At 45.0% G+C, this 51,992-nt stretch overlaps 2 protein-coding genes across 3 annotated transcripts; both read left to right on the top strand.

Moving 5' to 3' along the window:
* Positions 1-6,014: 6,014 nt before the first annotated feature.
* Snrnp27 (small nuclear ribonucleoprotein U4/U6.U5 subunit 27) lies at positions 6,015-15,108 on the top strand. The gene is made up of 6 exons (XM_051203289.1): positions 6,015-6,079; positions 7,551-7,671; positions 8,827-8,939; positions 9,334-9,413; positions 14,002-14,066; positions 14,749-15,108. Exons 1-6 carry the CDS (start codon positions 6,046-6,048, stop codon positions 14,801-14,803), a joined length of 468 nt encoding a protein of 155 aa, XP_051059246.1. The 5' UTR covers positions 6,015-6,045; the 3' UTR covers positions 14,804-15,108.
* Positions 15,109-20,816: 5,708 nt separating this feature from the next.
* Mxd1 (MAX dimerization protein 1) lies at positions 20,817-42,496 on the top strand. 2 transcript variants are annotated; one of them, XM_051203288.1, is made up of 6 exons: positions 20,817-21,443; positions 21,746-21,845; positions 27,355-27,384; positions 36,423-36,537; positions 37,870-38,029; positions 38,447-42,496. In XM_051203288.1, the coding sequence occupies exons 1-6, from the start codon at positions 21,371-21,373 to the stop codon at positions 38,638-38,640; spliced, it is 672 nt and encodes a 223-aa protein (XP_051059245.1). In that variant the 5' UTR covers positions 20,817-21,370; the 3' UTR covers positions 38,641-42,496. The 2 variants fall into 2 exon arrangements, with proteins under 2 accessions (XP_051059245.1, XP_051059244.1); XM_051203287.1 differs by having other exon boundaries at positions 21,075-21,443; positions 38,444-42,496.
* The last annotated feature ends 9,496 nt before the right edge of the window (positions 42,497-51,992 follow it).

The raw sequence follows: 51,992 nt of genomic DNA, 5'->3' as shown, positions 1-51,992 counted from the left end.
TTATAGTCAACAGACTAAAGCAACCACCTAGATATGTCCTTACCTCCAATGTGTTGTTCTTTTGTAGTCAGTCCCTGTATTACCCCAAAATGTTCTCTGAAGAAACCCAAATCAACTTCTCTCCCACCCCTAAAACTGGACATGTGCTCTCAGATAACCCTAGGTCTCAGTTCCATGTTTCTTCCTCGCCTCTTGCCCCTTCCCTGCAGTGTGCAGAGACCTCTCCCCCCAGCACACATTTCCCCTTGTCTCCTGGCTGACTTCTGCTTGCATCATTCCCTTCCAGAAGCTCTTCTGCACAACCTTTCCCCTCAGTACTGTGCAGGTGCTCGCCATTTGTGCCTTTCTGGTCTCAGGTACCGTGTGACTGCACTTCTGTAGTGCTTCTTTATCTGTATCCCTCAGACCTACAAGCCCCCCAAACTCAAGTGCCTTTTTTCATTGTTCAGTCCTCTGATATATAGGGATTCAATAAATGTGAACAGTGTGACTGATAATTGTGACATTTTACGTGAGGTGTTTCCACACCTAGTGCATTGCTGAGACTGGACTCCTCATAATTGAGTCCTAGAGCTTCAGTGGACCCCCTTTCACAGGTGCATCACAGACCAGCCAGTCCCAGATTCACTTCCTTACCCACTTCTTTTCCTTTTGTAAGGGTTGATTTACGTGTATGAATGTTTTCCCTGTATGTGCACTGTGTATACCTACTGTTAGTCATTAATCTCCTGGAACTGGAGTCATGGATGATTGTGAACTACCATATGGGTGACTGGAAACCGAGCCAGGTCCTCTGAAAGAGCAACAAAACAAATGCTCTTTTTTGTTTGTTTGTTTGTTTTTTGCTTTTTTGAGACAGGATTTCTCTATAGCCTTGGCTGTCCTGGAACTCACTCTGTAGACCAGGCTGGTCTTGAACTCACAGAGATCCACCAGCCTCTGCCTCCCAAGTGCTGGGATTAAAGGTGTGTGTCACCCCTCCCCCCAAACACAACAAGTGCTCTTAACCACTGAACCATCACTCCAGCCCTTTAAACAAATTGTCAAGCTAGGCCAGTGTCCCCTGCTTTAATCATCCTGGAGCCAGGTATCAGATGACACAGATCACCCCTCCTAAGGCCTTCTGGGATGATTCAAAAGCTAGTTGTCTATTGCATGGCTTAAACATAATAGTTAGTGTTGGTTGTTACATTGTTGGTGTTTAGAATCAGCATGGAGACAAATCTGAGCAGATCTCTTTGTGAGGGAGTGTGTGTGTGTGTGTGTGTGTGTGTGTGTGTGTGTGTGTGTGTGTGTGTGAATGAGAGAGTGAGTGAGGTGTGTGGGATATAGACATTGCTATTCTATCAGTTAGGATCTTGGACTACACCAAAAGGAGAAAGGCTGAAAACAAGAATCTCTGCTTCCTGACAGATGTGGCCTGTAACCAGCCACCCCAAGATCCTGCCGTGATGGACTCATTTGTGAGCCAGAACAAACCCTTACTTCTTTAATTTGCTTTTGCTAGATGTTTTGTCACAACAACAACAATGAAAAATAACTAATACAAACAAGAGCTGAGCAAACATCAGTTCAGCTCAGATAGGGCACTGACAACAGACTAAAGATTCTACCTGAATCTAACTTAGTGAACCCCTGTGGTGGGATATCTGTACACTGTGTGAAGATGTATGGGCAGGATTTCCAGGAGAGAAAGGATGAAGAGGAGGAATCTAGACAACACAGGAGACATGGAGGAAGCAGGAGGTGCAAGATGGAAGAAAGGTTGTGCCACATGATAGAAAATAGATTAATATAAATGGGTTAACTTAAGTTATAAGAGCTAGTTAGGAACTAGCTTAAGCTATAGGCCGAAGCGGTATGATTAATAAGTCTCTGTGTCATTATTTGGGAACTGGCTGGCAGGACAGGAAAAAAAACTGGTGAGAAAGTGCAGTAGGTTTTCTGGGTTAATTATGGGAACATGACAGCTCTTGAAAGCGCTGCATGCCTGGAGTCCCCTGCACAGCTCACAGCCAACACCCAGGAGACTAAGACAACCTGAGCCCCATACTAAGTTCCAAGTCAGCCCAAGTTACAAAGTGCGGACAGACAGGAAATACCCAGTTAGAAAAAGCATAGCACACTGCAATTCAACATCATAGCTGCTGATGACATTGGATCAGCTTTCCTGGCAGAGCCAAAACTGCAATCCAGTGGGGATGGGAAGGAGCTGGACCATACAAACAGCAAGCAGAACTTGCTGGGGTAGCAGCCAGAACCCAGAGGCCTCACCAGACAGGTACAAAGCTGTAAGGAACACATTTCTGTTATAAGCCACTTTGCCACAGCTGGAAAGACTTAGGTACCATGCCTTTGCATTCTGTGTTTAAATCTAAGCTGTTGTGAGTTAGTGGTCAGTGGCCAAGGTTTGGGTCAAGATTTGCCAAACCTTTTGGTAAATTTTGTCAAATAACCTTTTCTATATTTTATTAATATGGTTGTGTTTTTTCTTTGCCCTGTTATTCAGATTTTTGTTTTGATATGGGTTTGTTTGGAGATTTTTAGATAGGAAAAGATAAATACAGGCAGCTCACTAGAATTCCTATCCTGCTGAGTTATTTTATAGGGTTCCCTGCTGTGCTAATGGGTTTGGTTTCCTGACCCTGTTGTACTAAATTACCACAGACTATTGGCCTAAAGCAACAGAAATGTGTTCTTGCCACGGCTGAAGCCAGAAGTCTTGAACTTGATTCAATGCCTGAGACCAGAGTGTCAGCAGAGCTTTGCTCCCTCTGCAGCTCTCCATGAAGAATCCGCTCCCTGCCTCTTGTAGCTTCTGTTGCTGTCATTCTGTTGTCAGTGCCCCTGCCACTGGGGTCTCAGGACCTGCTTCCCATATCACCCTTCCTCTGCCTTTCTGTAGACCTTCAAGAAGGCACTTAGGACCCTCCTGGGTCACTGAGGGCAGCCACCTCACCTGCACATCCTCATAAATAAGGCAACATCCACAGGCTCTGAAGATGAGGGCCAGGCTTCTTTGCTTGTCTGTTTAAGGACTAAGCCCTCCTTCCCAGAGCTCTATCCCCATGGATTCTGATACACTGTCCTCCAGTAGTTTTGCATACTTGATGACTGTAATTTGGCATCCTTGCAGACTGTTCCTCTTCTATGTAAGTTCACACACCACTTGGGGCTGTCTCAGGACAATCTCCTGGACTCCTGTGAATCATAAATCCCTTGCCTCTATCTCTATTTCTGACCTCTTCCTCAGATCTTGGGTTCTGTTTGTATTTAGCCAAATGCCTGCCCCAAATACCTATTTAGATAATCATCATAATTTTTCTTGTCTTTGTTTCCTTTCCTTTTTTTTTAATGAGGTAGGGGTGTGTGTGTGTGTGTGTGTGTGTGTGTGTGTGTGTGTGTGTGTGTGTGTGTGTGTTTGAAACAGAATCGTATGTGTTCCATGTATCTTTGGCTGACCTCAGTTTTGGTATGTAGACTAGGCTAGGCTGGCTGGAATTCACAGAGACCCTTGTTTCTAATTCCAGGGTGCTTGTATGGAAAGCATTTGCTGTGTGTTCGTTGTACTTAATAGTATACTAACAAAGTAGAATGCAGGTTTTCCTACAAGCTAAAATATAATCAGGTTCTCCGACTGGATTAAGTGTACACAGAAAGATCACTGAATTGATAGGGTGGCACTTAGGGGTAGGAGAGTATCACATGTTACTCCTTGGCAAATAAGCCCTCAAATAATAAAGGAAGCACTATTTCATTGCCTTTTCTGTGTCTTCCATATGGATATCATCGTGTTATGAACGTTGCAAACAAAGACCAACTCCTTTCTCAATAAGCATTGTCAAAAGGTATATTATTCAACTGGTGAGATGATGGCTAAGCAGGTAAAGGTGCTTGGCACTATGCCTATATGCACATATGTGTGTATATATGTGTGAGAAAACTTGTATTCACACAATAGTGCCTAACACATAGCATAGTGGGCAATCCTAACTCTGGGGCATATTATTCTGGGAAACCCACCTGGAATATCAAATTAGTCTGGATGGCCTTTTATCTTTTCATAACACACTTAACACCATCTTCTCCACCACATGATGAAGATGCCCATCATCAACTTCTATAATTGAGATTGCAAGTCTCTTGAAGCATAGACCATGCTATCAATCTTTTCACCTTAATGCTGGAGTAGCACACTGGCTAACATTTAGCAGGCATCCAAAAAATGTTTATTAAACCAACTTTGTCATACTTCCCAGACATTTCTGAGAGCCTGAAGAAATTTTTTGAAGTGTTTTTGAAGGGTCTAGCAGGCCCAAACATGGCAAATATGGTGCCAATAGGTTTTGCCCTTTACCCTCTCCTTAACTAAAAACACAATTAGAGTACGTTCCTAAAGCTAGTCCCAAGGTCCAGCAATCAAAATTCATTATTTGGCTAATATGTCCAGTCAGGATTTACCAACTTGCCCTAGCACAGACTTCCCCTTTTTCTCCTTAAAAGCTCACTCACTGTTTCCTAGCTGCTACTGACTTTGCAACCTCCCCAACCTCCTCCTTCCCCCAGGCAATAAATCTCCTTTATGCTGAGGATCCGGTGTTGTGTGTCCTGTATGGACTCTGGGGTAGGGGTGGGTGCAAGTCTATGGTCACCTGGAACCACTGTGTTGTATTTCTCTTACACCTTTAATGCACACAGAGTCTTTGGCTTCCTCTAATTACCCTACCTTCTTTGTGACTTCAACTGTTAGTATTGTTTATCCAAGAATATCCCTAAGTCTTCCTTTTCTAAGACCGAGACTCCTACTCGTTTGAACTCTCTCTTCCATACCGTGACACATTTATGCCATAATCTCAAGAATATGGGAATCAGGTGGAAATTGTAGTTTAGTTGGGAACAGATATTAGATACATAAACATGTATTATCTTTTTTTAACATTATGACTAATGGGCCAAGTGTTTGCAAACTAAACCTAGCCTATCCCAAACTTTTTACTCTGGCAAGACTAGCAAAAAGCACCAGTTCTGTCAGCAGAGGCTGCAAGCCTTTCCCATTTAGCACATTCATATTTTACTGCAACACAGCCCATCTTTTGAGAGCAAGGGAACTTTTTTCCTGTTTTTGTGCACCATAAAGCCTTTTGTTTAGAAGGTTATGGCAGTTTCTGGAGGGTTCTTTGAGGGAATAGAACAGAATATTAGAGCCATTTGCTTTTAAAAGACCATGGCTGGGGCTGAAGAGTGCAGAGTGCAGGGGCATAAGAGCACTTGCTGCTCATTTCCTTGGCACCTACTGTCTCTTAACAACCAGCTCCAAGGGATGCACAGGCCCTCTTCTAGCCTCTGGGGACACCCAGATACATATAAAAATAAATCAATAAACAATAAAACTTCCTAAAATTGCCATAGTAGTTTAGGACACAATTTCAATGTTGTCATCTGAGAAAACATAAAGCCGACTTACGACCTTTGTGTATTCGTTTCTTATGAGGGTTACAAATAAAAATAAAAGAAAGAAAGAAATGGATAATAAAAGAAATGGATAAATGGATTGCTCATGCTGTTTTCAAAGACAGGTGTATCTCGGTTTGAGGGCAGCCTGCTAAACATGGCAAGTTTTAAACATGGCAAGTTTAGCAGGCAACGAGGGTGACACAGTGGAACCTGTCTCAAAAAACACAATATAGAATTGGTGTGATTCTTTTACACATATAGAGAAACGCTGGGAGGGAACTTGCGCTGGGTGGAGGGATACTCAGCTAAGGTGAGTCCTCCATGAAGACAAAAGGGGAAATTGCGACAAAAAAACAAGACAAAACAAAACAAAAAAAAGAACTTGAAGAAACGTAAGCGACTGTCAGTTTCTCCTGGAACTTCAGGCCGGGGAGTTGCATCCGGGGCAGGACTGGGTGGCATCGACTTGCTTGAGCAGTCGGAACCCTCGCAGCACACTCTGGTAGGTTTCCAGACGGTGCGCAGAAGCAACTTCCGGCTGCTCCGGAAGTTGTAAGTTGTTTCCGGGGCGGTCGGAGGAGTGGAACTCTGATGGGTCGTAGCCGTAGCCGTTCCCCGCGGAGGGGTGAGTCCAGAAGTTCTTGTGGCTCCCGGACGATGATAGGCGCAATCTGCGTCCTCAGCCCAGAGAGACCGAAAGAGTGCGGGACAGGGCGAGGCCGGGGTCTGCGGTGCTCAGCCCTGCCCTCAAATTAGAATTCCACAGTTCCTTAGCTTCTGGGTGACCATGCTTAATTCAACCCACCTTTCTTTTTAATTCAGTTCCCGTTTTTCCAGCCAGGGTTTCTCTGTGTAGCTTTGGAGCCTGTCCTGGCACTTGCTCTGTAGATCAGGCTGGCCTCGAACTCACATAGATCCTCCTGCCTCTGCCTCCCGAGTTGCTGGGATTAAAGGCGTGTGCCACCAACGCCAGGCCATCGTGGCGTTGATATGAGAATTAACATCACCTTTCGTAACATTCAGCATGTGATTGCCCTGGCCAACAAATGCTTACCAAATGTTAGTGTCATTAGTTGGAAGTGTTTATAATTTGATACCGCAGTAACATATTGTCTTCTGTACCCCAGCCCCGGTGGGTACAGTAAGGTGGAGCTGTAGAAACTCAGGGTTTCCGTGCCCTTACCTATGTTAAGGGTTTAGAATTGGAGTCTATAGATGTTTAGAACAAAGCTCTTCTTCAACTGGTGAATCTCGATTTTTTTTTTTTTTTTTTAACTAAACAACCAGGACCTCAAGCAAACTGTAATTTACAATTTGCAGTGGATTTCCTTTGAGGGGAAATAACTATTTTGTAGCATTATCCTTTACTTTGACCAATATACTACTTAGTACAAGAAATGGTAAAATTGAACAAGTGTGGTGGGGGAGGGGGGAAATATACCCTCATACACAACCGTATTTTCAAGACACAAACTGTTGTGTTAAAAATATTCATCAGATAATATAATTGAATATTAAGCTATTGTATAAACAGTAGAAATATGGGGTGATTTTAAATATTCCACCTTGCCTGACTTTAAAGTAAATTAAGTGAAATTATGTGTTGAAGTGTTTATAGTTTGAATATATTGGGTCAAAATATGTTATGATTTTTGGTCCCTTTTTACTGTGTGTAACCCAGTGCCTTTCACGTGCAAGGCAAGTGCTCTGTTCCTGAGCAACACCCCTATCCTTTCTTTTCCCACACAGGGCTTTATGTAGCAGAGGTTGGTCTTGAACTATGATCTTTCTGCCTCCACTTCCCCAGTCCTGGTGTTACAGGTGTGTTTTAATGTGCCCAGGAATTACTTTTGTATGTTGGTTTGTTTTTCATGACAGAGTTTCTCTGTTATATAACTGTGGCTACTCTGGAATACACACATTGGCCTTAAACTCACAGAGATTTGCCTGCCTCTTCCTTCTGAATACTGGGCCACCATGCCTGGCTGACTTCTTTGTTTGTCTTGATTGTGACTGTTAGAAGTAGCTTGCATTATACTTCAATAGAACAACTCTAGGTGTTTGAGATAACTCTACTGTTTTGATGTTTATATTAGAGCGTAGGCGGTCCCGATCCACATCCCGGGATCGAGAAAGAAGGCGCCGAGAAAGGTCCAGGTCCCGGGAGAGGGATCGCAGAAGGAGCCGCTCAAGATCCCCACACCGAAGACGCTCCAGGTGAGTGTAGAGAGCAAACCAGAAGCTTCACTATAAAGCTGCAGAGAACAAAGAACCAGGAAGATGCCCTTAACTTTGCTTTTATAACTTATAAAAGGACTTCTGGTTTTATAAAATAGCAGAGTTTAATCACACATTGTTCTAAAGCTAACGTTACTCTTGGCAAATGGTTTAATTATACTGCATAAGAGACTAGTCTTTAAAAGATGTTTATCTTACTTTTATGTCCTAAGTATGTGTTTGCTCAAATCCCCTGAAACAAGTTCCAGACAATTGTGAACGATAGGGTAGGTGCTAGAAGCCATCTGTCTTCCCCTGGAAGAGCAGCTAGGGTTCTTAACCACTGAGCTGTCTCTTCAGCCCAAGAGAATTGTCTTGAAGAGCAGTGAGGAATAATGAATGGGAACACTTAGCATGGTGCTTGGTAGAGTAAGAAATGTTAAGAACAAGTGGCCTTAGCAGGATGGTAGAAATGGACTCTTCAAATGGTTGTTTAGGAGGATGTGAAATTATTAGCAACATTTTTTTTTCTTTTTCTTTCTTTTTTTTTTTAAATTACATTTGAAGGGGGTGTGTGGGTGGGCATGTGGATAACAGAGAACAACTTGGAAGTCACTTTGATCCATCCACTGCTTGGGTCCTTGGAATCTATTCAGGTTGTCAAACACTTTTACCTCCAAAGCCATCTCACCAGTCCCATTAAAGACTTTCTTAAAAATATTGACAATGTATTTATGTGTGTGTGTGTGTGAATAGGAGTGTATGCATACCTGCATGCGTTTTACATGCACTACATGCACTACATGCATGCCTATTTGTGCCCATGGAGACTAGAAGGTGTGGAATCCCAGGAACTGCTGTGACAGATGACTGGGAACCAAACCTGGGTCCTCTGCAAAAGAAGTACTCACTCTTAGCCACCGATGCATCCATCTGTCTAGTCCATCTTAGACACTTTGAGGTAGATTTTCTGTCTCCCAAAACTTTTCTAACCTTGGTTGTTTTTCTTTCAACTATCAGAGCCCAGGCATCTGCTCTGCAGAATGGACTCTGGTCTCTGTGGTCTGGCTTCACCTGTCAGGGGCTCATGGGTAACTGCAGATCCACAGAATCACCTGGTCTGTGTTTCTAATACCTTTACTTGATAAATACCAGGTCTCCGAGGCGACATAGATCCACATCTCCTTCCCCTTCTCGAGTGAAAGAAAGAAGAGATGAGGAGAAGAAAGAAACTAAAGAAACAAAGAGCAAAGAACGTCAGATTACTGGTAATGATGCTGAGTAAGCAGAATTGTTTACATAGTTTCAGTCATTTGAAAAGTGTAAATTTGGCTGAGCAGTGGTGAGGCACACCTTTAATCCCAGCACTTAGGAGGCAGAGGCAGAGGCAGGTGGATCTCTTGAGTTTGAAGCCAGCCTGGTCTACAGAGTGAGTTTCAGGACATAGAGAAACCCTGTCTCAAAAAAACAAATGTGTAATTTTGAAATACTAACCTTTTATAGGGTTCATTGTGTAAATTTCTATTGATTGAGTTACCTTTATTTGTTCTCTGCTGGTGAGGTGAGATGTCTGCAAATCTGTTGATACTCTTTTCCTTTGTACATGTGTACATCTCTGTGCATCCACATATATAATAAGACTTTAAAAACTTATTTTTGCAGAAGAAGATTTGGAGGGTAAAACAGAGGAAGAAATAGAAATGATGAAATTAATGGGATTTGCCTCCTTTGACTCCACAAAAGTAAGTAAAAGATGGAACCGGTTACATTTTCTAGGTTATTTGTCCCTTGCACCTGTCCTGGTGTTCTGTAGTCTTTTACTGTTACTACTAACTTCCACAGGCACACCTTATCTTGTTGTAGACAGTTTTTGAGGGGGTTAAACACATACAGAGGATGTCTAAAGTACATTACATTCAGGGAATCTGCAGCCCAAAGGATGTCGATTTTCAAAGGCAGGCAGTGGTGAGGCAGACAAGGAGCAGATTTGAAGCAGAATGCTGTTGTATGAGGATACGAGGTATGCAGAGGAAACTTCACTAAGAGCAATGCAGTGCAGTGACTGCCTGGGGCCATTGGGAGGCTCTGGGGCAAAATCAGGGTTTCTATTCCCTTTCCTATGCCACATTAAGGGATTAGAACCTGTAGATGTCTTAGAGCAAGGGATTTTTACTCTTTTTCAGCAGGGTTTCACTATGTAGCGCAGGCTGGCCTTAAACTTGAAATCCTCCAAATCTTCCTGCCTTAGTTACCTGAGTGCTGGGGTTAAGAAGCAAGGATTTTAGTTCACAGTCACTTTTGAGGGGGAAAGATATCACTTACCCAGGCTGGCATCAAACTTGTTATGTAATTGAGGAGACCTTGAACTTCTGACTTTCTTGCCTCTACATCCCAAGTGGTGAGATTTATAGACAGGCACCACTATTCCCAATTTATGTGTCTTTATTGATTCATCTGTTGGTAGATCTCTGGGCTGGTTCTGTTTCCTGGCTACTATGAATCGTGTAGCCCAGACATAGATGCATTAGTATCTCTGTGATGGGAGGAACTTAGAATTCATTGCCCGGGAATGGCATTGTTTTTAGTTGTTTGAGAAGCCTCCATACAGACTTGCATATTACCTACCAGTTTGTACTCCCACTAGCAGTGAGGAAGGGTTCCTTTTGCCCATATTCTTGTCAGTATTGATTTTTTTTAATCGATTTGTTTAGTGTTGTTTTGTTTGAATGAATGTCTTGACTATGGGTGTATACTTGCACTCCATGCATACCTAGTGTCTGAAAATGCTAAAAGTTCATGTCAGATCTGCTGGACCTGGAGCACAGACTTTTTGTGTCTGCCATGTTGGTGCTGGGAACCAAACCTGGATCCTCTGGAAGAGAGTAAATGCTGAGCCACCTCCCCAGCCCGTCATTTGTTTTTTTGATAATAGTTATTCTGACTAGGGTAAGATGAAGTAGTTTTAATTTACATTTCCTTGGTAATTAAAGATAAATGTCTATTGGTCATTTGTGTTTTTTCTCTTGGGAATTGTCTTTAGTTCATTAGCTCATTTATTGATTGACAAGGTTTTTTCTTTCGTGTTTGATGTTTAACTGTTGCAGTCGTGTGTATACTGTTGATGTAAATACTGTGCTTCATGTGTAGCTGTATTGATTCATGTTTCTCCACTCTGTAAGCTTTCTCTTCGTCTGCTGATATTTCCTTCACCATAGTACTTTCTAATTTCTATCCCCAACTGCCAGTGTTTTGAATTATTTCCTGTGCTGCTAAAGTCCTTTTTGGACTTCTCTCCTGTAACTATATCTTGGAACATTTTCCTGTCTACACACTTGTTCTTGCAGTGGTTTTGTAAACCCCATTTTGGAATTTAACACTATTAACATCTCAGCTTTTTGTCTTTGAATATCCCAAATTCTCTTATCTGTGTTAGCATTGCTGATTGAGACAGGCATGATCCTCGTGCTTCAACCTCCCAAGTGCTAGAATTCCAGGTATGCAGTACCACACCCAGCTAAAGTCCTCCTTTTATTCATAGTATTTTGTAATGATTACAAATCATTATTAATGTGCATCTAACAAATAACAGTATTTACAGAATGAAGTAATTACGGTTTTATTGTTCTTAGAATAGTAACAAAGGAGCTTGGTTTTTGGTCTTGTTATTTCCTAGTTCATATTTGTAATTCCTGAGAGTTTTAAAGGTCTCAAGACACTGGCTTACTACAGTCAGAAGAGGTTTGCTCATAAAGGAGGCATTAAGTTAGATGCCACAAAGTGCACTGTAGCATAATATGAGAGCAGCTGGGGTCAGGGTTCTTCTCTGGTCTGGTTTTGCTCAATGCATGATAGGTCATTTATACACCTCTGAGCCACAGCCCAGCCATACATGGTTATTTTCTAATGACCCCACATAGGTATTAATTTAGTTTATGTGCAGTTGGCTTCATGTCTATCAGTTTAAGTCTCTTGGCTCATTCATTTTCCTTTTTATTAAGCATTCATTGTTTCCTTATTGTTACTAATGGATAATTTTTCTTCCAACATGTAATATATGAGACTATAGTTAGTAATATGCAGCTCTCCAAAAGCTTCCAAAAAATGAGTAAGCCTCTGGAAATAGAACTCAGTGAAAAAGTCAGCATAATGCTCCTTTGCAAGCTAATCTTTCCAGGTCCTGTCTACCTCCTGTTCCTGGGAGCTCAAGTGATAACACCCTCACTAGTTGGTTCAGTATCACTGCTCCTCTCTGGAAATTTAAATTTCAGTAGAAAATTAAGTCCAAATTGGGGCTTGGGGGATGGCTCAGTTGACAAAGTGCAAACTGTGGAAATATAAGGACTTGAGTTTGGATCCCCAGAACCTACAAAAAGGCCAGTTTCAGCGGAGCACATATGTCCCCCCACAATTGGGATGGAAACAAACACAAATGGATAGGTTGGTGCCTGGAACTGGCCAGCCACTCTAGCTGAATTCATGAGTTCCTGTCAGAGATCCTGTCTCAAGTAAGGTGAAGGACTGGTGAGATGGCTCAGTGGTATGTGTGCTTGTGAACAACATGCACAATAAAGGGAAATGTAAAAAATTTAAAGGTCAGGTGTGATGGCACATGCCATTAATCCCAGCACTATGGAGGCAGAGGCAGGTGGATCTCTGTGAGTTAGAGATCAGCCTGGTCTACAGAGTGAGTTCCAGGACAGGCTCCAAAGCAATACAAAGAAACCCTGTCTGAAAACAAAACAAAACAAAAAAAATTTTTAAAGGTGGAGAGCACTTCAAGAAGACACCTAACATAGACTGCTAGCCTCTACATGAATGCACACACACATATTTTCATATATACCTACATGAACATACATTGGCACATTATACCACACACAAAAAGGAGGAAAGAAAATTGATGGAAAATATTTGTCTTAACTCCATTTCTAATGTGGGCTCACCTGTACACACTTTCTGTGGTAGGATCCTTGGTTTTACCCTAATGCACTGAGCAGTGATGTTCCACATAGATAAGCCACATTCCTAATGGAAGAGGGTTGAGATTGTGCCAGTGTGTTTTTTGTTTGTTTGTTTTTTTCAGTGCTCAGTGACTTTCATCAAGCTGTCGTTTTTTTCTAGACTTCTGAAAGTATAGTAGCCTAGGCCCTGAGAGTACAACCTCCATCAAGAAGCTGCAGCCTCCAGCCAGATGTGGTAACACATGCCTATAATCCTAGCACTTGAATAGAGAAGTCAGAAAGTTCAGGTCATCCTCATTTACATATTGAGGCTGGCCTGGGCAGCTGGAGTCCATCTTAAAACTAACAGACAAGCAAAAAGCAGCATCATATGGTTTAAGGAGAAGGAGCACAGTATCAAGGGGTTACATACATGGTGCTTCAGGGAAGGCACAGCTGATATTGTTACTATTCAGGAATTAGAATAGATAGTGGTACTGTCAGCAGCTGGGTCATTTGAATTAGGCTTGACCAGTGGACAGCTCTCAGATAGCTGAAGGCTGGATAAGGCCAGGGAAGGGGATTCAGACATGAGGAGCAGCATGGGAGCAAGTAGGAATGGGCTGCATGGAATCTGGACCATAGTAACAAGGGAAATGCACATTTGGAAAAGCCAACACCACCAGTTCAGCATGTACCTGCTCCAAGTTCCAGTTCCTGATGTAAATGTCAAAGAGCCCATCTTCTGAGCAAGAAATGAGAATTAAACATTTAAAAAATTATTCCAACTTGATTTGAGAATATTATGAGCCAAGAATGTGAATATGGGAACTTTTATCTCGTTTCAAAAGATTCTTTTTTGTTTGTTTGTTTGTTTGTTTGTTTGTTTCCGTTTTAATGTTTATGTGCATTGGATCCCCTAAAACTAGAGTTACAGACAATTGTAGCTGCCATGTGGGTGGTGGGAATTGAACCTGGGTCCTTTGAAGAACAGCCAGTGTTTTTAACCACTTTGTTGTCTCTCCAGCCCCTCAAAAGATTCTTTGAAGGAAATTAGAATCTGCTTCTGTTTTCCAACCTGCCTTGTACATCACATGAAAACTGAATGCTTACTGCTTTTGTTTGTTTTGTGGTGCTAAGGATTGTGCATGCTAGGCAGGTGCCCTACCACTAAGTACATTTCCAGCCCCGTATGTTTTGTTTTTTGAATGCTGTATTGATACTTAGATATGAGCAGAGTTGTAACACTTGAGAGTTCATGGGATGTCTTCTAGGGTTATCTGTTCTTCATTGGGCCTTTCACTTGAATGGCTCTTGCCTCTCAAAATGTCCTGCAGGATTCCTCCTCTGTGATCCATGTATTTAATACGGGCTTTCTGTTTCTCTGCAGGGGAAGAAGGTGGATGGCTCTGTAAATGCCTATGCCATAAATGTGTCTCAGAAGAGGAAGTACAGGTATGCATGGTTCCTGTGCCGTGTTTATACTTGAGTCCAAATTAGTTCATATTTGAAAGAAAATTTTGTTAAAGGTTAAATGTGCTTTTAGCAAATACTGAAGTTTTCCAAATTGTTTGCGCATGTGTGTGTGCGTGTGCGCGTGTGTGCATGCTTGGGCCTCCACCACTCCAGTGTTGGGATTACAAACTTGTGCCACCAAGACTGGCTCCTGCAAAATATACTGTCTTTGTTGTTTGGGTTCTGATGTATTAAATTTCCTTCTTGTGTACATGTAAGCAAGTAGCTCCGCCGTTATTGCCTTGAAGCAAGGTCTCTGAACCAGAAAAGCTTGTAGTTCTGGCTAGACTGGTGGGTGAGCTCCTCTGCCCTCCCACTGCTGGCACACACAGCCATGCCTAGGTTTTTTCATTTCTCATGCTTGGAAGTCAAACGCTCTTACCCATTAAACTGTCCCTCAGCCCTGCTCTTAGAAGAAGGTCTCTATGTATCCCAGGCTGGAGTTGAACTTGTAATTCTTATACCTCCACCCTTGCAGTACTGGTGATGATAGGCACACAGCATCACACTCAGGTGAAACATTTTAGAAGGTATTGTTAGTTTGAATTCTTGAAGTATGTTTTTATATTTTTAAAATAACAGTCCCAAATTTTTAAAAACTGTATTTCTCTTTTTATCATAGGCAGTACATGAATCGAAAAGGCGGATTCAACAGACCTCTGGATTTTATTGCATGAGACTTGAGGTGTAGGAGGATTTCCTCCCCCTTCATCTGGGTCAAAGAGTATTTTATATTTTGTATTTAATACGCCTCAAAACAGGATCTTGGTTCTTCCTTCTTATAAAGTAAGAAAAGTCTTATTTATGACACCCAGTGTACTTACTTTCATCAGGAGGTAGGTGACACTTTTTAAGGCGGTGTCCTTGTGGTGATTGCAGCCCGTTTGTCTTGTTCCTTTGAACCTGTGTGTGCTTTCTTCTTGGATGCCTGTTCTTAAAAACTGAAAGTTTCTCCAATAAAACAGTATTTCTACCCATTTTATATTTATTTGACAAATATCTTTATTACTAGATTAAAGAATCTCCCTAGGCATTTTCTTTTTCCACACATAATTTCTTTTATTTTTGAGACAAGGTCTTGTTATGTAATCCAGGCTAGCCTTGAAGTTGGGATGGTCCCTCTGCCTCCATCTCCTTGTTGCTGGGATTATAGATATGTCACCATGTCAGTTTAGATTTAGCTATCTTGATTTCTGGTAGTTTAAAAACCAGAAGGAAAAAAGTATAGTTTTGGATTTCTCCCCAAAACATCATTTATTGTGTTCTCTCAATAACAAAAGCAATACATGTTTGTTATAAAAAATACTTAGGAGAACCAGACTGCAAAAGAGCAACCAAAACTCCCATGCAATCTACTCCAGAAGCATTTTGTTGTGTCTCATTTCATGCTCCACCCATGAAATAATATATAAAATGTACATACAGAGGCAGGGTAGTGGTGGCATCCGCCTTTAATCCCAACACTCAGGAGGCAGAGGTAAGTGGTTCTCTGTGAGTTTGAAACCAGCTTGGTCTACAAGAGCAAGTTCCAGGACAGGCTCCAAAGTGGCACAGAGAAACCCTGTCTTGAAAAATTAAAAAGAGAGAGAGAGAGAGATTACATACAGTCCTCCTGTAACCCTTGCCTCATTTTACTTTGGCTTTTTAGTTGTGCCATAATTGATGGACCTTTTTTTTTGATACCTTGAGAAGACGATCTTGTAGCAGGTTACAGTCCACTTAGAGACAATCCATAAATGCCATAAATGCCATAAATGCATAAACATGTTTTTATATATGTCTGCTTCAAATGGAAACTGGCTTATCTCTGCTTTTAGCAAAGCCTTCATTGGTCAGTGCATGTAAAGTCCTCTATTTTATTGAAAATGAACTGTGGTTATTTCAGTCCCTATTAATTATTTCTAATCTTTTGCAATTTAAACAGTTCTGCAATTACACTTGTGTCTCATGATTTGTATTTCTTTGTCTGTATCTTTAATGTCCTTACTAAGTTTTTGGTTAGCATATAGGCATTTTCATGATATATATCATTCTGCTTTTTTAAATTCACTCCCCATGTTTGCCTCTTCTTGCTGGTTTCTTTCCTTCCCTACCCTAAGTAGTCCTCCCTGTACTTTCCTGTGATGCATATTCCAGTGCCTTTTCTTCTCCCCTCACCTTCTCAAGAGCTCTTCCTCCCCTTTCATGGTCCATTTTATACATTCCTGACCCCAATCACATGTATGTAAGCATGTACTTAAATTTAAATCTAGATTTCACTGTATGAGAGAAAACATGCAATGTTTGTGTTAATCTATCTTATTTCACTTAGCATAATCTCCATTTCTGTGTGGCTAGATTTTTAAATCTGGAAGGAAATGGGGGAAATATGATCAGGATCTTATCCTCTGCTGTCTTACAGTGGCACATTTTGTGTACGATCTTCTGTTTCCAAGTATCTATGTGTTGGCATGCCCAGGGCTTTGTCCTTTGACCCTCTACCTGCACTCCATGTGGCTTTAAATGTCTGCCGCATGCTCTTGGGTATGTATGCCAGGTTGGACCTCCACTAAGCTGAAGCCTTTCTTGTGCCTACAGCATCAGGCACCTCCAATGTGAAGCTGAACTGAAGCCTTGCTTCCCTGCTGCACTCTTCCCTGAGACTCCCCCATTTTGGTTGGTAGCCATTTCATTCATCCCTTCATTCAGATACATTCTGGGGTCATCCTTGTGCCCTGTATCTGATTGACTGGAAAACCCCTTTGAAATTTGTTTGGCCACTGCTTACCACCAACACCATTCCAAGCTCACACTCTTGCCTGGATTACTGCAGTAGTTCCAGATAGGTCCTCTCTTTGTGTTCTTGCTGCCTCTTTACTCTCCACCCCACAGCAGACATCCCTCAGGCTCCTCCTGGTTTGGGGGACAGTTAAAATAAAGTCCATTTTAGTGCATTCTGTGTGATCTGTACCCACACCATAGCTCACTGCACTTGGCCACATCTGCTTTGCTCATTGCTCTTCTCTGAAGCTGGGCATGTGCCTGTCTAGTCTTCCCACTTTCTTTTTCTTCCTTTGGAATGTTCGCTCTTCTAGATGTGTTCATGTCCCTTCTCTGTTATTAAAGATAACAGTAGTTTCAGTGTATTCAGTTAGACAGGCATCCAACATCACTATAGTCTTTCATCCTCCCTTAAAGAAACCTTGAATTCTCTTAATACTCTGTCAACTCTTAATGCTCCCACAACTCACCAGCATGTACTGTGTCTAGATATGTGCCTGTTGTGGGTGTTTTGTATAAATGGAATTACATACAATTTTGTCTAACTGCTTTTATTTGGCATCATCCACATTGTGGAATGATTAGTGTCACCTTCCTTTTTACAGTTGACTAATACTTCATTCTGAGGTTATACCATATTTTTGCTTGTAATTCAACAACAGAAGATGGGCATTTAGGTTGCTTTTGCTTTTGTGAATAATATTCCATGGACACTGATAACACTTTTGTATGAACACTTTGATACTTATTTTTTGAGATGGGATCTTTCTCTATGTAGGCCTGGCAATCCTAGAACTTGAACTCAGAGAGATTTGCCTGCCTCTGCCTCCCCAGTATTGGAATTAAAGGCGGGTACCACTGCACCCAGCTACAACGAACACATTTTTATTCTCAATTCCCTGGCCTGTCTTATGTAGAAGTAACATTACTGGGTTATATAATGACTTATTTAAGCATTTCCATTCCCTTGCAGTGTAGAAGGGTGCTATCCCTGCTCTCCAAGCTCACCTCTACTTTCCTTCACAGCATTTAGCACAGGCTAATGTCCTCTGCTTTTACCAACTGGCCCTTCACTCTGAGAAATGGGCATTGCCTTGATGCTGACATGGCCTCAGTCCCTTGGAGTGCCTTGGAATGTAGTGCCATATTATTTGTTTTTTGGAAAGACATTAACTTAAATAGGACTGATTCCCTTTTTAAAGTTACTGATTTTAAAACTGTATTTATGTGTACATGCCTGCACGTCTGTATGTGCACCATTTGTATGCAGAGACCAGAAGAGGCCAACAAATGGACTGGAATGAAGTCACAGGTGGTTGTGAGCCACCAGATGTAGGTGCTGGGAACCAAACCCAGATCCTGTGCAAGAGCAGCAGGTGCTCTAAACCACTGAGCCTACTCTTCAGCCCTGTATTCTCCTTTACACAGAAGTCATTGTTTAACTGCACCAGTCATGAGTGCTGGAATTACATATGTGCTATAACACAGCCTGCTTGCTCTTTGTTTGTTTGTTTGTTTGTTTTAACAACATGTAGAGATAATTTTACAATTGAATTAACGTGGAGCCCTGTAGAGCTTTCTGTGCCTTTGTAAATTTCACCTACCTTTAGAGACCCTCTTCAACTTCCCCTCCTCTGTGTGCTGTGTAGTGTGTGTGTGTGTGTGTGTGTGTGTGTGTGTGTGTGTGTGTGTTTGTGTGTGTGTGTGTTTCTGTTTTTGAAGTTTTGAAGATGATGAGAGAAGCCATGACATTGAAGTATTCAAAGTGACTTCAAAGAAGGGGTTGATAAAGCTGTAATGTCTTATTTGGATATTTGCCATTTCAAACAGTGAAATCAACTCCACAAAAGCTTGGAAGACAAAATTCATCTCATAGTGGTTTTGTGAACTTGGTTGTGAAGAAGGTTTTAACTCTTAATTCCTTTAATTCCTCAAAGGCCTTTGAGACAGTTGAGGGCTGTGGTCATCAAGTTCTGAGGTGCTTATCAAAGGAGCCCTTCTTGGTCAGATGTGACAGTATGAGGTGAGCTCATCATTGGCAGCAACCTTTCACCATGGGAAGAAAAGCCCCTAGACTGTGGGGACTAAGAGACTAGACAGAGGTTGTCTGATAACCATGCCATATGGTTTTATTTTGGTTTTTTTTTTTTCTCTCTCCATTTTAATTACTCAGTTCTTAGTTTTATCTTGCATGTTGCAAAGCATCTTCCTTATGTTATCACATGTAGCTTTTTTATTAAAATTCTTGCCATAAAGTTAGGGCTCAAGCATTTTAGAACTGTCAGTTCCCTGCTGTGGGTGTGGGGTTTTAGGGGAAGTTCTGAGAGCAGGGGCACCCTTTGTTTTCCCATTATGCTTCTTTGCCAGCAGATGGCACCAGATGGCCTGTTCTTCTGGATGTTAAGTCCTAGTTGGTGTCATTAACCCTTCCATCACTAGGAAAGGAGATCATTGTATTCCTTAGCCTTACTCTCTGATGTTTATGTCATTGAGTGTTTTTGTTTGGAGTTGAATTTAGAGTTGTAGGTGCTTAAATTACTTGCTTTATTTGTTCTTTCTAGCTTGGGTTTCAAACTCTGACCACCCTTTTAAAAGGAAATGTGTGGGGGCCAGGTGTTGGTGGCACATGACTTTAATCCCAGCACTCAGGAAGCAGAGGCAGGTGAACCTCTGAGTTCAAGACCAGCCTGCTCTACAGAGCTAGTTCCGGGACATGCTCCAAAACAATACAGAGAAACCCTGTCTCAAAAAACTGGAAGGAAGGAAGGAAGGAAGGAAGGAAGGAAGGGTGTGGTTTTTCATTTGGAGTAATTGTAGGGTAAGAATTATGACCCTGAAACAAATTGTTGAGAGCAAACGAGAAAGGCTAAAAAGATGTCAAATATTCACTGAAAGTTGGGAGGAACCAAAAAAGTGCAAAATTCAAGATGTTAAAATGGCCAAAACAGAGCATTTTTAGGAATATTACAATGGTTATTTTAACAGTTGCTTACATTACCTTGGTTTTTAAATTTTAACAAACAGCATACAATTTTAAAATGTTCCAAATTGTTCTTTCCCACATTCTCATTTTGAAGTTCTGTGCCTTCCTGAAAAACTGCTTTTGGCGTGTTCATCAGCATATAGCCCTTGATTGTATCCTTGCACATGCCAGGCAACATTGTGCATTGTGTGTTACCCACAGTTTGGTATTCTATGACTGTCTGCAATTCTGTGTTATCTGCCATGGATGTTTTTGTTTGTTTTATTTTTTTTGTACAACTGCAAATCAGAGGGTTGTCAGGCCAGTTGTGAGTGAGATGGCAGGGGTTTAGGTCTTTCCCCAAGCCAAGTAAGAACAGGAAAGTTATTTGTCTCTGAGCCAATTTCTTCATGTGCAAAATGTAGGTAAGCATGACAACCCCCCGGGTTGTCCTGAGGGATGGAAACAGTGTAGGTAGGTTACCTGACCTGTCTGTACAAAGGAAGCTAACACTGCAAACGGACAGCACCAATAGGTTTTATTTAAAAATACCCTGCGCATTTCATTTTTCAGACTTCTTACCCTGCCTTTTAAATTGGAGATGTTGACCTTACACTCGAATGAGCTCTCATTTCAAAAATCGTGATTGCTCAAGGACCTGTGTTTACAGAATGAGCTTTCTAGTGGGTTACCTATGGAGCACATGTCCTTTATGCTGGGGAGAGGCCTGCTCAGTAGTGTTTTCCTCTGGGATGGAAGGGGCGGCCTCGAGTTCAGCCTTACTCTGTAGGCACCCGGCCAGTCCGTATGAGTTTAGGATAGGTGACCCGACCATATCCCCTATGCCTGGGGTAGGACCTACTTGCAGCCCGCGTCTCTGGCTAGGCCTTAAGTTCTCCCCGGAGACAGTGGGCAACAGGTCGGCGGCCAGTGGGCGGAGCTCCGCCCGTGCCCTCCTGCCTCAGCCAATCGGCAGCACGGAAGTGGGCCGCGGCTTGGCAGAGCGGTGACGTCATCGTATCCGGGAGGTTTCCGAGGGCTCGGCCAATGAGGCGCGGGTGCAGCAGCAGTCTCTATACTGTGCTTGCCCAATGCCAGCAGAGTCCATGGGGGCCCGGCTTTCTGCCTCAGCCAATGGGATGCAGGCAGGAGCACGAGGCGGAGTTGCAAGTCCTGTGGCCAATGGGGTGTAGGGGGCGGGGTCTGTGTCTTGTCAAGACCGGCCAACCAGCGGGAGGAGCGGACTTCTGGGGCGGGGCCGCGGCCACTTCCCCAATCGCGGCGGTCTGGGGGCGGGCTGTGCCGTGGGCGACCCAATGAGGGGCACCGCCGCCGCGGGCCTGTCAAGGGACGGGGCCGGGGGCGGGCGGAGGCGAGTCGGGATAAACACTCGGCGGCCGCTGCTGGTATCCGGGCTCTGTGCCGTCCCAGCGATACCTCTTCTGCCTGGCCAGCGCGGCGACTCCTCGGCGTTCCCAGCCCGCGACCCGCGGGCAAGGAGAGGCGGCCCGCGGGGTGCAGGATGGCGACAGCCGTCGGGATGAACATCCAGCTGCTGCTGGAGGCGGCCGACTACCTGGAGCGGCGGGAGAGAGGTGCACGGCGGGCTGCGGGCCGGGCGGGCGGCCGCTGGGGTGGTTGGGGCGCGGGCCGGTCGCGAGCGCCAACCCCCGGGCCCGCGCCCCAAAAGCCGAGCGCGGGGGGCGGCGAGCAGCTGGAACCTTCCACACCTGCTCCGAACCGAGGGCGTCCACGCCAGGAAAGAGCAGGCATTGTTCTCAGAATTCCGCCTGCCTGCTCCCGGCCGGTGTCCCGGACTCCGACAGACAGACGGACGCGGGGACAGGGAGTCAGATGCTCTGAGCCCATTCATTAACGGAACCCCTCGGTTTTCTAGAAGCTGAACATGGGTATGCCTCCATGTTGCCGTACAGTAGCAAGGACAGAGATGTCTTCAAACGGAGGAACAAGCCCAAGAAGAACAGCACCAGTAGCAGGTAAACTGCTCAATGTACCATCTCTGTAGCTAACACGAAGACTGATTGTTAGTTGACTGCTGGGATTCTGGCCCTACAGATACATTGAGGGTCCGGTAAAGCACACATGGTGCTAAAGAGCCTTTCTTTTTAAGTTGAGGAAACTGAAGAGAAAGTAGGAATGTTTAACATTTCATTATGACATTTTTTAAAATTAATTCTACTTTTCGCCCTCTGAACAAAGCAAAACTCCATGCTCCATGGGACTAGCAGAGGGGTCACTCCTTTTGCCTTCTTTATGAGCAACAGAGTTCACACATTTCCTTTCATTCAAAATGCACCATGTTATCAGTTGATTTTGCTGGTCATAGTGAAGATTTTATAAACATGGTATCTGGCCTGACACAGGTGGTAGAAATTTATATTTAACGTGTAAATTAAATGCATAGTTTGTCTGAGAAACCAGTTGTAACCTCTGTTTCTGATGGCTGAGCAGAGTGATTGAGGTTAGAGCCCACTTCTGTGAGAAGGTGCAAGTAACATTAGGATGTCAGCAAGTTACAGCCTTTTCCTGTTAGCCTCACAGATTACCTTCTAGTCCTCAAAAGCTGTGGATTTCACCACAATGTTTAGCTAATGACTGGGAACTCACAGCCCCTGATCCACAATAACATCTCATCTCTGTTACTATACCTATATGCTCATCCTTGCCCTTAAAATACTAGTTGGAGTTGGGGCATGATGGCACACATCTTTGATCCCAGAACTCAGCAGGCAGAGGCAGGGGGATCTCTGTGAATTGGAGGCCAGCTTGGTCCTAGACTGGGAATTCTAGACCACCTACATGTGAGACTACAGGGCTACATTTTGAGACCCTTCCTCACAAAACAAAGACAAAACCCTAACTAGTTGGTAGGGGTTCATGTTACTAGGGCCATTCAATTTAGGCCATGCCTAAAATTATTGACATTTTCATCAGCAATTTAGAACCCTAATCCCTACCCCTCGTGAATAACTGCTCAGAGCACAGAGTACCATATAGGGTAACCTCTGTAGCTTAATACAGACCGCTAAACCCTAGGAAGTTCCCACTAACACCTAAAACTCACCCACCTTGTCCTTGGTTCACCCCCTCCATAGACCTTAGTGTTGGAATCACAGACTGATCCTCACACTGGGCCACACTCCTGACTAAGGCACAGTAAGGGTGGTCCTGACCCAGTAATTACCTGGTGGGTTTTCCTTGTCCTCTTATGTAGCATAGCCTAATGGTGGTAGTCAGTCATGCTGCACATGGCCACTACAGCCCTTCAAGAGGATGCTCACACTGACATGAGTCAAACAGTGGCTTCAGAAAGAGCTCTGCTGTATTTTGTAACAGTTTGTGTTGTTTGTTGTTGTCTCTATACTAGTGCTAGTGTTCTACTTTTGCCTTTATTATTACCACTCCTAAGTTAGGAGGAACTGTCCACCTTACTAGTCCTAGACTTTAATGTCTTAAAACTATTTTTTCCTGCTTTATAGGAAGGTTGCTGGGGGTGTTGAGGAGTGGGGAGTAGAAAGGCATTGTTAAGTGACTTTGTCCCAGAAGGATGATTTAAAAAGTATAGTGAGAACTTAAAATGCTAACCCAAACACTAAAGTCCTTCTCTTGTCTTAAGCCTCCTGCAAAGTGGCTACAGTTCCTGACTTTTGGAAAAGCTGAAAACCCTTGTGTTAAGAGGCTTGCTTTCTCTTCTTAGAGATAGGACTGTTACAGCTGTCCATGTATTTCACTAACAGTGACCGGGTGTTATGCGGTCAGTGTGGAAAGGGTCCCTTAGAGTCCAGGGTTAAAGTCAGAGCAGGTAGTTTTGTGTAGGCATGGTCTCTCCCATGGCTGTTGGCACAACCTTTACCTAAGAAGCCAGAATAGCTGGGCACCAGAATCAGCCTTGTGCCCCAGGGCCAGCCATGTGAACATAAATTTGAAATGCGAGTGCCAGGGGTATACTGCTATTTCACAGAACTCTTTGCCAATAACATTCATGTTCAGGTTGAACTGTTACACTCTTTGCTTTGTGGTGTCTGAGGAAGTGCTTTGCTTTGGACAATAAAAAGTAAGATTCAGCCATTATTTCAAACTTCTTGGGAACTGAAAATGCAGTTTGTTTTAAAACTGTTTTTGTCAAAAATTAATTAACAACCACAATAATAATAACAACAACAACAGCATTCATAGTGATTGTTAGTTGTTTTGAAATCATCTGGAGAACCAGTGAATTAAAAAGGCAGGATCTTTCTTTCCTACTGGTTTTTAAAATCACTTAGTTATTTAGAATTGAAATTAAGAGCTTTGTTTTTCCTGTTTTTGTTTGCTGTTGTTTTTAAAGAAAAACATGGCAGAAGATACACCTCAGTGGTAGAGTACTTGTCTAGCATGTGAGGTCCTGGGCTCAGTCCTAGCACTGAAAAAATTAAATAAATAAAAGATAAAGACAGTCTTGTTGCCCAGGCTAGCCCAACTCCTGGGTCTGATGTTCTTCCTGCCTCCGCTTCTTATTGGAACTGCCTCTGCCATGGTAAGGTTTTTAGAAATATAGTTTGTTAATGCAAGTGAAACCTGCTCTGCCGCTGATGTGAAAGAGGAAGTCCGGGACTTGGTCACTGATCTGTTTTATAAGGAGTGGCTATGGAGCCGACCTAACACGAGGAGCCTCACTGACATATTGCATTGGCTGAGTTATCTTTTTATTAGGGGTGCTGTTACAGGCAAGGATTGACCTTATGGCCGTTCCAGAGTCCTCATGTCCTCCATGATTGCATGGAACATGGTCTGACACAGACAGTATCCATGCATTCTCCTGTGCCTTAATTAAAACTTTGGTGTTCACCTAAGCCAAGCACATTTCAGTTACACCTTTTAGATGTCTGTCCCCCTTTAAAAGGCACCATGTGTTCAACACTCGTAAGTGACCAAATAAAGCCTGTCATTTCTAAAACTTGAGTCAAAAAATTGCAGAGTTATGCTTCCTGTAGATTTTGTAGCCTGGAGATTCAGAATGATTTTATGTAGATCAGTCTGTCTGTAGCTCTTCAAAGACTATAGAATTTATTGCTAAGAATACCCCAGGTGCTCTTTCTCCTCCCAACCTTCAGGGACAGGGTGAGGGCACTCCTTCTCTGTAGGGAAGTCTTAACCAGCTCTAGTCATCCACTTTTATCCATTAGGGGGGAAAAAAAAAACTGTCAGACTTTGAACTTAGTATTCCCAGTTAAAGGTAAAATGCCACGTGTTTGAAGCCACGTGTTTGCAGCTCAGGAAAGATTCTTGCCAGCCCCTGAGAGACATAAATCAGACTGATGTAGAACCCAGGGAACCAACTGAAAACTGGTTTGGAGGTCCTAGAAACAAAAATTGAAATGCCACCATTATTTTCTCATTTGTTTCTCCCCGTTAACAGAAATTAATCTTCCAGGGCCTTATTGAAAAAAAAGTTTGTTTTAATCACATTTTTATTTATTTGTGTGTACATGTACAGGTACGTGTTGCCATGGTTGGCCTGTGCAGATCAGAGGACAACTTTCAGAAGTTGGTTCTCTCCCACCACTAGGGGGGTCCTAGATCTCAAACTCAGGTTATCAGGTGTTGTGGCAAGAACCTTTATCTGCTGAGCCTTCTCACCAATCCCTAGAAGAGAAATTTTAGTGCTGAGCTAAAAATTTCTTGTTTGAAAACAACCCTCTACCCCCACTGTGAGTGAACTTGGCTGTGGAGCCAATGGTGCCATGCATGCTGAGCATTTGCCATGGCTGCCTTGAGGCTTTACCTCCTGGGCTCACCACCAGAGCCGGGGGCCAGATTCAGTCCCTTTCCAAAACTGAGCTTCCTCACATTTATACCTGGTCATAGAGAAGCTGCATGAGGGTATAGAAGGAATCATGTTGACTCTCATGACTATGGAACCCTGTCATGAAGTCCAAGGCAAGGCCTAGTCCTCGAGGTCAGCTATAAACACTAATCACAGGTTTCTCACCCAGTGTGCCTTTCATCTGAGCCTTGCCAGTCACTTTTATAGTTGTTTCCTCATTGATCCACGCTTGTTTAGGAAATTATCAGCAATTATTTCATTCCCATTTAACAGAGGGGTTAACCAAGGACGAGATAGTAAAATTATTTTATGTACAGCGCCACAGAGGGCAAAGCTGTTTTTGTTGTTGTTGTTGTTGTTGTTGTTGTTGTTTTGCTTTTTCCCCTCCATTCCAATTCCTGCTTTTACCAGACATTGCCTTCAGGTTGAATTTGCAAAACCCTGCGGTATCTCACTGCTGTGGGGCTGCAGCTTCCCAGAGGTTATGCATGAGGCATTTAATTCAGGGAGCTGACTTGGAAGGAGTTATTTTACCAGTTAAAATTGGATTTTGTAACCAAACAGAATCATGTTTTAGTATATGCTGCCCTTAGGATGGGGGCAGGGGTATGACACCACCCCCATGACTTTACAGATAACATAAAGAAGGCTTTGTAGTCTTACGCAACTCCAGGCACACCACACTGTACAACTGTGTTTTGTAAGTGACCCTCTTCCTCCTTATAAAGGACTGCATGCCTCTTAATAAGTCACTGGAGTTCCTTGAACTATATTTAGATTTGTATTTTGTGCATATGAGTATTTTACATGCATGTATGTCATGTGCATCATGTATCTAGCTGGTACTTACAGAGGTCAGAAGAAGAGATCAGATCCCCTAGAGAACTGGAGTTACAAACAGTTGTGAGTTACCATGTAGGTGGTAGGAATTGAACCTGGGTCCTCTGCAAGAACACCAAGTGTTCTTAATCACTGAGCCATCTCTCTAGTCCCTTGAACTCTATTTTAAAGACTTTTAATTGTCTGACTTCCCAAGTAGACTCCTTTAGATGAATCCAGGGTATTGCCCCATCTACCTTCTCTCTACTAACTTTGTAGAAAAAAGTAAAATAGGGGTTAGGGAGATAGCTGTATAGGTAGTGTGCTTGCTATTCAATGCTGAGATACCAAACATTCATGTACAACTCAGACTTGGGAGCAGACATCTCTGACCCCAGCACAGTGGGTATGGAAACAGCCCTAGGGCTCTGCCACAGTCTAGTCAAAGCAGAGCTCCAGATTCAGATTCATTGAGAGGCCTTGTCTCAGAAAGTTAGAAGAAATTAAGATAGAGAGCAATAGTAAAAAAGACACTAACACTTTGTGTGACAAGTTCAGTTGTGTTGGTGCTGAAGGGCCTTTTTTTTTTTTTTTTTTTTTTTTTTTTGGAGAAAGGGTCTCATCATGTAACTCATCATGTAAGTCTGGTTGTCCTGGAACTCACTATACAGACAAGTCTAGCCTTGAACTCACAGAGATCCACCTGCCTCTTCCTCCTAAGTGCTGGGATTAAAGGCAACGGCCACCATGCCCAGCTTGAAGTCACTCTTTAACACAAGGATAATTGAAGGAGGAAAAGGATAAGAATAATTGATTTTTTGAAAGACAAGAGTAATCTTATTTTCCTGTTCCTCTTTCAGATCAACTCACAATGAGATGGAGAAGAACAGGTGAGTGGGGGGCTCTTGAGTTTGATGCATGTATTAGTCATCAAGGTTTTAAATCCACCCTCATTCCCAATGGTGACCCCTGAGCTAGGAGTTCACTCGGGCCCTCTAACCAGTGGTGTGCCTGCATTACCTGGTGGATGAGGAGCTTACTGCCTTCCCCTCACCCCACCCACTCCCGGGAATGCCTTCAGATGACTCCCACAGGTAGTGAGATATGCATGAGCTTGGGTATGCTTAATCATATGCTTAATCACATGTATATGAATATGTGCATTGTGTGTGCACATGCATACATGGCTGCAGTTAACTTGTGAATGAAGAGTTAAGTCAGGCAGCTGTGCATATGGGAAATGGGGAGGATGATGAATGGAGGTCTGGGTGCTGTTTGTTGCTGGAGGGGGCCTGCCACTCTCTGAGCCTTACCTTGCCCCAAGCCCAGCCTGACTCCTGATTGCTGCTTGCTTCTAACATAACCTCTAGTCTCCAGATCAAGCTTCCCTGCCTTCAGTGATGCTGCCTAGTAGTTCTCAGCTCTGTTGCACTTTAGACTCACTGGCAAAACTGTTAACTATCTTTTAAAAATATATTAAATCACACACACACACACATACACACACACACGTATCTTCTGGGGCAGAGAGCAGCTGTTTATTTCTACTGATTCTGTAAAAAAAAAGTTTTAATGGAAAAGTTTTTAATGTATCACAGTGAAAGGAATGCAGTGTTCTGTGTGTCTACCCAGCCTCCAGGTCCCTACACTTGCAGCTGCCCTTCTCCATGAGGTACTTAAAAGCCACCCCACTTAGCAGTAAAGACTTAATTTTTTAAAAAAGAAAAAAGTAAATATAACCACAGGCCTCTATTATACTGAGAAACAATTAATACTAATTCTTTGAAGAGCTTTAAACAAATAGGCAATGTCAGCCCTCACATGGTGAATCAGACTTCATTGCTTTGGGCTGGGGCTCTGCACCAGACTTCTTCAAAAGTGCCCCAGGTGACTCGAACATGGAACAGCCAAGCATCCATCCTCTTGAAATGCATGCTACCCACCGAGGTGGAAAGGCTTCTTGTACCTGTGTGAACAGGAAGGTCTGCTCTGATGATGGTCCTATTTCCCAGGACTCTGAAAGTTGGGCTAGAATTGTGTTTTAAGTTTCACCCAGGAAAAGACAAACCAGACCCTTGCCAGACAGGCAGGAGCTGGGAAGGAAACCAAACCGTCAGCTCTGTTCCCTTGCAGGATTTCAAGTGAGTGTGACAGTGTGTGGGCCTCCCCACTACTCATTGCTCCCTGACTGTGCTCTATGTCTGAGCTGCCTTTGTGCTTTGAGGGGCTAGAAACTCAGTATTGTCTTCGGGTACAAGGTGGTAGCTGTGGCCTCCCTTCCTCATCCTTAGAGGCTCTTTTATGTCTGCATCTGTAGAAACCTAGGTAAAGCAGCTGTCTCTGCCTCCAGTTAACCTCCTTTGAGACCTTTTGTTCTGAAATTTGTTTGTCTTATCCAGTTTCTGCCCTTTGGGCCAGGGCTTCGTGGCAGAGTACATGCCTGTCATGCACAGCCTTGGGTTCCATCCCAGCCCTGCAAAGGAAAAACAGATTGCAGCCTAGGCCTTCCCAGATTCTATGCCTTTTTCCTCAGTGAGAACATTACACAACATAAGTGTGTGTGCACCTGTGTGTGGGGTGTGGGTGTCTGGGTGTATGTCTGTGATTAGAAGTCAGCACTGGCTGCATAGACCTCAGATTGCTTCCGTGTGCCCTTCAGCTTGTGCTTGTCATTTCCACTCTCCTGCTTCCTGTGCCTGTTGGAATTGAGTCTTACCTAATAAGTCTTTGCCTGCTTTTGAGTATGTGGTCTGAAAGAGAAGGAAATAAGGCCTCCATCACTTAATTTAGCCAAACTTGGTTACTGCAACCCAGGGGAAGAGGTTATAATTTTCTGACCCCTCTCCCTCTCCCTTATTGGCATGCATGGCTTAAGAAATTCTTGAGTTTAGGTCTACAACTACTCTTGTAGCCACCTGACTTTGGTAGCTGACTCTTAAGAAAACCTCCCTGTTGGCCCCTAGTATGCTTGAGTCACACATATATCCCAGACTGGCTTTATATTTACTGTATAGCTAAGGATGACCTTGAACTTCTGATCCTCCTGCTGGAGTGCTAGGCTTACAGGAGAGCACTGCCACACCTACTGAGTTACACTCCCCAATCCACATAGGTAAGTGTGTGTGAGAGAGAAAGAGCAGAGAGAGAGAATGAGGGAGGGAGAGAGAGAGAGAGAGAAAGTAGAAAGATGGTTCAGTGGTCACGAGCACCAGCTGCTCTTGCAAAGTACTGGGATTCCATTCCTAGCACATATAGGCTGCTCACATCTGTCTGTAACTCCAGTTTCAGGGGATCTGGCATCCATGAGTACCAACCACATATGTAGTACATGTACATACACACACATTACTTTTTAATCTTAAAAATATATACTACATAAAAAGATTGTGATGGCTCTCAAAATAAAAACAACCCAGAAAAAAAAAATCTAAGATGGCATCCCCCACCCACTTTGGTATTGTAGAGTTGGATACACGTGACACCTTAGACATTCATAACAATCCTTACCCCAGGATGGGCTCAACAGTTAAATACCTGGTACCCATAAGAAGAAAGATGTTTAGAATGGTGGTGGCATTTGTTGATCACCTGCAGTACTTCAGGATAAAGAATGTGTAGGAAATGCACATCTGTCATGTAACTGTCTAGTTTATCATTTATTTTCCTTAGGATACCGGTGTTCACTGATGGCTCTTGCCCTTTGTGTACTTAAAACTCTTGCTTCCATCCGAGGTTTCTATCTTCTTGTTTGGTTTCATAGACTTATTTATTTTACTTTATGTGTATGGGTATTTTACGTGCATGTATGTATGTGCACCATGTGTATGCCTGGTACCTGCAGAGTTCATGGAAGGCTGTTAGATACCTTGGAACTGAGTTACGGACAGCTATGCTAAGCTACTGTGTGGGTGCTGGGAACCAAATTGGGGTCCTCTAGAAGAGCAGCCAGTGCTCTTAACCACTGAGCCATCTCTCCAGCCCCCATGGCCATGATTCTTATGACTATTTTTCTTTCCTTTTTTGAGACAGGGCCTTGCTACTATAGCCCAGGCAAGCCTCAGATTTGCTATGGATATCCATGAGCCCAAGATGACCTTGAAGTTGGGGTCTTCCTACCCCAGCCTCCATGTGTTAGGATTGTTGTAACCTGTCACAGAGTCCAGTTCCAAAAAATGCTTTTAATCAGCCCTCCAACTCCTTATCTCCCAAATTCTTAGGATTTCAAAAGTTGAAGCTACATAATTCCAATATAATTAGCCTTTAAGGGTATATGCTAAACCAGGTGGTAGTAGCAGAAGCATTTAATCCCCATACTCAGGAGGCAGAGACAGGTGGATCTCTGAGTTTGAGGCCCATTCTAGGACAGCCAAGGTTACACAGAAAAACCATCTCAAAAACAAAATAAAACAAAAAGTATATGCTGTTAGGTCTTTTCATCCAGGACTCAATATTTCTTAATTTACTCAGACCTCTTTCCTGTGTCTAAGCAAAGCTTTGTAGCATTTCCCCATAAATCTTGCACATTTCTTGCCAAAAAGGGGGGGGGGTTGTGTAATTTTTGGTACTATAGGTTCCTGTGGTTAAGAGGTTGGTGATCTTAAGAACACAGGAATCCTTCCCATCTCTCATTGCATACATGTGTGGGTTCTGCTCTGTCTCTTGTCTAGGAACTGCCCTGGTGTAAGTGTCTTTCAGAAAGCACTGTGGTGATGGAGCTGCTAACACACCAGTCATAGTGACAGGTGTGTTAGGATCAAGAGTCAGTGCCACAACAGGGACCAGCCCAGAAGAAAGCTCTGGCTTTTCCTTGAATAGTAGACACCCATGTTTTCTGGGATGGTACAGATATGGGCTTTGCCAGGCTTAGGGTCATCTGACCCTGTGACAAAAGATTTGTGTGTGTGCTCTGGAGATTTGCATCCTTGGTCTGTGCTATGATCTTTATTTGTCCAATAGGATTTTAGTGGTGCCTAGCCTGGCATGAGAGACCATTCCAGTAGTTTTTCTGTAGACTATTCTGATAATTGTAGGTCTCTAGAACTGTCTTCCTGGGTTTCTGACTTTACAAATGGCCATATTCTTTTTATCAGAAGGGTCAGACATGGTATGTCCTGGACTTGGGCATGGTCTGCACTGGGCCTGGCTGTGGTGTGCACTGGGCCAGGGTGTACTGGGCATCGTGCTGCTCTCACTGCTTCTGCACACACCACATTCAGATTTCATTCTAAGATATCATTATCAATTCTTGACTTGGCACATGGAGTGGAGGCAGTCAGAGGTTATCCATGCATTATGGGGATAGGTATGCAGATGCAGGCTGTGCTGACAGCCTACCTCTAGAACCTTCTCTTCTGTGCTTACCTCTGGTGCCATCTGCCTTTGGAGGCCAGAAGAGGCCTGTGTTTTCTGCTTCTCCCTACTTCTGGCCCCCTACCTGGTGTTCTGAGGGTACTCTCTGACTTCATTGCCAGAGTTAACAGTCAGAAGATGAGACAGAGCTAGCAGGTACTCACTAGGATATATTTTATATTAAAATCAAACCCTGGGAAAGAAATACTAAGGAGGCACAGCTGTGTAGTTCCTAGATTAGTAAAAGGACAGCCCATGTCTTCTGCATGGAGCTGCAGCCCAGTTATTCTGCACATCACTGGATGTGTTGCTGCCTTTGTATTCCTGCAAAGATTTATCAGCATGGTGATAAGAATTCTTCCAGGGCTTCAATCACATTAGTGATACACCACTACAGCAGTTGATGAAAACATCACTGTAGAAGAAAAGAAAGAAAATATACCTTCCCTTAATCATGACTTGTAATCTTCACCTGGGAGTTCTGTACACATCTAGTAACCCTGAAAGGCTCTGTGCTATTCTCTTTGCACACACCAGGGTGAGAGACCAAGCACTGAAGTGAAGGTCCACCTCTCCTTTTTGGATAGTAATCACAGGCACCTTCTAATGAAAATACTGTTCTGAGGGACTCCTGTCAGCATGGACAGGCACAGTATGATCACTGGGGTCCAGTGCTTGATAGGAAGCAGAAAACTTGGCATCTTTTTGTCCTTGGCAGTGAACTGACCACATAGAAAATTCAGTGTGAGTTAGTGAGTGAGAGTGAATGTGACCCAGGTAGAGGAAAGCATATTATCATAGACCACTTTCGGGGAACTCTTGGGGGCTTGTGGGTGGGGAAAGAACAAAGGGAGCCCATTCAGACACTTCCAGTGGGAACTGATTTTAAATGGCTCAGGCAGGGACTTGCTCTTTTCCAGCATTGCTCCAGTGTCCAGGAGTCCCCTGAGAAACTCTTCAAGAAATAAAGGTGGAAGAGCCAAACATTTGCCACATGGAGGCCACCTTGAACCTGGTTAAGTGTTTGTCCCTTGACCAACAAGTGCTCAGCATGCTGTAGGGTTCATATTTAAAAGTTGGGCCCTGCTAAAGAGATACTAACACTCAACCAGAAGCTTGACAGCTCCTAATTCAGTGAGCTCAGGGCAGGCCCTGGAGGCTGCAGCTCCTGTCTGCACTGTTTATCTTCACACTGAGTCTGTTCCTCAGTATAGAAGGTACCAGCGTTGTGAGACACCACGAGCCCTAGGGGCATTTCTCTTTCACTTGACTATTTGATTTTCTATCCTTGGTGACTGAGCAAAGCTACCCGCACTGTGGGGCATGTGTGTTTTATACTTAGATCTGCTGGTGTTTGTTTTGGTGGTGACCTGCCCACTCCCAGGCCAGATTGTACACACTAATCCCAAGGTCTGCAACACTGTGCCCTTGTGCCTAAATTCAGCTCTTTTTTCTTGAGAGTCTATCTGTTCTGCTGGCTTGCCGTGTGTCTGTAATGCCAATGCTGCTTTTAGTTGTCACAGCTTCCCAACGGTTCAATGTCTGTGCAGTGCATTCCTCCTCATTTTTTTTCCAAAATGTGGGCAGTCTCACATACGTATTCTTCTAGGAGAAGTTTAGGCTCATTTTCCAGCATTAAATGAAAACTGTTGGGGTTTTGTGTTTGTGGACTTGGATTTAATTTGAGGAATGCTGGCATTTTGCTTTGAGGGGTCATCACCAGGAATGTGTGGATTTTTCCATTCACTCAGATTTTCCTGTCCTTCAGCAATATTTGATAGCTTTCTTCCCCTCAATCCTTCTCAATTTGTTTTAACTTCACTCCTAACTGTGGTACCTTTCTTGTGCTATGGGAGGGGTTTTTTAACTCTCCAGGTGTACCACGTGTTTCTCCAGCAAGGTCTTGCTTTGTGACGATCTTTGCAATAGGTTTGGAGGGAGAATGCCATAGCCTGCAGGCTGGAAAGTGAGGCACATGCCTCCCTCCTGATCCAGGCCAGCTGCCACATGACACAGGACCTCAGAGGGACCTCCTGTTACACTCATAGCTGTAAACACTTTGTTGATCCTTATAGTAAGTGATGCCTGTATTTCCACAGTAGAGTTAGCTTGCTTACTAGCTATTCCAAGGACGAAGATACCAATTTTCTTTGAGTCAGCCCCTACCTGGTGAGGACCCTGAGCTTGCTGGTGGTTGGGGAGGAACATTGCAGCACCCTGCTTGTCCATATTTGCTCAGGGCAGTTTCCCTTGTGTAGAAGAGCTAGGCTTGGAAGAGTAATGCCAGCTGAGACAGTATACAATATCAGACCCTACCCTCTCTGGAGAGCCTCTGTGGCCCTCTAGGGTAGGCTCTGTCATGCATTCTGCAGATGAGGAACTAGAGGCCTCAGAGTGACATAGCTTGTTCAAAGTCACATGGGGAATAAGTGGCAAAGCAAACTCCGCTCCACACACTACACTAATGTTGGCTTGTGTAATAGTGACTGATGCAGAGTGGTAAGAGTACTAAATATAGGGCCTGGGGCACTTGTCAACTGAGAAGGTTGTGGTTGATCTGTGTGGTGGACTGCTGGTTACAGGCCATTCCTGACTGAAAGCACCGTCAGTGCAGTGCAGGGCAGGTGAAAGTGTGGCTTCTCATGCTGCTGTAGACCCAAGTCTTTTGTCTACACAGACCATTTCTAGCACTCCTCCTGAAGAGCCAGAAGGAAGCTGCCCAAGTTCATTACCTAGGTTCAAAGCAGTGTGACTCTGCTAGCAATAGGCTGATGGGGACAGGAGAAGCCAGTGTTTGGCACCACCTTCTCCTACCAGAACAGGAGCTAAAGGCCACTCTTGGTAACAGAAGACCATCGAATGGGGCAGTAAAATGACCCTGGGGGACAGTGACAGATCTGTACACTGCCAGCTGTACACTGCCAGTCTGTGCTCGTGTATAACCTCATCACAGGAGGACAGTGTGACAGATTTGTCCCCTGCAGTCTTGTAGGCTGGTAATCACCTGTATATAATTAGTCTGCAAGCATTAGAGTGAGAGGTAAATTAGTGCAAGCAAGTCATGGCACTCTATAGTCACTAGTGCAAGCAAGTCACTAGTGATACTTTTTTCATAGTTTCTTTTTTAGATTTTTTAAAAATTATGTTCCAGTCTGGACGGTGGTGGTGCACACCTTTAATCCCAGCACTCAGGAGGCAGAGGTAGGCGAATCTCTGAGCTCAATGCCAGCATGGTCTACAGAGTGAGTTCATGTGCCTCTGTGTGAGTATTTGCCTGTAAATGCAGGTGCCTGTGGAAACTGGAGGCATCAGAACGTTGCCCAGTGTAGGTGCTAAAACCTAGGTCCTCTGGAAGAGCAGCAGTGCCCTTAACCACTGAACCATCTCCAGCCCTTATGGTGTTTCTTTAGTATTAATCTTCTAGTGTGCAAGTAAATGTTTCACTGTGGCATTTTCATACTTGTGCATTGCATCTTGCTGCTGCTCATACAGTACTTATGATTGCATGATCTGTGTTAGAGTATATCCACCACCAGTATCTTGCACACCACTTCTGCTCCCCTAACCACAGCAGCTAGCCAATGCTATTGAGTCTGTGCTGTGGGCTCCTCCACAGGGCAGGACTTCACAGCCAGCATCCAGGCTTTTACATCAGCCAACTTACATGTGCTCCTTAAGCTCAGAGGCTCTCAGCGCACCATGATCCAGATGGAGCAGGGGGCTCAGAATGAGGGCCAATCCACATTACCAGTGCTACCCCAAGAGGCACTACCCTGTTCCCCAGAGGCTGCAAGCACTCTTCAAGCTGGCTGTGTGAGAGAATGGGCAGTGCCCAGGGCCAAGCTCTGTGTAGGTGTGATGAGTTGGACTCTGTCTTCAAGAAGCTTAAAGTCCACCAAAATGGTTGACACAGGCATCAGTGTGCATAGTTTCCATGACTAAGCCTAGGCTAGGCTTCCCAAGGAGTCTGACACCAAACCACATGGAAAAGCCCAGAACTAAGGATTCCCTTTGGGTTAGGATGGCTCAGGAAATCTGCTCCATTCTAGAGTGAAGTCCAAACCGAGGTTTCAGTGAAGTGTAAACATCTGAAGTTGTGGGGCCTCCTCTGCTTCTGGTCATTCTGTGACACAGGATCTGTGTGTGGCTGTGGCCCCTCCACATTAGCCTTTGTCCAGCACACTTGAGATGGAGGGATGGTGTGTCACACATCTGTCAGTATTACCTATGCTATACCTGTCCCATATGTGGGGAAAAAAAAATACTATGCACAGCAGTGATTTGATTCAGTAACTTAGGAAGAAAATCACAGGTTGAGAACTTTGCCCTGGGAATGTCATCTTCTGATTCAGGAGAAGCTGATAAAAGTGCCTGATATAAGCAGATTTTGTACCCCACTTCACATAATTTCCTATGGAATCAGCCTAGAAGCCTGAGTTCTGCTGCTTTTCACTGGGTTTCAGTGTAGGTGCCTAGCCACACACGGTTTTGCTGGCACCAGCCTTTGCAGGCTCTGGCAGTCATTCACTTCAGAACCTATGTAAGAGTCTCAAGTGCTGCTATGTCTCTGTTTTCACAGGCGTGCTCATCTCCGCTTGTGCCTGGAGAAGCTGAAGGGATTGGTGCCGCTGGGCCCTGAGTCAAGCCGACACACCACACTGAGTTTGCTGACAAAAGCCAAATTGCACATAAAGGTAGGTGACTTGTGCTGCTGCTCTGCCCCTTCAGACCTGGCAAAGGTTCTTCCGCTGCTGGGATGGACAAACAAGGGTGTATCTCTAGTATGGTCTCTGAGCTCCTCTCACCTGCCTCCTCAACATCCAAACCCAGTTAAAGAGTCCAGTCAGAAATTCAGGCCCTGGTGCATCAAGCCACTGGTGTTCCCACCATGACCAAGACCACAGTGTTTTACAGCCTGACCCGTGTCCATTTGTACCTACCACTGTCGACTGAAGAGATCACAGTCTCCTCCATGCTCTTTACCCCACACACCTGCTGCACCCTAAGAAGCAAACCTGCTGTACCTCATCTGCACACATTATTCTAAATGCCTCAGGGACTCTTGTCGAGCTATCACCAGGTCTCTCCTACCTCTGCGGCAGCCCACTACAGCCCTCTGTTCCTTGTCTTGTCATGTTCTGGAACCAGGGCCATCGTACCTGCCATTCCCTTTGCTGACCTTTTCTTGTCACATAGCCCCTGACTCACTGACTGACATGGTGCACATTTGTCAGTGTCCTTTGTGGTGGCTGGGTGTCTCCAGAATTGTTCCGTAGCTCCACAGGGAAACGGGTCTTTGTAGATCGTGCATCCTGGGAACCTCATGACGTCTATCTGTGCTGACTCTGTGTGCACTACTGAGCCATAGCTTGATTAGTCAAATACCAATTTAGTAACAGTTAGCAGCCAGCATACAGGAAGCAAAACAGCTACAATTACACACTCTCATTAATTATCTGCAGAATGTGAGGAGGTGGGGACAGATTTGTAAGAATAAGTCATCTGTGGAATTGCACTTCCAGAAGCTTCTGTTAGACAATTCAGAGTCATGACTTTAAAAGGACTCTCATTTCCGCTCACAACAGAAGTTAATTGGGATTTGGCATGACATGAGAATTTGCTTTGTCATTGAGACTATGCTGGGATAAACAACTTTTTAAATACAAGTGTTTTGTAGCTCACATGCCATGTGGCTTTCCAGTTCTGAGGGGTGTTCAGAGGGTTGCTGCAGATATGAAGTCAGGGTCTGTAATATTTTGGGTTGCCAAGGTTAAGAGATGTAAGATTCAAACTGTTGAACTCTCTCTGCATCTATGTGACAGGCCAGCCCCACAGTGCATGCAGAAGTTAAACAAAGCCCACAGTAACTGGCCAGCCAACTCCCAGTCTAGAACAGCTTGACAAGGGATGTACCACCTGTGTTCTAGGGATATACAGCACATTTCCCTGCTTGTAGGGGAGGTATAGGTTCTTTGCTGGTGTACAACACACCCCATGAACTTCAACAACCACTCTTTGATTTACAGAAACTTGAAGACTGTGACAGAAAAGCTGTCCACCAAATAGACCAGCTTCAGCGGGAACAGCGGCACCTGAAGCGGCGGCTGGAGAAGCTGGGTGCTGAGAGGCCTCGGATGGACAGCGTGGGCTCTGTAGTGTCCTCAGAGCGCTCTGACTCAGACAGAGGTGAGCCACACCTGCTAGAGGGGCTTCAGACAACAGAGCCAACCCCAGAGCAGATAAGACAGGGCTCATAGGGGCTGTCAAGGCTGACAGTGGGTAAAGGTACCTGTCACTAAGCCTGAGTTTGATCCCTGGGACTAATGGTAGAAGGAGAGAACCAACTCTTGAAAATTGTTCTCTAACCTCTGCTTGTGCACACACACACACACACACACACACACACACACACACACACACACGCACACACTAAATAAAAATGTAATCAAAACTATAAAGAAGACAGGGCTCGGGCCTTCAGGAGCTGGGCAGCACCCTCTGCAAGAGTGAGTTAGCAGTGCCCAAGAAGGAATATTAGAAACTCTGAGGTGTACCGAGGGCTCTACAGCAGATCTCACCCATGTGTCTCATCCTCTGCAGAAGAGCTGGACGTGGATGTGGATGTGGACGTTGAGAGCACAGACTACCTCACAGGGGACCTGGGCTGGAGCAGCAGCGTGAGTGACTCGGATGAGCGAGGCAGCATGCAGAGCCTGGGCAGTGACGAGGGCTACTCCAGTGCCAGCGTTAAGAGAGCCAAGCTCCAGGATGGGCACAAGGCAGGTCTTGGGCTATAGGAGAGAGCCCAAGCGTCCTCTCCACCACACCTGGTTAGGTAGTATACCAGACCTGCCCAGATGCCCTTGCACGCAAACCTCACGAACCACCTTGACCAAAATCAGCTCTGTCCATTCTGCAGAAAGCACATAGGGTATGGCTCTGAGTGCGGTCAATCGCTTCTCTGTCCATCCATGTTGACGCTGAGAGACCGTACATTCCAGTCAATTTGAAGCACCCAAGAATCCTTATCCCTAAGCAAGTGTCACCTCTCAGCAGCCCCTCGTGCACTGTCCTCCTGCAGCTGGCCAGGTCTTAGTTTTCCAGCTCACGATGGTACTCGCCCAGGAGAGAAGTTCAAGCTTTGTGTGGCACATAGGAAACTGAAGCAAACAAACTTCTCAAAGGGAACTCAATTTCAGAAACCCCAAAGGAAGCTTTGAAAGCAAAACTGAAGAGCACTGAGAAGCCAGGAATACCTCCAGGAAGCCCTGCTATGGCTCAGCCCCAGTGCCACAGTGTCCCCTCTTAAGAGTGGGGACTTGGCAGCTCAGGAGAATAGCATGCCCCCTGCATGCTGTTCTTGGGGCCTGGCTGTGTGCTATGTCTCAAGGCAGCCCCCACGCCCCAAGTTTGTTGATGCTACTTGTCTCTGGAACATTGTCCTACCTCAGAGATAGATGAGAGCTCCATTGCCCACATAACAAAAGTGATAATGCTTCTTTGTCCCCACGGTCTCATTCTAACCTGTTTTCCTGTTGGACTCCCAGCAATAACTGAGTTTTGGCACTGGCTGAGCTAGTAGCCACTGTCTCTGAGAGAAAGAGGCCACATTTCTTCTCTATGGCAAGTAAACAGGAGGGTTCCCTGTGTCACCAAAACCCTCCTGCTGAGTTATTTTTGGACTCATCTGGAAGCTTCCTTCCGGAGACTTCTGGGTTGATGGCTTTAAAAGATGATTTTTCCCCCCTTGTGGCATTTTTATTTAAGCTAAACCAGAGCACATGTATATGTACATAAGACACACAAAACCTATAAATACTATTTATTCATTTTATATAAACTAATGTAATGGAATATAAATTCTTATGACTGCTTTTATAGATGTTCTAGAAACTTTGTATGTAGCTGTCTACAAAATTAGTTCATTCCCCTGACTATTTTTGCATTTGTATTTTGAGGTCTTGGTGTTTTCAGCCTCTGATGAATCTTTTTCATTGAACCTGAACCATTTGTTAAATCTGCCCTGCTAGGAGCCGAGCCTGTGTCATGGAATAACGGAACATTCCTGAGATCCACAGGTGCCACCTAAAGGCTAAAGGCTCCGTGGCTGACTTGGCAGCAGGTGGCTACAGTCGTAAACCTCCACTCAGATGCAAACAGATCCTGGCAGGGAGAGCAGTCCTGACCACACAAGGCCATTCTGTGGTCTGTGAAAGTCATGGGCTCCTTAATGATCCTGAAGCCCTGTTTTGCAACCCGCCCCAAAAATTAGTCCAAAAACACAGCTTGGATCCATTTGCATTTGTAAAGCCCCTTCCCCAGTCTGAGCAGAGGTTCAAGGAGCTGGCTAGGTCTGCCCTTTATCAAGAAGATATACAGCTGTGCCTTGAGGTCCCCTTTTGTCCCCTCCAGACAGACCCTGAGGGCATCGTGTCTGCTCACCGAATCCAAGCCTTCAGAAAGTCAAGACCACAGGAGAAGCTTGCAGTCTGCATAGGGTGGATAGGGAACAAAACTTGTGCACATGTTTCTTTCGCTTAGAAGGTATCTGAGAGATGCCCTTATTTTTTGTGTTTTAATTGTTTCACCTTTGAGTTAAACTGCTTTTTTTTTTCTTTTTTCTTTTCTTTCTTTCTCTCTTTTTTTTTTAACTTTTTTATTTTTTGTCTTTTGGTTGAAATATGAAGTGTATTGACCCAACATAAAGCAGTAATTATTTGACTTTTGCCCTGTTCGTCTGGTCCTTGCATATATGTGTGGCAGATCTCTATATTTTTAAAGCACTTGTGACAGGCTAACTGCCAAGGGTAGACCTGGCTTTGGAAGTTTGAGACAGACTGAGCCAGTATGGTTGGCAAGCTTTTCTCTAAACAAAATTGTATTTTGGGGGGGACCTGTAAGCTCAGCCCAGAGCAACTAATTCCCACCCCAATCTCTCCTTCACTAATCACCAGCATGTCAACCAAGAGCAAGTCTTGAGGGTAGCTTTTGTTTTCTTAAGCAAAATGAAAAACCTTTCTATTAAGGTTGGTTGGGGGGGGGTATGAATCCCAGCCATTAAGACTTTGACATTGTACATGAACAGAATGTATAGTGTGTCAATGAAGGCACTTGCATATTTTTATGTGTAAGTTCCTTTTGAAACTAAAATCTAAGCTGCACTCACTGACACTGTCATGATGCACATGGGAAGACAGGCTCATCACCACCTACTTAGTTTCATGCCACAAGGAAGCATTTTCACTGGCCTGGAAAGCACAGGACTGGCTTTGGATGCATACCCAGCATCCAGCATGTTTTGGTTTGGGTTTTCTTTTGCTGACCAGGTATCTGAATTGAAGGCCAGCCACCTCTATCCTTGGAGACCTGCTGCTGCCTTAGCAAGGCCATCAGGGTCTCAACAGGACCTAGATTCTCCTCCTTGACCCAAGGCTGGAATAACTCCAACAGGGACAGTGAGTTGGGCAGGCCCAACCCTGTAGTGGCTGTTGGAGTAGTTTTATTGTTTGGTTTTAAAGCAGTAGCTTTTCATCTACCCCCTGATGTGTTCAACAGAAGCTGAGGCTTCCCTGTGTTTCCTATGGCCTTTCTCCCCATCTTTGATGTGGCCAAGGGCATTTGGGGGTCTAAGAACACCGGAGATGTCATATGATACTCAAAACTTTCTAGCAATATCTTGGGGACTTGACGATGAGTTTTGTGGACTTTTCCCCTCTTGCCTTCTTCCCTGTCCCTTCAAGAGAGAACTTATTTTTTGAAGAACGTATATAGACACATTAAGGTTTTATACCATGCTGCATTGGCAGGGATACCACTTTTATTGTGCTCTGTGATTTATCACCGAAATTGAGTTTTCTGTTTCTTTACTGGGGTGGCTACATCGTTCTGTCTTCCTACTTTACCATGCCTGTGTGTTTCCTGTGTTTTCTTTGTGTCTCTGGTATTTCAGTAGCTGCTATAGTGCTTTTTGGGAGAAAACAACCCTGCTGGGTGCTGGCTTCTCTCATTCTGTGTGCCCAGAGTGCTGGAGTATGCAGCATGTGTGTTTTCAAAGATCCTGGGTTGAGGTGGTATGAAATGTGATTCATCAATACTTCTCATAATTTTCTTTTACTGTGGTCTTCTAAAAGAAGAAATAATTGGCACCATTACATTTGGATCATGGATGGCCAAGGAAATTGAGTGTGTATGGTATCTCAAAATCACACAAAGAGAATTAGGAAGGCACTTTGTCCTGAGATCTATCTGGATTTCTTACTTTGAGTTCTTACTCTATCTGGGAGGACAGTGGCCAAGTGGGCAGTCTTCACTTTAGCTTTGATCTAAACGCTTGCCTCCACCACTGGCCCTGGAATTGGTGCTCCTGCTATGTTACTGAGTGCCTAGCTCGGGGAACCATCTTTCTGAAGGTGAACAGCCTCCACAGGAGAGCTGCAGGTGAAGAATGGGAAAGGTTTCCAGATGTTTCTTTATGTAAATATGGTGCCAATGTAAACCTGTGTTGAGACTGGGTAGAATGGTGCTCTTTGGGGGGTGGGGGGCTGCAGTTAGCACTTGTCTTTTTAGAAACCATCATGATTTAGAGACTCCTTGCTGTGTGTAAACTTAATGTGTCCGTCCATTAACAAATAAATTATTTCATTATTAAAGAAACCATGGCCTCCCCGTGTCCTATTTCCCAGGCTCCATGAGAAGAGGTGAGTTGATCACATTTCCTGTTTCATTTTGCAAGTTCACTGTGGGATTCTTTGGTGATGACTTTGAAGGTATGACCATTCAGTTGATCTTTCTTCTTTTTTCAGTTTTTCTATCTTTCTGCCTCTCCCTCCCCCCTCAACCCTCTCTCTTTCTTCCTCTCTGTTCTCTCTCTGGTGTTTTGTGATGGGGCCATGACAGCCATTAAATAGTAAAGCACCTGGGACGTGAGAGCCAACTTGGAGAGTATGGGTGCCTGCTGAGACAAGAAAGACTGGGAACAGCCTGAGCTGAGCACGGTGGAGGGTCATGGGAAAAAAAAACTTCAGTTTAGTTGTCTGCAAAAGGAAAAAGTCATCCAGTTTACAATGCCATCTATTAAAAAAACAAAAAACAAACAAAAAAAAAAAAAACACATTTATTGCCAGGTGTGGTAGCGCATACCTTTGTTCCCAGCACTTGGGAGGCAGGAGGATTTCTGAGAGTTCTAGGCCAGCCTGGTCTACATAGTGAGTTCCAGGGCAGCCAGAGTTACACAACAAAATTCCTTTATTTGTTCTGTGTATTTGTGTGCACGTGAGTGCTACAACATGCAAATGGAGGTCGGAGGACCTTGCAGGAGTTGACTCTGCTCCCATCATGTGGGTCCTGGGATTCAAACTCAGGTCATCAGGCTTGGCAGCAGGCAACTTTACCTACTAAACTGTCTCACCAACCCTGCAGTGTGCTGCTCAAGGTAGCACCTTTCAGTAATTTACATCTTTTGAATAAATAGCACAGACCTCTGGGCCAGGTTCCTTCACACCTGAAGATACAACAGAGAGCAAGTCCTCAGGGCATGAACACTCCTCCAGGGAGCCTGACCTGGAGCTCCACTCTTGCTATGGCCTTGCTCACCTAGCTGCCTTGGGGCTGGAGAGAGCTCAGTGGTTAAGAGCACTAGCAGCTCTTCCAGAGGACCTGGGTTCAATTCCCAGCCCGCCCATGATAACTCACAACTGTCTGTCATTCCAGCTCCAGGAGATCTGACAGCTTCACACCTCTGCATTCAAAGTTAAATAAATTATATACATTTAAAAAAAAAAGAGGCTGGACAGTGGTGACACATACCCTTAGTCCCAACACTTGTGAGGCAGAGGCAGGCGGGTCTATGTGAATCTGAGACCAGCCTGGTCTACAAGAGCTAGTTTCAGACAGGCTCCAAAGCCACAGAGAAACCCTGCCTCAAAAAAAAAAAAAAATTCTTTTCTCCCTATCCCTCCCTCCCTTCTTCTCTTGTAATCCTAGATAGGGATGGTACTTAGCCCACATATAGTAGGCTGGCAATCCAAATACCTCCCTTAATTTTTTTTTTTTAAAACAGGCCTCACTCTGGCTCAGGTTGGCCAAAGCCCTCTTAGCTGCTGGGATTGACAGGTGTTCAACACCACACCCAGCTTGCCCTTTAACTTCTTATTCTTAAAAACTACCCAAAAATCTAGGAAGGTTTTAGGGTTCCCTAGAAGCCTGTAGATCATGAAAGAAGGGACTTTCCTGGTATGTCTCCCTAGGAAAAGTGGCCTAGTAGGTGAGCTGTGTCCAGTAGGACAGCCTTGACCTGTCCCTCTAGGGCCATCTCTGATCAGGTTCCAGAATGAAACCAGCAGCACCCATAAAAGTGGGGTTCCTCAGCATCAGGGTTACTGAAACCCAGAAGAGGAAGCTCAGAGCTGGAGACAACTGTGAAGCAAGTATCACCCCACAACAGCCCCCATCACACCAAGACAGATGATGCTTCCAGCTTCCCAACTTTCGTTGTTCACCAAGGCCTTGAAACAATGTGTGCCATTCTACCAGGGTGCTCATACCACAGCCTGTCAGGGAGGTGGGTGCATACAAGAAAACCAAGTGGGAACAGAGCTCTGCCCCACATGCACAGCAGGGTGGTGAATGGACACTCAGCTGCCCTCTCGGGGTCTACTGTCACCAAGTCCCCCAGCAGAGCATCTATCCTCAGCAGGAAAGGTGTTTCCACCTCAGGATAATCCTCCATCAAAAGTTTGATCTACCCAGTCTAGATCCCACAAGGGCTTCTGGCACCGGGACTCCAGGGTGTGTCAGGAAGCTTGGCTCTCAGCTTCCACAGGTCTCAGAGTCTCCATCTGCAAGTACTACTTTGGTCTATGCTTTGACATCACTGTAACCTCCATGAGGAAGCCTCTGGAAGGCTGTCCCTTATCTCCATGGCTCCAGTAACTGAGAACCTACCACATGCTTTCCCAGAGTGAACAGGTGTCAACCCACACTATCTATCCAGGATTCTGCTGCACCACGGGGCATCACTGGGGAAACTGAGGCAGACTTAGAACCAACTGGTCTGGACTGTCTAATTCCAGGGGTCTGAAAGGCCAGAGCCAGCACAAGAGCCAAGGCCTTGCCAAGTTGTAGGTCCAGATGGATTTGATAGGTGTGTGGCTTCCCTGTGAGCAGAGGGGAGGGTAACAACCCAGACTGTGAACTGTCAGGAACATATCTGCTTCCAGAAACTAAAGAAGGGACAGGAGGAAGGTGTGCTATGCCAAGCTGGACAACATAAGGTCACCCCAGCCCTACACTGGGGCAATGGGAAGCCAATGTGTGCTGACTGGAAATCCCCAGAACACCGGGAGAACTGTCACCTCACCTCCATGAATGTCCCATCTGAGTGGTGCACTGGAGCGAGCCAGTCTTACCCCAGGGAAAGGGTAATTGAACAGGTCAAGCCAGGGATAGGCACTCAGGGCCCATACCCTTTAAACACAGGAGTCAGGCCCGTATGACAGTCAGGTGCACAGACTTCCTGGTCCCAAGACCACCTCTGCCTTCACCCCCTAGGGACCTGGGGTAAGAGTCTTGAGTGCTGGCCCCATCTGTACAGTAGGGGTAATAAAGCGTTCTTCAGACATCAGGGTTATGCAAGAGGAAGTAGGCCAGGGCCTCAACCTGCTGCCCGACAGGCAGATAGCACCATGCAGGTAAGCCATAAGACCACAGCCAAGAAGTATCTGAGTGTGGCCACACATGCCACTTCAGGTTTGCCACTTCAGGTTTGGGGGTTTTGTTTTCATTTGCAGTACTGGAGAATTTAGCCTGGAGCCTCATGCATGCTAAGCAAACACTACCACAAAACCACCCCCAGACCACTTGAATTTTCAGAAAGGCAATGCCAAGCCTTGGTGAGAAATAGATCGGAGGGGGAAAGCACATGGTGTGTGTGGAGTGGGGTTCAAATATGCCATTCTGACTCTGCTGTTTAGATGACAAACAGTGAGCAGGAAGTGCTTAAACTGAAGGGAGTGGAAGAGAGGGGGACTCAGGACAGAGAGTGGACACCGGCTGTGGGGAGGGAGCGGTGTCAGGTGGGACCTCAGCTCTGCGACATTGAGAAAGGCAAGTCTCTCTCCACTAGAAGCCAGTGTAGCACACTGGTGGTAAGGAAAGGGTGAAGAGAAGGGCGTTTTGAAAAGCCCAATCTGAGTGGTACCTTGTTGGAAGAGGGTAATAACTGCACCCATGATGCCCTGTCTAGCCCTATCTCAGGAAATGCCTACTTTAGGGAAACTGAGTCTCCAGATGGACTCTCTGTGAAGCATCCCCACCTCAGGTGTGAACACGTGCAATTAGAGATGCTGCAGGAATGCAGGCTGTAGCCCAGTCAAGTGCAACCTGGCACAGCAAGTGGAACAGCATGGGTTTGGAAGAAACAACCGTGGAAACGAGCTGGACGGGGAGAGTAGTGCTTTCTCATTCCCTCATTCCGGCCCTCACTGTTGGGACACACTGAGTGTGGAAATGCCTCAGTGAGGAAATTCCCTCAGAGAACTGATTCCTAACAGATCTTTATCCTCTCGTTTTCGCTGCCAGGAAGCTGAGAGCCAGATTCATACCTTGCTATAGGAATTGCCGTGACTATCAGTATCCTAACTTTCCCCTGCTCTTTTCTCTGATCTCGATTTTTATTTTTAAATTTTCCCATTTTAATATATGTATTTTAAAATTATTTTTGTTTACTTTTTGGAGACAGAGTCTCACTATATAGTCCTGTATTTCAGTATGTAGACCAGGCTGATCTCAAACACAGAGATCTGCCTGTCTCTGTGTCCTGAGTGCTGGGATTAAAGGCGTGCACCTCCACACCTGGCACAATATGTGTAATTTTTGAAGCTGTTTTAGATGAACCCTGTGGAAAGCAGGGATCAGGCTGGTGTACAGGATCACTGTGGAAGAGAGCTGTGGCCTCTTCTCTCTACAAGTGAATCAGTCAGAATCACATGTATCTGGTGGGCATGTGAGCACTGTGGGCATTGTTTCAGTTGTGGAAGGAAGCTTCCAGGAGAGATGGCACTCTCTGGTCCAGCAATAGGTATGGGATCTATTGGGGCGGGGTTCCCAAGAGTCCAGGGGTGTGGCCAAGTTGATTAGGGGCAGAATCATTATTAGAAGCAAGAAGGGACAACCCATTGCCCCACCCTACCCTTCACACCCCTCCCCATACCCTCCTACCCCTGCACTGAGTTCGTGCATGTAAGTGGAACACTATTTCAGTGCTAACTTTAGCTCTGCTATTATACACATTAGAAAGCTTCTTACAAGGCAGGTGTGGTGGCATACACCTGTAATCCCAACATTTATTGGAGGTAGAGGCTGGAGAGTCAGGAGTTCAAGGCCGTCTTGGCTACACATGAGTTTAAAGTAAGCCTGGACTGCACCTCTCAAAAAAAAAAAAAAAAAAAAAAAAAAACGAGGGAGGGGAGTGGATGTCTACGTTTATTAACATCACATGTGAAGCAGATGCCTTCAGTAAGGTGGCCAGGGCACAGTTGGACTGCTGCTTCAGTCCTTTCCTGGTCAGTATCACCTTGGTAATGTGGTAGAGTTTCCCATATCAGTGACCCCAGAGTGGCTACATTACACCTCCAAAACCCCAAAGCACAGGGGCCAAAAGTTTTCTTACTGTGTGTGCACACACCTGTCCTTATGGAAGCCAGAAGTCCACATCAAGTGTCTTCAATTGCTGTCACCATGGGAGTGGGGGTGGTATACATGTTCACGTGTGTGCACAACTGTGCAAGCTTGTGTGTGCACATTGCTTGGAGGTCAGAGGTACATTTCTGGCATCTCCATGACGGTTTCTCACCCACCCATTGGCTAGACTGGGCTGCCAGCAACCCTGAGAATTCTCCTGCCTCTACCTCACTAGTGCTGGGATCGTTAACACTGCCTGGCTTTTACGTAGGTCCGGGAGATCTGTCCAAATGCTTGTGTACGAGCATTTTATCAGCTGATCCATTTCCCAGCCCCCACAAAATTCTTGACAGAACACAGCGAGGGGTCTCCGAAAAGACCAGAGGATGCTCTCGTTCACATAGGAGGCGCAAGAGAGAGAGAGAGACTGGCCCTGTGTGCTGCCAGTCCAGAGCCGTCTCCAGAAGGAGAGGAAAGTGGAGCAAGGGTTTCAGAAAGGGGCTGCAGTGAGGGAGACTGCCATGCTCCTGCCCCTAGGTCGCCTGTCACTGCTTGAGACCAGCTGGTCTTGCTCAGAGCTTCTCCCTGCCCTCCCTGCCCTGCCTGGACTTGTGTACTCTCTGTGATTCTTTAGAGCAGGCCTTAGATCTCACTGGCCACATTTCTAAGCCTCCCAAAGAATGCCATCCACTGGGCAGAGTAACCAGTACCTTCAGGGACAGATACCCACCCTGCTTCACCTTAACCCCTCTGTCCCCTATCCCTCCTCCTCCCTGAAATTCCCAGTGTGCTTCACCACAGGACCTTTGCACAGCTGCCTCCTCTACTCCCTTATTTTATTCGGGTGCCAGTACAAATGTCAACTCATGGTCTTCCTGACCAGCCCATCGATTTCTAGCCACTGTCCCCATGCTCTGAGTCACTCTGCTTTCTCTTATCTTCACATGGCAGCTTGTAGTTTTCTCAAGTGGATATTCCACAGGGCTCTGCACAGAAGGAATGCCTCCTTAGGCTCTCTCTGTACCAGTTCCCAGAACAAAGCCTGGTGCACAGGCACTATTGACAATCCCATCCATAGAAAGACTTCAGGCTCAGCCCTGAGGCAGGCCAGTCTCCACAGTCACATGCACGGACCAGACAATGAGAGTGAGACGTTCACTAAAAATTAAGTACTTGCTTGGTGTGGTGATCTATACCTGTGATCCCAGAACTCAGGGGGCAGGAGGGTGGACCGTAATTGTGAGCTAGGGTTAGAAACAAACAAATTAAAAACTAATATTCACTGAGATGCCATGTGCATACCCAAAGGAAGAGGTGGCATTGCTGAAATGCCCCCAACCAAGAATCATGACATTGCTGGTCCTGAGGCCACAGTATCCTTCCCATAATGGCTCCCAGCAGAGCTGAAGGACATGCAGGCCAGCCAGGGAGTGGCTGTCCTTTCTTGCCTTGCTGTTTTGCCTTCTGAGCATGCAGCTCTATGCTCTGTGGTTTAATTTTGCATAATTCATTTGGAAAATTTGTAAGTGGAGTTACTGTGTACATTTTGTATCTAGTATCTTTCACTTAGCACATGAAATCTGTCTGTGTTGCAGGCAGTAGGGACATTCCTTCTCAGAGGTCTGAGACTGCGAAGTAGTGGGGACCACCTAAGTTTCCCAAAATAGAAGACTGGTTAAACAATGGGTTTAAAAAAAAAAACTTTTATGAAGAGAGAAAAGACAGAAGAGAGAAGAGAAGGAGGAGGAAAGGAGGGAGGGAAGGAGGATAGATAGCCTGGCTGAGTGTGCTATAATTCCATCACCAAAGTAGAAGAATCAGGAGTTAAGGCTAACCTGGTCTCTGCAGCAAGTTCCAGGGCAGCCTGGGTTGCACAGTGAGATCCTGTCTTAAAGGAAAGAAAGGAGACAGACAGATGGGTGGACAGACATATAGTGTCTACTCAGAGGAGAAAGGGAAAAAATTGCCACGTTTGCCCTTCAGAGGGTGCAAGGAAACAAGGCCTTTCATATACTTATTTATTTAGTTTATTTGTATTTTGAGATGGGGTCTCACTCTGAAGCATAGGCTAGCCACAGACTCACAACTATCCTCCTGCCTCAGCCTCCCAGGGCTAGATATCTTTTTTCTTTTTCTCCCTTTTCTTTTTCCTCCCTTTTTTCTTTCTTTATTTTTTATTTATTTTGTTTTTAACTAGCTCAGTTTTTTTAGTTTTCCTATGATGGACACTTAGTGCTTCTGTCACTGAAAACAAACAAAACCCATTAAGAGGAGTTTAAGCCTCAGAAGAATTAACAGAATAATAAGTAGTAGTAGTTAAAGGAAAGGATTTGGGATTTGGAGGAAATACTAGGGATTTTTTTTTTCTCTCCTATAGTTTAAAGCCAATTATGTCTCCTCTACTTGTTTGGTAAATTTTAATTTTTCTATCTTCATAAATTGATTAAAAACAAATATTTCCATCCAGAATTAATATGTTTCTGAGATTTACTCACCAAGGGCTGTTTGGCTTTCGACTTCATATTCACCCACTTTGTACTTATTGCCTTGCTCTACTTAGAACAAAACAAGCAATCCAAATCCATCCCTCTCCACTCTCTCTCCACACTGCACCAGTTAACTAACCTGAAGGCTGTAGGCTCTTCACATTTGAGCAATACCAAGCAAATAACCCCTGCTGTTTTAATTTCCCCAGTTGTGGGGTGGGGGGGTGGTTGGGTCATGGGGTTGGGAAGTAAAACCTTCTCTGGAGATGTTTTGTGAGAGTGGAAAGAAATTCTCCAGCCATCAAGTCCTCTGCTATGTTGTAGAATTCCCTGAGGAGCCACCAGGGCCAGGACCTAGCTAACTCTCTCACCTCCACAGCAAATGACCCTTGAGTGTTCCTTCAATAGCTGCCTGCCCACTGCTTGCCTTCTTCAGCCTGAACTTGGACTTTTTCCCCATCAGACAGCCTTCCCCACCAGACAGCCCCCCCACCAGACAGCCCCCCCACCAGACAGCCTCCCCACCAGACAGCCTCCTCCATCAGACACCCTCTCCAACCAGACAGCCTCCCCCACCAGACAGCCTCTCCCACCAGACAGCCTCCTCCATCAGACACCCTCTCCCACCAGACAGCCTCCCCATCAGACACCCTCTCCCACCAGACAGCCCCCCAACAAGATAGCCTCTCCCACCAGACAGCTTCCCCACCAGACAGCCTCCCCACCAGACAGCCTCTCCCACCAGACACCCTCTCCAACCAGACAGCCTCCCCCACCAGACAGCCCCCCCACCAGACAGCCCCCCAACAAGACAGCCTCTCCCACCAGACAGCCTCTCCCACCAGACAGCCTCCCCACCAGACAGCCTCCCCACCAGACAGCCTCTCCCACCAGACAGCCTCCCCACCAGACAGCCTCCTCCATCAGACACCCTCTCCAACCAGACAGCCTCCCCCCACCAGACAGCCCCCCCACCAGACAGCCCCCCAACAAGACAGCCTCTCCCACCAGACAGCCTCTCCCACTAGACAGCCTCTCCCACCAGACAGCCTCTCCCACCAGACAGCCTCTCCCACCAGACAGCCTCTCCCACCAGACAACAGCCTCCCCACCAGACAGCCCCCCAACAAGACAGCCTCTCCCACCAGACAGCCTCCCCCACCAGACAGCCTCTCCCACCAGACAGCCTCCCCACCAGACAGCCTCCTCCATCAGACACCCTCTCCAACCAGACAGCCTCTCCCACCACACAGCCTCACCCACCAGATAGCCTCCCCACAAGACAGCCTCCCCCATCAGACAGTCCCCCACCAGACAGCCCCCCCCCACTAGATGGCTTCCTTCAAATAGCTTCTTTCATCATCCTGTCTCTCCCACCAGACTATCTATCTGCTCAAGCATGGGGCCTCCTCCTTCAGACTATCTTCCCCATCAGATGGCTTCTCTGAGCAGCAGGCCCCTCCATCCGGCCTTGTCTGACTCCTATCCTGAGCTGCTGGGGTAAACAGTGATGTGGGATAGCAATGAAGAGGGACTAATTTGCTTCTGTCCATGTTTTCGAATTCTTCAACAGGGCAGGCAGCCGGGCCTTGATGAACTCTTATCTATTGTGCCAAAAGCCAGTGTTGGCTCTAAGATAAAGACACTTTCCCTGCCCTCCTGAATACACTCAAGGCTAAGGGCAGGACCTTTGGGTCAGGTTATGCCACCAACATCTATACTTACGGCTTGAACTTTGTTTTTATTTATGCCAAAAAATAAAATAAACAGCCAAGTGGTAGTGTCATACTCCTTTAATCCCAAGAGGTAGAGACAGGTAGCTCTCTGTGAGTTCAAGTGTAGCCTGATCTACAGAGTGAGTTCCAGGACAGGTTCCAAAAGCTACACAGAGAAACCCTGCCTTGAAAATCCAAAAATAAATAAATATGTTTAAGAATTAAAAAATTAAATAAATCTCACAAAATTTACAGCACAGGTCTTGGTCA

Source organism: Phodopus roborovskii, unplaced genomic scaffold (assembly GCF_943737965.1).
Source record: "Phodopus roborovskii unplaced genomic scaffold, PHOROB, whole genome shotgun sequence".
NCBI classification, from domain to species: domain Eukaryota; kingdom Metazoa; phylum Chordata; class Mammalia; order Rodentia; family Cricetidae; genus Phodopus; species Phodopus roborovskii.
This window is presented reverse-complemented; position numbering and strand designations above follow the sequence as displayed.

Excerpts from the sequence above, each read along its gene's own strand:
- Snrnp27 (XM_051203289.1), top strand. The coding sequence starts at position 6,046 with ATGGGTCGTAGCCGTAGCCGTTCCCCGCGGAGGG. Across the intron at positions 6,080-7,550 it reads TAGCCGTTCCCCGCGGAGGG|AGCGTAGGCGGTCCCGATCC; the intron begins GTGAGTCCAGAA and ends TGTTTATATTAG. Across the intron at positions 7,672-8,826 it reads CCACACCGAAGACGCTCCAG|GTCTCCGAGGCGACATAGAT; the intron begins GTGAGTGTAGAG and ends GATAAATACCAG.
- Mxd1 (XM_051203287.1), top strand. The coding sequence starts at position 21,371 with ATGGCGACAGCCGTCGGGATGAACATCCAGCTGCTGCTGGAGGCGGCC. Across the intron at positions 21,846-27,354 it reads AAGAACAGCACCAGTAGCAG|ATCAACTCACAATGAGATGG; the intron begins GTAAACTGCTCA and ends TTCCTCTTTCAG. Across the intron at positions 27,385-36,422 it reads AATGAGATGGAGAAGAACAG|GCGTGCTCATCTCCGCTTGT; the intron begins GTGAGTGGGGGG and ends CTGTTTTCACAG.